General features: G+C 43.8%; 5 protein-coding genes and 2 non-coding genes across 8 annotated transcripts; 1 reads left to right on the top strand and 6 right to left on the bottom strand.

Annotated features, from left to right (window-relative positions):
* The first annotated feature begins 935 nt into the window (after nt 1-935).
* Nucleotides 936-3621, top strand: LOC109758165 (probable glucuronosyltransferase Os03g0107900). 2 transcript variants are annotated; one of them, XM_073497243.1, is made up of 4 exons: nt 942-1675; nt 2086-2330; nt 2665-3129; nt 3441-3621. In XM_073497243.1, the coding sequence occupies exons 1-4, from the start codon at nt 1079-1081 to the stop codon at nt 3493-3495; spliced, it is 1362 nt and encodes a 453-aa protein (XP_073353344.1). In that variant the 5' UTR covers nt 942-1078; the 3' UTR covers nt 3496-3621. The 2 variants fall into 2 exon arrangements, with proteins under 2 accessions (XP_020172634.1, XP_073353344.1); XM_020317045.4 differs by having other exon boundaries at nt 936-1675; nt 2665-3621.
* Nucleotides 3622-4347: 726 nt separating this feature from the next.
* LOC109742977 (arsenate reductase 2.2) lies at nt 4348-11048 on the bottom strand. Its single transcript, XM_020302076.3, has 3 exons — nt 10824-11048; nt 10579-10717; nt 4348-4803 (listed from the first exon to the last, which is right to left on the bottom strand). The coding sequence occupies exons 1-3, from the start codon at nt 11009-11011 to the stop codon at nt 4633-4635; spliced, it is 498 nt and encodes a 165-aa protein (XP_020157665.1). The 5' UTR covers nt 11012-11048; the 3' UTR covers nt 4348-4632.
* Nucleotides 11049-12929: 1881 nt separating this feature from the next.
* TRNAS-GCU (transfer RNA serine (anticodon GCU)) lies at nt 12930-13011 on the bottom strand. Its single transcript has one exon. It is a non-coding gene; the product is annotated as a tRNA-Ser (tRNA).
* Nucleotides 13012-29256: 16245 nt separating this feature from the next.
* Nucleotides 29257-29338, bottom strand: TRNAS-GCU (transfer RNA serine (anticodon GCU)). The gene has a single exon. It is a non-coding gene; the product is annotated as a tRNA-Ser (tRNA).
* Nucleotides 29339-30612: 1274 nt separating this feature from the next.
* LOC109742965 (protein RICE FLOWERING LOCUS T 1-like) lies at nt 30613-33531 on the bottom strand. The gene is made up of 4 exons (XM_020302065.4): nt 31509-33531; nt 31247-31308; nt 31078-31118; nt 30613-30857 (listed from the first exon to the last, which is right to left on the bottom strand). The coding sequence occupies exons 1-4, from the start codon at nt 31701-31703 to the stop codon at nt 30613-30615; spliced, it is 543 nt and encodes a 180-aa protein (XP_020157654.1). The 5' UTR covers nt 31704-33531.
* LOC109742954 (protein VERNALIZATION 3-like) lies at nt 33530-35322 on the bottom strand. The gene is made up of 4 exons (XM_020302055.3): nt 35128-35322; nt 34902-34963; nt 34783-34823; nt 33530-33861 (listed from the first exon to the last, which is right to left on the bottom strand). The coding sequence occupies exons 1-4, from the start codon at nt 35320-35322 to the stop codon at nt 33611-33613; spliced, it is 549 nt and encodes a 182-aa protein (XP_020157644.1). The 3' UTR covers nt 33530-33610.
* Nucleotides 35323-42845: 7523 nt separating this feature from the next.
* LOC109742970 (protein RICE FLOWERING LOCUS T 1-like) lies at nt 42846-44289 on the bottom strand. Its single transcript, XM_020302069.1, has 4 exons — nt 44092-44289; nt 43838-43899; nt 43661-43701; nt 42846-43087 (listed from the first exon to the last, which is right to left on the bottom strand). The coding sequence occupies exons 1-4, from the start codon at nt 44284-44286 to the stop codon at nt 42846-42848; spliced, it is 540 nt and encodes a 179-aa protein (XP_020157658.1). The 5' UTR covers nt 44287-44289.
* Between the last annotated feature and the right edge of the window lie 26842 nt (nt 44290-71131).

The following is a 71131-nucleotide window of genomic DNA, read 5'->3' on the forward strand; positions in this document are numbered from 1 at the left end:
GCATGCCACCTGCTTGCAAAAGTTGGGGGTCACTTGAAATATGTTCAGAAATAGACCATGTTCGACGAAGGGTGTTCGGGTAGGCCAGTAGGCTCCGTCTGAGAGAACATTGTTTCTCGACATCCTTTAAATTGGCCCAATTATTTTCATGGCTTTGTAGGACAGATTCAAGGCACTATGTCCAGTTGTTTGGGTATTCGACAAGTTCTGCATTTTCTAGTATTTCCCCGGTGAAAAAGGGCGATAAATGCACGAATGTGTCATAGCATGCAAAATGATATCGGAATTCGTTCCAATCTAACATGGATGCCTACCATGGGCATACCCACCTGCTTGCAAAATTTGGGGTCATTTCAAGAATTTTCATAGATAGACCTTATTAAACGGAGGGTGTTCGGCTCCGTCTAAGAGCATGTTCTCTCAGATGAGAGTAGATTGGGCACCCAGGTTTGATATCTCAAAACGTTAGTTTTTTTAGTTTGTTTGGTTTTTTGTAACTTAACGTTTATATTGGGGGGGGGGGGGGGGGGGGGGGGGGAGGGGGCACCCAGGAGCTCCAAATCCTCTTCCGCCATAACATGACATGACGAAGTTACACAATTAAGCCGAGTGATCCTAGCGAAAACATGACGAAGGTACATACGAAAGGTGCCTCTCGGCTCTTGAGAGGGGGGGTGGGGGCGGGGTTACGTAAAGAGCTCTTCGTAAGCATGACAAACTGTGATACGTTTCACCATAAAAGATAACATGATTAATGATCAGTTCGTATACTCCTACAAACAATTTTTTATCCCAAAGATATCATGACCAATTAATCACCAATAAAAGGCACTTGCTAGAAAACTCCTTTGAGTTAATGATGATCAATAAATAAAATGCATTAAGTGAAGAACACCTTCTAAACTTGTTAGACAGCCCATCTATCCATCCAGCAAAGCCACTTACCAAAAACAAGGTGGGGGGAGGGAGACGGACGGAAAGACGCGAGCTTTTTCCAGCTCGAGTCAACCCACCAAACCCACGCGCCGCGGTGTCTTTCCCCTCCCCTCCGCCACCGCCGGAGCAAAGCATCTCCGCCATGAGAGATCCGAAGCTCCCCGCGCCGGCGACGGCCCGGAGATCGCCGCCCGGCCTCGCCGGCACGCTCCGGAGGCACTCCGCGTGGCTGCTGCTCGTCTGGTTCGCGCTCTCCGTCTGCCTCTTCCTCTCCGCCGCCCCGCCGGCCGCCTCCCCGCTCCTCCGCCCCGCCGTCCTCCTCCGCAGCACCAAGCCCCGCGCCCTCTCCGCCGCCACCACCGCCGCTACAACCTCCAATTCCCCCGTCCGGATCTACGTCTACGACCTCCCCTCCCGCTTCAACCGCGACTGGGCCGCCGCCGACCCGCGGTGCGCGCGCCACCTCTTCGCGGCCGAGGTCGCGCTGCACGACGCGCTGCTGGGCTGCCCCGCCGCCCGCGCCGCCCGCCCCGAGGACGCCGACCTCTTCTTCGTGCCCGTCTACGTCTCCTGCAACTTCTCCACGGCCAACGGCTTCCCGTCCCTCTCGCACGCCCGCGGCCTGCTGGCCGACGCCGTCGCCCTCGTCCGCCGGGAGATGCCCTACTGGAACCGCTCCGCCGGCGCCGACCACGTCTTCGTCGCCTCCCACGACTTCGGCGCCTGCTTCCACCCCATGGTGAGTGCTGTTGCGTGCGGGTTAGGTGTGTTTCTTGCGTCCAAATGGGGGTTTCCAAGGCGGAGCCGTGGAAGCTAGCAGCTGCGTGTTCTTGGCTCCTAAATGGCATACCAGCTCTTCATGACAATGAGCGGTCAGCGTCGGTTCCAAATCGGAGCGACTCGAGTTCAATCAATAGTTCTTGCTGTGAAATTTACCAATTCCTAGCTTAATTAGTATCAGAATTCCTCTTGTGCTGCGCCGTATATCAGTATACTTATGGAAGCTACTTATACAACCATTAAAATGCATGGTTGTTGTCATGATGGAACTTAGTTCGGCTTGAATTTACTTCAATGCGGTTCCCCAACTCCTGTAAGAGATTTAGGGAACTACTCAGTTGCACTAACGTTTCGGTTTGTTTTGATCAGGAGGATGTGGCCGTTGCGGATGGCATACCGGAGTTCCTCAAGAAGTCGATCCTGCTACAGACATTTGGTGTGCACGGTCCTCACGTGTGCCAGGAGGCAGAGCATGTGGTTATCCCCCCACACGTTCCTCCGGAGGTGGCGCTTGAGCTACCGGAGCCGGAGAAGGCGCGAAGGGACATCTTTGCCTTCTTCCGGGGCAAGATGGAGGTCCACCCCAAGAATATCAGTGGCCGCTTCTACAGCAAGTAAGCATATGCCACACTTCTCTTAAGTTGCTTCATCTAGCAATTATCCCATAAGTAGTAGGAAGGGGACTGGTTTTGAGGTTCTCTAAGGTTCTATCTCTTATTTGTTCAATATCTGAGTGAATCATTTGTTCAATATCTGTACTCCATATACTCCCCGCAGAAGAAAAAAAAAACCTTTAGTTGCCTAGGTCAGGCAAGGTCTCACCCATAACTGTCAAAATTCCATCAATAGCTGTACATATACGGCCAGTAGGATAACAAAGAGTAAATTAAATTTAACTCATCAGACCATACTTACAATTTACTGGTTCTTATCATTTCCTTGCAACAGGAAGGTGAGGACTGAGCTACTACATCATTATGGTCGTAATAGCAAGTTCTACCTTAAGCGGAAGCGATACGATGACTACCGATCAGAGATGGCCCGTTCTCTGTTCTGTCTCTGCCCGCTGGGCTGGGCGCCGTGGAGCCCTCGGCTCGTGGAATCAGTCCTACTCGGTTGCGTTCCTGTCATAATTGCCGATGATATACGCCTGCCATTCCCTTCTGTCCTCCGGTGGCAAGACATATCATTACAGGTGGCCGAGAAGGATGTCGCCAGTCTTGAGACGGTGCTGGACCATGTTGTGGCAACGAACTTAAGTGCGATACAGAAGAACTTGTGGGATCCTGTGAAGCGGAAGGCGCTGGTGTTCAACCGGCCGTTGCAAGAGGGAGATGCCACATGGCAAGTGCTGAGGGAGCTTGAAGCTTTGCTAGACCGGTCTCAGAGGAGTCGTGTCGGGTCATCAAGGAGGTGAAGGCCTGAGTGAAGCAAATCGCCAAGGATCTTTTGGTGGTTGCTGACATCTACTCTGCTGCATTTGTGCAACAACAGCTGCAACTTACAGTCTCTGCCGAGCCAACAAATCACTTGTCGAGCATGAGCACTACCGGTGGACATGGATTTTTCTCGCCAGAAGTTCAGAAGATCAGTTCCTGACATTCCATCCCAATTTTTGATGGCGAACCGGATGGTTTGCGAGTCATGTACAGTGTAACAACAGAAGCGGTAATGGGCTGACAAACTGGCAATCTTTGTACAGGAAATTAATTTTATTCATTTAGGTGCTTTATTGGTGTTGTGAAGAGGCTGATATTTAGGTGGTTTACTGGTGATTAAAGATTGTATTACAGAGGGGTGTCTATGAAAACGTTTCCTAGATGTACCTATAGAGTTGTTCGGCTGTCATACTTCCATGTACCATATGTGCAATCTTGTTGTATAGAAAAGGGTGCTTCTGTTTCAGTTATGTTCAGGAAAAGGGAAAAGATGGCTCCAGTTTCTGTCACTATCTAAAAAAAAGAAAAAAGAAAGAAAAGAATGAGGAACAGAGGGAAAGAAGCCCCCTGTCTTATTCTTATAGGAGAATGAGGAGACTCGAACCCAGGCCGGCGACAGCCACTCCACCTAGGAGAGCTCCTCGCTATCTGATAAAACCAACATTGGAGTTGATGATCAAATTAGCATCATGATCAAAGATTAGCATTATTCTTTGCAAATTCCAGTAATGTAGTTGATTCAGCACAAAGACCAGTAATGTAGTTAATTCAGCACAAAGAACAGGAAGATCAAAAAGGATTATTCATTCTCCAGCTTTAGAATTCCTTGTATTTCAAGCCTTAAATATCTGCATCAGATTGGTTTCTATGCTAGCAGAGCCGATCATTTCATTTCTGCTGAAACACACAGAGCAGCAAAAGGAAAGAAAAAACTTGTCTAAATAAACTTACCTATTGAATATCTAGACTTCGCCAAATCAGAATGACATACAAAAGGAAGTTTCATTAGAAAATCATGATATGCATATGAATCAGCAAAGAGTTACCGCAACAAAGTGATACTGCAAATATTAGTTTTGTGATGAAAAAAACAAGAAACAAGCAGCCAAGCAGCCAAGCATGCATATTAGCCATTAGGGAGAACATAGAGATGATCGAACTTCAGCTCAAACAGGATGCGGATGCTCATCGGTGAAAGCAAAATATTCTCAATAATCGCCAATAAGGTTTATATCCAGTTTACATGCCATGAAGTGCCTGTTATTCCATGGATGGATGGATGGATGGATGGATTGATCCACATAGCGTTGTTGCTGGTGCATCCAATTGAGATATGCCATTTTAATGTGTGCTGCTATAGAAGTAATTGACTACGAACGGCTAGCCCTGTAGATAGTGATCATCTTGGTAACATGCAGAGCAGCATCCTCTGCACTTGAGAAATGCATCATGTTTGTTTACATGAATACTGAAGACTTCAAGAGCATACACCCTTGCAAGGAGCATCCTTGCAGCGGCAAACAGCTCTCCCTGAAAGCTCCCATCCGTTGAATCCACGCTCGAGGACCGTGATGCTCTTCACCGCTGACTCTTCCTTGGCCTCTGATAAATAGTCCAGAAACATTCTTGCACAAGATGGTCCGCGCACCTGCAGTTTGAACGGACAGGTTACAAGAAGAACCAGAGGTGATAACCTCAACTCAGATTGGGAGGTAAAACTGTGATGAAAGAACAAAAAATACATACAACGCTGAAGGTAGGAGGATAATAAACACAGTAGCATAGCTGTTACAAAAGCCAATCATAGTTACCAAGACGAACATCGCAAATAACAATTTATACTTCTTGCTAGAGGATAAATCCAAGGGTTTTATTTTATTTTATTTTATTTTTGGACGGTCCATGGTTTATATTTGAAGTGGCCATTCAGACAAAACCTTAGCATATAAAGATGTCCTGACTACAGGCCTAGAGAGCACACAAAGATTGCAAGGGTATAGAAGAACACTGACCCTGATATCATACAATCGTGAATACAAATAACATGTACGTAGAACCACAAAAAGAAAACAATGGAAGTCCTGTGGCTACGGCATCTGGAAAAAAACTGTCCCACTGGCGATGTTCAGGAAATCTCCAATGGTCTGATTCTGAAAACATAACGTAAGGCAGTTTCAGTGTAACACCCCGCATGTAACTTGCCATATTTATAACTCCGACTCTTGCCATTTCCGGCTATGTGATATGTTTTTCCCTCCATTGTCGGGTTTTGTCTTTCGTTTTGTATTTTGTCATGTCATGCATTTTCATATCATGTCATCATGTGCATTGCATTCGCATACGTGTTCGTCTCATGCATCCGAGCATTTTCCCCGTTGTCCGTTTTCCAATCCGGCGCTCCTATCTCCTCGGGTGCACCCCTCTAGTTTTCTTTCGTGTGCGTGTGTCAAATTTTCTCAGAATGGACCGAGGCTTGTCAAGTGGTCTTAATATACCACCCGGAGACTACCGGTCAAGTTTCGTTCCATTCGGAGGTCGTTTGGTACTCCATCGGTTAACCGGGCATCCGCAAAGTCCATTTGAGTGTCCAGCAAAACCCCCTCCAAAACCAGCCCAAAACCCACCAAACTCTCTTCCATGCTCTAGGTCGTTCGATCACGATCGTGTGGGCGAAAACCGCACCTCATTTGGAGTCTCCTAGCTCCCTCTACCTATTTATAAGTGGGCATCCCGAAAACGAAATCTCAGACGAAACCCTAACCCTCTCCCTCCGCGCCGCACCGGACGCGTCCGCCCGCGCCGGACACGTCCGCCGCGCCGCCCGGCCAACCCGCGAGCGCCACGTGGCCGCCTCCGCTGCCGCCCGGACCCCGCCGGCCCGCCGGGCCCGCGCGCCGGCCCTCCGGCCCGTCTCCTCCGCCGCCGCCTCGCCTCCCCGCCGGGCGCCGCCGCCGCCATCACCGCCGCCACCGCGCCTTGGGCTCCGGCCGCCGCCCGCAGCCCCGCCGGCGCCGCCCCGGCCGGCGACCGCCGTCCCCGCCGGCGGCCCCCCTCCTCCGGCGCCTCCTCTCCTTCCCACGGCCGCCGCCACCGCCTCCTTTCCTCCTCCCGCCGGCGACGAGCTCGGGCTCGAGCAAGTCCCCTCGATCCGATCTGGTACAGCTCACCCCCTTGACTTTCCTAGCCTTCGTTTTTTTCTAAGTCCTAATTTTTCTCAGCATATGCTCCTGTTCCCGATGTGATAACTTTGTGCATGTAGCTCTGATTCGCGCGTATAATATGTCAAATTGTTCGTCTCGTGATGCTCTTCATTTTGTTCAATTGCACCATTTTCATTAGAGGTCATCTTGATGCCCAAATCTTCGTTGGAAGATGGCTAGTTGCTGTTAATCTCTGGTTCTTATCAGAACTTGGAGATTTGTCATTTTTGTATCATTTATTCTGTGCATGTTTTGAGCATGAGCTCTACATTTGTTTTGAAGTATGCCATGCCATCTTTCCAGTGGTATAGTCCATGTATTTTTGTGATCTCTGTGGTGACTAGCACAAGCATGCAAAGTAGGCCCCATAATAATTCTGATTTCAGGAACTTAGTGATTTCTCTAAGTCCTCGTCTGCTGTAATTTTGTTGCCATGTAAACTTGATGCTACAGAGAGATCCATGCATATTTTGGAGATGTTCAGTAAGGATGTTTTGTAGCTATAGTTGTAATTGATCCATTCCTGCAATTGTTTGCAATTTTAGAGTACCATAGCATGACTCAATCTTGCTCTACTTTTGCTATAAAATATTTCTGGCAGATTCTTAACATGACATGCATTTTTGCCAAGCTTATTGTAGTTGATCCATACATGCTATGCAATTGTTCTTGCCATGGTTAGCTTCATTAACATGCCATCTTGCTGTAGGTATGCTTGGTTTATCATGAATTGCTCTTTAGTGAGTGCATCAAGCTCACAAAGAGGCCTACATATTAATATTTCTGCCATGCTCTGTTTTCTGCTAAGTCTGGAACCTGATAACGAAACTTGCTATGTTTACATGCTTGCCACCATATCTTCTGGTCATTTTTGGCTTATGGTCAGTAAGGGACTTTTGTCAAGTGCATTTAGTAGAACACTACCATGCCTTGTTTTGTTATGTTAAGTTCCTGTAGCATGTTGATTTCGTGCTCTGAACATGGCTACCTGATGCTGATTTCTGCCATGTCCAGTTTTTCACTAAGTCTGTGAACCTGTAATCTTTTGCACTTTTGCCATGCTTGTTTGAGCTTGATATGTTGTGAACTAGCCATAGCTCAGTGTTCATCTTTTGTCAAGCATCTCCTGTAGATTACTGCCATGTGCTTTGTTGCTATGTTGGGGTGCTGTAGCATTGTTGCTTGTTGCATTTTAAGTGCTATCTTGTTGTTTATCGCAGATTAGTGTCATTCTTGTGTTGCTTGCCATTTGCAAACCGTGCATCCGATTCCGGTGATCTTTATATCGATTTCGACCGAAATCATCTCATCTTTCCAGTGGCATGCTTGGTTTGCCAAGTTACTGCCATGCTCATCATTTTCCTTCCGGAGCACGCATATGCATCGCATATCATTTCTTGCATATCATACATATTTTGCATCATGTTGCTTGTGCATTTCTCGTTGTTGATTGTGGTTCCGTTTGTTTGTGTTCTTGTCTTGGGTAGAGCCGGGAGACGAGTTCGTGAACGAGGAACCTGTCGAGTACGCTTACGAGGATCAAGCTTTCGACAACTCTGAGAATCTTGCAGGCAAGATGACCACCCCTCGAAATCACTTCTATCTTTGCTATGCTAGTTGTTCGCTCTATTGCCATGCTCGCTACCTATCACTTGCTATATCATGTCTCCTATTTTAGCCATGTTAGCCTCTAACCATCCTCTCCTAGCAAACCGTTGTTTGGCTATGTTACCGCTTTTGCTCAGCCCCTCTTATAGCGTTGCTAGTTGCAGGTGAAGTTGAAGTTTGTTCCATATCGGAACATGGATATGTTGGGATATCACAATATCTATTATTTAATTAATGCATATATATATATATTTTGGTAAAGGGTGGAAGGCTCGGCCTTATGCCTGGTGATTTGTTCCACTTTTGCCGGCCCTAGTTACTGTTATACCGGGATTATGTTCCTTGAGTTTGCGTTCCTTACGCGGTCGGGTGATTTATGGGACCCCCTTGATAGTTCGCCTTGAATAAAACTCCTCCAGCAAGGCCCAACCTTGGTTTTACTATTCGCTACCTAAACCTTTTTCCCCCGGGTTTTCGCGAGCCCGAGGGTCATCTTATTTTAACCCCCCCGGCCAGTGCTCCTTCGAGTGTTGGTCCGAACTGAGCAGACTGCGGGGCCCCCTCCTGGAAACTCGAGGTCTGGTTTTACTCGTAGGATGTCTCATCCGGTGTGCCCTGAGAACGAGATATGTGCAGCTCCTATCGGGATTTGTCGGCACATTCGGGTGGCTTTGCTGGTCTTGTTTTACCATTGTCGAGATGTCTTGTAAACCGGGATTCCGAGACTGATCGGGTCTTTCCGGGAGAAGGTTTATCCTTCGTTGACCGTGAGAGCTTATGATGGGCTAAGTTGGGACACCCCTGCAGGGTATTATCTTTCGAAAGCCGTGCCCGCGGTTATGAGGCAGATGGGAATTTGTTAATGTCCGGTTGTAGATAACTTGTCACTTGACCCAATTAAAATACACCAAGTGCGTGTATAGCCGTGATGGTCTCTTCTCGGCGGAGTCCGGGAAGTGAACACGGTCTGTGTTATGTATGACGTAAGTAGGTGTTCAGGATCATTTCTTGATCATTGCTAGATGACGTCCGTTCCGTTGCTTCTCTTCTCGCTCTCGTTTGCGCAAGTTAGCCACCATATATGCTTTTGCCGCTGCAGCTCCACCTCTTTGCACCTCTTTGTCCTATAAGCTTAAATAGTCTTGATCTCGCGGGTGTGAGATTGCTGAGTCCCCGTGACTCACAGATACTTCCAAAACAGTTGCAGGTGCCGACGATGCCAGTGCAGACGATGGCGTCGATCTCAAGTGGGAGTTCGACGAGGAACGTGGTCGTTACTATGTGTCTTTTCCTGATGATCAGTAGTGAAGCCCAGTTGGGACGATCGGGGATCTAGCATTTGGGGTTGTCTTATTTTCATCTGGTTTTTGACCGTAGTCGGTCTATATGATTGTACTTTGGATGATGTATGAATGATATTTATGTATTGTGTGAAGTGGCAATTGTAAGCCAACTCTTTATCCCATTCTTGTTCATTACATGGGATTGTGTGAAGATGATCCTTCTTGCGACAAAACCACTATGCGGTTATGCCTCTAAGTCGTGTCTCGACACGTGGGAGATATAGCCGCATCGTGGGCGTTACATTCAGCCACCTCATTGATGTCTTCCTGTTTTGTACACATAGAGAAAACAGCTGCTACCAAAGCTAAGCATCTTTACCCAGGCAAACAGTACAGCTTACAATTTATCAGTTCTATAATCTATAAAGTAAACCATATAAACTCAGAGAATTAAGCAACAGTTGTTGCTACTCCCTCCGTTCGTAAATATAAGCCTTTGGAGAGATTTCACTATGGACCACATACGGAGCAAAATGAGTGAATCAACACTCTAAAATGCATCTATATACATCTGTATGTGACCCATAGTGAATCTTTACAAAGACTTATATTTAGGAACGGAGGGAGTAGAAGATAAAGCCATGGTTTATATTAGAAGTACTGATTCAGACAACACTTAAGCATATAAAGATGTCCTGAGCCTCACCACAGGCCTAGAGAAGACATACCGATTGCAAAGGTATAGAAGAAAGCTGGACCTGATACCGTACAATCACGAATAACAATAACATGTAAACCCACAGAACGAAAACAATGGAAGTCCTATGGCTACGTCATCTGCACAAAAACTGTCTCACTGGTCTAATTCTGTAAAAAAAAATGGAACCCAGTTCAACTACCTTGTTGATGCCTTCATGTAATATACACATAAACAGTTGTATTTGCATTTCCCAGTGATAGCCATCAAATTCACAGTACAGATATCGACAAATAACCACCATCCTTATACATGATCACGGGTCCTGAATCACACCGGCATCACAAACAAGGCAATTTATCTCTGTAATTTGTGCTTCCACCCTGAATCCCAGATCAACTCATAATCCATGATACCTAGGCCTGATTTTATGTTAGCGAGGAGCTTGTGAAACTCCAATTAGTGGCCACATCACATGAAACAGTTCGAGACCTACAGAGAGCACCGACTGTTCTACCGGTACTACTGCCAAGTGCCAAGGTCCAAGGTGCTAATCGTTTGCTCGACAGCAAGTGGTGCTGCAAATATGAACAACTAGAATAAAGAGTTCTGGAGGAGGGAGGAAGGGGCCTGACCTGGCTGAGGGCGCAGTGGAAGACGAGGGTCTCCTTGCCCCGGGTGGCCTCGGCGATCTCCGGCAGCCGGTCCGCGAAGCCGTCGCTGGCGTAGTGGTGCGACCCGGCGATGTGCGCGTCGCAGATCCGCTCCTCGTCCCTGCAGATCCCCCAACCAAACCAGCCACCCCCGGTTAGCCTCCTATCGCTCGCGCTCCCCGGCGCGGTCACGGAGATGGGGCGCGGATCGGCGCGCGCGTGCGTACCTGACGTCGATGATGGCGACGCGGGGGTCGCGCGCCATGGACACGAGCTGCGCCGCCGTCACGTACGACACGCCCTTCCTCGCCATCGTCTCCGGCCGCCGTGGGGTGCGGGGTCGGGGTCGGGGCCTCGCCGGAGAGGAGGAGGGAGGAGATTCTTGTCCCCTCTTCGTCTGGCGCGGTTTGCACATAGCCCCCCGAGAATGTGTGTATTTGACGGTTAAGCGATTTAGTTGAAGTTGTTCGGGTACTCCTTGGGTTTGGTATTTTCGGGAAAATTTGGGTTCTCAAAAACAAGAAAAATATGGGTGTATTCTTCGGTTAAACGATTTTGTTGGTTTGTTTGACCCGTAGAAACCGATGTACTACCAGATGACTGCCAACATCGCGGTGCGCAGGTCCGCGGGCACGTGGTACAGACGGAGGCCGGTGACAAAGGGGGCGAAGAAAATGGGCTCACAGCACCACCGAGGAGAGGAAATGCCCCGGCCGATGTAGAAAAGTAATTTTAGAGAGGCCGCCACGGGCGTCTGTCATGGCGAAGGCGGGCAAGGGCACCGCAAGCGACAACCAAGTCACGACCGCTCACCGGCGCTACGGGAGATGACCACGCGACACAGTTCCGTGATGACGATGCTAGTGGACGCCATGGCACACAAGGGTTTGGGATGGAGGCGGCTATGAAGTGGGAAGCAACGACGCACGCGTGAGCAAGATACACGATGGCTGAAGGCGGTTGGGAAGTAGAAATAGTGTCTAGGCGGCTAGGGGGTGGAATGTAGTGGGCTAGGCCAATTTTGCGAGGTGGGACGGATGCCTTCTAATAATTTCCGTTATCGCGATCTATTCGAGCAACAACGGATGAAACCTGAACAACACCCGAAACCCGAATAAAAAGAAAAATACGAATCAAAGTTGAAACCGAATTACCTGACAATTCAGTTCGGTTCAGTTTTGGTTTTTCGGACCCAAATGCCAGCATGAGAAATACCTCATCATTCATTTGGTTACTTATACATTGAGAATCAAAACTATAAACATAATTGAATGCTGATGGAATCAATATTTGACTAATTTTGCAATGCAAAAGGCCTTGCAAAACCCAGAATGCTTGCCTATTTTAATGTTATAAGCAGTGTGCAAGTCACAACCTTGTATTTATCATGGAAAAAAAATGTCTGGCTTTCAAAAATCAAATGGTATAACAGAAAACGTAAAAAAGATAAGCACTATACAAAATGTCCGGGAGAAAAAAAATCCATTTTGTAGCGCTAAACAAAACTTGTAGACAAGGGCCCTGCATTTAAGATTTATGTCACGAGTGTATGCAATTTTTTGTTTGTGGGTAAGTGTGTCCAATTAACAAAAAAAAAAGAACTTGCACAATGTACCTCACCTACAAATACCCCCACCGCCCAACATCCATCGTGGTCTGTGCAAAACAAAAACAAAAATGAGTGCTCCAAATGTAGTTTGATATCTGAATTTTGTATTTCCACGGACCACCACAGATGTCTTTTTCTTGGTGAGATTTTGCATGCTCTTAGAACATGCGTCGATGTATGACAAAAAAGAACATCACATTTTTAAACTATTTTACAGTTTGCGAGTGTATTTCGAGCCAGAGAGCAGAAAATCCAAGTCTGAATAAGTTTTTTGTTAGTGGTACTAGGTACTCCCTCCGTAAAGAAATGTAAGAACGTTTAGATTACTAAATTAGTGATCTAAATGCTCTTATATTTATTTATAGTGGGAGTATGTTTTATTTTTCTTTGTGGTGTAGTGTTTAGATACGGATCTAAGACAACTAATTTGAGTCAAAGGAAGTAGGTCTTTTTTAGACAAAAACTTCGTTTGTAGGTTCTTTTTTAGCAACAATTCCTTTTGTAGGTTTTTATTTTTGAGACATCTTTCCTTTGTAGGATTTTTTTCTAGAAAATCTTACTTTGTAGATTTTTTTTTTGAGGAATCTTCCTTTGTAGGCGGACGGCCATTCTATCTATCTGTGGGCTCAAGGGAAGAAATGGAGAATAGGCCGGCCCGGCACATGTAGCACGAGGGCCGGCCCATCTACCAGAGCAAAAAAGAGGTAAAAATGAAAAGGAAAATCGACACCTGAGAGATTCGAACTCTCGCGGGCAGAGCCCATGTACTTAGCAGGCACACGCCTTAACCACTCGGCCAAAGTGTCTCTTGGCGAACGGAAAATGTGTCGTTCGTTTTTACTAGAGAGAAACAACGCAAAATTCCTTTTTGTTTTTTTTTTGCGGGTGACAAAATTCCTTTTTGAGAGGGCTGTTCGGATAGAAACGCGCTTCACGCAGTATGCTCGAAATAATATACCACGCAAAGATAGATCTTTTTCAGGGAAAAAAAATGGGAGTTCGATTTTATTTTATTGATGGCGCTTTTACATTAACTTAAAATAGCAGCAAATGGATGTGAATCGTGATGAGCAACACCAGGCATCTGCATAACTAAGATGCACACAGCCGAACACTAACGGTCTGACAAAAATCAGCAAGAGTAGAACCATATGAGACCAACTTCTATGCCTACATCGAAAGAGGTGGTGGGACGATCTAAAGATTATGCTGTCACCCATGTTGGATAAAACCTGTTGAGGAACGTAGTAATTTCAAAAAAAATTCCTACGCACACGCAAGATCATGAAGATGCATAGCAACGAGAGGGGAGAGTGTTGTCCACGTACCCTCGTAGACCGAAAGCGGAAGCGTTAGCACAACGCGGTTGATGTAGTCGTACGTCTTCACGATCCGACCGATCAAGTACCGAACGCATGGCACCTCCGAGTTCAGCACACGTTCAGCCCGATGACGTCCCTCGAACTCCGATCCAGCCGAGTGTTGAGGGAGAGTTTTGTCAGCACGACGGCGTGGTGACGATGATGATGTTCTACCGACGCAGGGCTTCACCTAAGCACCACTACAGTATTATCGAGGTGGACTATGGTGGAGGGGGGCACTTCACACGGCTAAAAGATCAACAGATCAATTGTTGTGTCTTTGGGGTGCCCCCTGCCCCCGTATATAAAGGAGCAAGGGGGGAGAGGCAGCCGGCCAGGAGAGGGGCGCGTCAGGAGGAGTCCTACTCCCACCGGGATTAGGACTCCCTCCCTTCCTTGTTGGATTAGGAGAAGGGGGAAAGAGGAGGAGGAGAAGAAGGAAAGGCCCCCCCTCCTTGTCCAATTCGGACTAGAGGGGGAGGGGGCGCGGCCTGCCCTGGCCGCCCCTCCTCTTCTCCACTAAGGCCCATATAGGCCCATTAATCCCACCCGGGGGGGGGGGGGGGTTCCGGTAACCCCCCGGTACTCCGGTATATATCCGATAACCCACGGAACCATTCCGGTGTCCGAATATAGTAGTCCAATATATCAATCTTCATGTCTCGACCATTTCGAGACTCCTCGTTATGTCCGTGATCACATCCGGGATTCTGAACAACCTTCGGTACATCAAACATATAAACTCATAATATAACTGTCATCGAAACTTTAAGCGTGCGGACCCTACGGGTTCGAGAACTATGTAGACATGACCGAGACACGTCTCCGGTCAATAACCAATAGCGGAACCTGGATGCTCATATTGGCTCCCACATATTCTACGAAGGTCTTTATCAGTCAGACCGCATAACAACATACGTTGTTCCCTTTGTCATCGGTATGTTACTTGCCCGAGATTCGATCGTCGGTATCTCAATACCTAGTTCAATCTCGTTACCGGCAAGTCTCTTTACTCATTCTGTAATACATCATCCCGCAACTAACTCATTAGTTGCAATGCTTGCAAGGCTTAAGTGATGTGCATTACCGAGTGGGCCCAGAGATACCTCTCCGACAATCGGAGTGACAAATCCTAATCTCGAAATACGCCAACCCAACAAGTACCTTCGGAGACACCTGTAGAGCACCTTTATAATCACCCAGTTACGTTGTGATGTTTGGTAGCACACAAAGTGTGCCTCCGGTAAACGGGAGTTGCATAATCTCATAGTCATAGGAACATGTATAAGTCATGAAGAAAGCAATAGCCAAATACTAAACGATCGTGTGCTAAGCTAACTGAAGGGGTAACGCAGCAGAAAACAAAAAATTTCTGACCTACGCACCAGCCCAGGACCACTATGGAGACTGCATACAAGGTTTGATCTTCTTCGTTACCGACTCGTAGCGCAGCGGGAAGTAGAGTCGATGACGATCGTCGGTGCAAATCCCCGCAGCTAGGATTTACAACCTCCCAACCGCGAGGATGTATACCCTCATCTGCTCCTCAGACAGCCCTCCAGGAGGCGGTCGAACAGTCCCCCGGACGGTGTCGCGGACAGCCCTTCGGGAGGACCTTCGAAACTCGAACGGTCACTCGGACAGCCCTTCGGGAGGACCTTCGAAACTCGGACGGTCACACGGACAGCCCTTCGGGAGGCACTCACGAACTAAGACCGAAACTACGATCTCTCTACAGAGTTGCACACATACGGTGTCATCTATCCGGCAGGGCTCCGCCGTCCAGAACTAGTTCCCACCGGAACCCAGACAGCCTTTCGGCTCTACGAAACTATTTCGCTGGGAGGGAGAGAGAAGCCAGATCATGCATGGCACTTGTATGTGAGAAGGGATCATCCTTTAGGCAGCCCCCTCCACCCCTATTTATAGGCCAAGCCCAAGGGTGGCTTCTCCAAGAAGCCAAGGGGGGAAATACCAAAAAGGCCCTCAAGGTGGCTTCTCCAAGAAGCCAAGCAAAAAGCACTTTCACTATTCATGACGACATTTTTCAGCGTCCGTTCAAACTGAAAATATTTATGTGGGCTCAGAACATTTCCAGTACCCACTAAAATAATTTTCAACGCGTTCCGAAACAATTTCGGTTTAGTGATTTTCATCTGCGAAAAGCAAACAAGAATGCATTTTCACTATTCATGAAGACAATTTTTCACGTCCACTAAATCCGAAAATATTTCTGTGGGTCTTAGAATAATTCCAGTACCCACTAAAATGATTTTGGATTCGTTCTGAAACAATTTAAGATTAGTGAATTTCATCTGCGAAAAACAGCCAAAGCGGTACCGCCAGCTCCGAAACATTTTTGGTTTTTATTTTTGAAAATTCCAAAAAGTTTCCAGAATGATTCTGGCACCCTCCAAGAATTATCAGGCATGTGCCGAAACCATTTTGACTTAATGGCATACCCCGAAACAACTTTTTCGGTTTCACCGAAACTCATCCGGTGACCTCTCTCTGCGGAACTTTTCCGCTGTCCGAAACTTTTTCGGTGATTTTCTCTCAGACTCCTTGTCTAGTATTCAGCAGATAGATGACCCTTAAGCGTGTGACCCTATAGGTTCGGTGAAGTATAGACATGACCCGGAACCCCTTTCGATCAATGATCAACATCGGAGCCGTGGACACCCATATTGACCCCTATACCCACACGAATGAATATTCGAGTGAACCTCCAGTTGCAGTGAGCTATTCCTGTTGCTTCGCGATATGTTACAAATACCCGAGGTGAGACATGTTGGCATTCCCGTGGATCAACAACTTGTCCACTATGCTAGTTACCTCGTTACCGGTATTGTTCTCTTTTCTCGTTATCGTGTTCCGGCATCCCCGTGATCAAATCACAAAGTGTCTGGCCAGACGATGATGGATACCGTAACACCGAGAGGGCCCGAGTATATCTCTCCATCGTCGGAGGAGCAAATCCCAATCTCGAGCTATCAAGTTACTCAACACTTTCCCATGAACCCGTAAGCCGCCGTAATAGCCATCCAGTTACGGATGACGTTTAACAAACCCCAAAGTTCATGAAGCAAGCATGAAGAAACTCGATACTCTCATGGTCTAAGGAATTATGCAAACATTAACTATCTCTGTGTTATAAACCATTAACTTGTGACGAATGTATCTCATAGCATAACATCAATTCGGGTCGATTCAACACAAATGTCCTTCCTGACATTGTGCCCTCAAAGTTGCTTGGCATAGACATGTCCATGATTGGGAAAACATAATCATCATGCAACACTTGAGCTAGTCTTAGAGGCACGACTAGGAATACAATTTATCGTTTATTATTTCACACGTGCATATGGGTTCTCCCCAGAGCCTTTATGGATATACGGGCTCGGGAACCACAACAGTTATAGCATGGAACATAAACATAATATGAATTCGGAGATAAATAATATCATTTATTATTGCCTCTAGGGCATATCTCCTACAACGGAATGGGTCAAGTCAATCACATCATTCTCCTAATGATGTGATCCCGTTAATCAAATGACAACTCATGTCTATGGCTAGGAAACATAACCATCTTTGATCAACGAGCTAGTCAAGTAGAGGCATACTAGTGGCACTCTGTTTGTCTATGTATTCACACAAGTATTATGTTTCCGGTTAATACAATTCGAGCATGAATAATAAACATTTATCATGAAATAAGGAAATAAATAATAACTTTATTATTGCCTCTAGGGCATATTTCCTTCAGTCTCCCACTTGCACTAGAGTCAGTAATCTAGATCACATCGCCATGTGATTTAACATCAATAGTTCACATCACCCTGTGATTAACACCCATAGTTCACATCGTCATGTGACTAACACCCAAAGGGTTTACTAGAGTCAATAATCTAGTTCACATCGCTATGTGATTAACACCCAAAGAGTACTAAGGTGTGATCATGTTTTGCTTGTGAGATAAGTTTAGTCAACGGGTCTGCCATATTCAGATCCGTATGTATTTTGCAAATTTCTATGTCTACAATGCTCTGCACAGAGCTACTTTAGCTAATTGCTCCCACTTTCAATATGTATCCAGATGAAGACTTAGAGTCATCTGGATCAGTGTCAAAACTTGCATCGACGTAACCCTTTACGATGAACCATTTTTTTCACCTCCATAATCGAGAAACATATCCTTATTCCACTAAGGATAATTTTGACCGATGTCCAGTGATCTATTCCTAGATCACTATTGTACTCCCTTGCCAAAATCAGTGTAGGGTATACAATAGATCTGGTACACAGCATGGCATACTTTATAGAACCTATGGCTGAGGCATAGGGAATGACTTTCATTCTCTTTCTATCTTCTGCCGTGGTCGGGCTTTGAGTCTTACTCAATTTCACACCTTGTAATACAGGTAAGAACTCTTTCTTTGACTCTTCCATTTTGAACTACTTCAAAATCTTGTCAAAGTATGTACTTATTGAAAAAACTTATCAAGCGTTTTGATCTATCTCTATAGATCTTGATGCTCAATATGTAAGCAGCTTCACCGAGGTCTTTCTTTGAAAAACTCCTTTCAAACACTCCTTTCTGCTTTGCAGAATAATTCTACATTATTTCCGATCAACAATATGTCATTCACATATACTTATCAGAAATGTTGTAGTGCTCCCACTCACTTTCTTGTAAATACAGGCTTCACCGCAAGTCTGTATAAAACTATATGCTTTGATCAACTCATCAAAGCGTATATTCCAACCCTGAGATGCTTGCACCAGTCCATAGATGGATCGCTGGAGCTTGCATATTTTGTTAGCACCTTTAGGATTGACAAAACCTTCTGGTTGCATCATATACAACTCTTCTTTAATAAATCCATTAAGGAATGCAGTTTTGTTTATCCATTTGCCAGATTTCATAAAATGCGGCAATTGCTAACATGATTCGGACAGACTTATGCATCTCTACGAGTGAGAAAATCTCATCGTAGTCAACACCTTGAACTTGTCGAAAACCTTTTTGCGACAATTCTAGCTTTGTAGATAGTAACACTACTATCAGCGTCCGTCTTCCTCTTGAAGATCCATTTATTTTCTATGGCTTGTCGATCATCGAGCAAGTCAACCAAAGTCCACACTTTGTTCTCATACATGGATCCCATCTCAGATTTCATGGCCTCAAGCCATTTCGCGGAATCTGGGCTCATCATCGCTTCCTCATAGTTCGTAGGTTCGTCATGATCAAGTAACATGACCTCCAAAATAGGATTACCGTACCACTCTGGTGTGGATCTCACTCTAGTTGACCTACGAGGTTTGGTAGTAACTTGATCTGAAGTTACATGATCATCATCATTAGCTTCCTCACTAATTGGTGTAGGAGTCACAGGAACAGATTTCTGTGATGAACTACTTTCCAATAAGGGAGCAGGTACAATTACCTCATCAAATTCTACTTTCCTCCCACTCACTTCTTTTGAGAGAAACTCCTTCTCTAGAAAATATCCATTCTTAGCAACGAATATCTTGCCTTCGGATCTGTGATAGAAGGTGTACCCAACAGTAACTTTTGGGTATCCTTTGAAGACGCACCTTTCCGATTTGGGTTTGAGCTTATCAGGATGAAACTTTTTCACATAAGCATCGCAACCCCAAACTTTAAGAAACGACAACTTAGGTTTCTTGCCAAACCATAGTTTAGACGGTGCCCTATTTAATGTGAATGCAGCTGTCTCTAATGCATAACCCCAGAACGATAGTGGTAAATCGGTAAGAGACATCATAGATTGCACTATATCCAATAAAGTACGGTTATGACGTTGGGACACACCATTATGATGTGGTGTTCCAGGTGGCACGAGTTTGTGAAACTATTCCACATTGTTTTAATTGAAGGCCAAACTCGTCACTGAAATATTTTACCTTTGCGATCATATCGTAGAAACTTTTATTTTTGTTACGATGATTCTCCACTTCACTCTGAAATTCTTTGAACTTTTCAAATGTTTCAGACTTGTGTTTCATCAAGTAGATATACCCATATCTGCTCAAATCATCTGTGAAGGTCAGAAAATAATGATATCCGCCGCGAGCCTCAACACTCATCGGATTGCATACATCAGTATGTATTATTTCCAATAAGTCAGTTGCTTGCTCCATTGTTTCGGAGAACGGAGTTTTAGTCATCTTGCCCATAAGGCATGGTTCGCAAGCATCAAGTGATTCCAAAATTCCATCAGCATGGAGTTTCTTCATGCGCTTTACACCAATATGACCTAAACGGCAGTGCCACAAATAAGTTGTACTATCATTATTAACTTTGCATCTTTTGGCTTCAATATTATGAATATGTGTATCACTACGATCAAGATCCAACAAACCATTTTCGTTGGGTGTATGACCATAGAAGGTTTTATTCATGTAAACAGAACAACAATTATTCTCTAACTTAAATGAATAACCGTATTGCAATAAACATGATCAAACCATATTCATGCTCAACGCAAACACCAAATAACACTTATTTAGTTTCAACACTAATCCCGAAAGTATAGGGAGTGTGCGATGATGATCATATCAATCTTGGAACTACTTCCAACACACATCGTCACCTCGCCCTTAACTAGTTTATGTTCATTCTGCAACTCCCGTTTCGAGTTACTACTCTTAGCAACTGAACCAGTATCAAATACCGAGGGGTTGCTATAAACACTAGTAAAGTACACATCAATAACATGTATATCAAATATAGCTTTGTTCACTTTGCCATCCTTCTTATCCACCAAATTCTTGGGGCAGTTCCGCTTCCAGTGACCAGTCCCTTTACAGTAGAAGCACTCAGTCTCAGGCTTAGGTCCAGACTTGGGCTTCTTCACTTGAGCAGCAACTTGCTTGCCATTCTTCTTGAAGTTCCCCTTCTTCCCTTTGCCCTTTTCTTGAAACTAGTGGTCTTGTTAACCATCAACACTTGATGTTTTTCTTGATTTCTACCTTCGTCGATTTCAGCATCACGAAGAGCTTGGGAATTACTTTCGTCATCCCTTGCATATTATAGTTCATCACGAAGTTCTACTAACTTGGTGATGGTGACTAGAGAATTCTGTCAATCACTATTTTATCTGGAATATTAACTCCCACTTGATTCAAGCGATTGTAGTACCCAGACAATCTGAGCATATGCTCACTGCTTGAGCTATTCTCCTCCATCTTTTAGCTATAGAACTTGTTGGAGACTTCATATCTCTCAACTCGGGTATTTGCTTGAAATATTAACTTCAACTCCTGGAACATCTCATATGGTCCATGACGTTCAAAACGTCTTTGAAGTCCCCGTTCTAAGCCGTTAAGCATGGTGCACTAAACTATCAAGTAGTCATCATATTGAGCTAGCCAAACGTTCATAACGTCTGCATCTGCTCCTGCAATAGGTCTGTCACCTAGCGGTGCATCAAGGATATAATTCTTCTGTGCAGCAATGAGGATAAACCTCATATCACGGATCCAATCCGCATCATTGCTACTAACATCTTTCAACTTAGTTTTCTCTAGGAACATATATAAAACATAGGGCAGCAACAACGCGAGCTATTGATCTACAACATAGATATGCTAATACTACCAAGACTAAGTTCATGATAAATTAAAGTTCAGTTAATCATATTACTTAAGAACTCCCACTTAGATAGACATCCCTCTAATCCTCTAAGTGATCATGTGATCCAAATCAACTAAACCATGTCCGATCATCACGTGAGATGGAGTAGTTTCAATGGTGAACATCACTATGTTGATCATATCTACTATATGATTCACGCTCGACCTTTCGGTCTCAGTGTTCCGAGGTCATATGTGTTATATGCTAGGCTCGTCAAGTTTAACATGAGTATTCCGCGTGTGCAACTGTTTTGCACCCGTTGTATTTGAAAGTAGAGCCAATCACACCCGATCATCACGTGGTGTCTCAGCACGAAGAACTTTCGCAACGGTGCATACTCAGGGAGAACACTTATACCTTGATAATTTAGTGAGAGATCATCTTATAATGCTACCGTCAATCAAAGTAAGATAAGATGCATAAAAGATAAACATCACATGCAATCAATATAAGTGATATGATATGGCCATCATCATCTTGTGCTTGTGATCTCCATCTTCGAAGCACCGTCATGATCACCATCGTCACCGGCGCGATACCTTGATCCCCATCGTAGCATCGTTGTCGTCTCGCCAACTTATGCTTCTACGACTATCGCTACCGCTTAGTGATAAAGTAAAGCATTACAGGGCGTTTGCATTGCATACAATAAAGCGACAACCATATGGCTCCTGCCAGTTGCCGATAACTCGGTTACAAAACATGATCATCTCATACAATAAAATATAGCATCATGCCTTGACCATATCACATCACAACATGCCCTGCAAAAACAAGTTAGACGTCCTCTACTTTGTTGTTGCAAGTTTTACGTGGCTGCTACGGGCTGAGCAAGAACCGTTCTTACCTACGCATCAAAACCACAACGATACTTTGTCAAGTTGGTGCTGTTTTAACCTTCGCAAGGACCGGGCGTAGCAACACTCGGTTCAACTAAAGTTGGAGAAACTGACACCCGCTAGTCACCTGTGTGCATAGCACGGCGGTAAAACCAGTCTCGCGTAAGCGTACGCGTAATGTCGGTCCGGGCCGCTTCATCCAACAATACCGCCGAACCAAAGTGTGACATGCTGGTAAGCAGCATGACTTATATCGCCCAAAACTCACTTGTGTTCTACTCGTGCATATGACATCTACGCATAAAACCAGGCTCGAATGCCACTGTTGGGGAACGTAGTAATTTCAAAAAATTTCCTACGCACATGCAAGATCATGGTGATGCATAGCAACGAGAGGGGAGAGTGTTGTCCACGTACCCTCGTAGACCGAAAGCGGAAGCGTTAGCACAACGCGGTTGATGTAGTCGTACGTCTTCACGATCCGACCGATCAAGTACCGAACGCATGGCACCTCCGAGTTCAGCACACGTTCAGCCCGATGACGTCCCTTGAACTCCGATCCAGCCGAGTGTTAAGGGAGAGTTTCGTCAGCACGACGGCGTGGTGACGATGATGATGTTCTACCGACGCAGGGCTTCGCCTAAGCACCGCTACAGTATTATCGAGGTGGACTATGGTGGAGGGGGGCACCGCACACGGCTAAAAGATCAACAGATCAATTGTTGTGTCTTTGGGGTGCCCCCTGCCCCCGTATATAAAGGAGCAAGGGGGGAAGGCGGCTGGCCAGGAGAGGGGCACGCCAGGAGGAGTCCTACTCCCACCGGGAGTAGGACTCCCTCCCTTCCTTGTTGGATTAGGAGAAGGGGGGAAAGAGGAGGAGGAGAAGAAGGAAAGGGGGGCGCCGCTCCCCCTCCTTGTCCAATTCGGACCAGAGAGGGAGGGGGCGCGCGGCCTGCCTTGGCTGCCCCTCCTCTTCTCCACTAAGGCCCATATAGGCCCATTAATCCGGGGGGGGGGGTTCCGGTAACCCCCCGGTACTCCGGTATATATCCGATAACCCCCGGAACCATTCCAGTGTCCGAATATAGTCATCCAATATATCAATCTTCATGTCTCGACCATTTCAAGACTCCTCGTTATGTCCGTGATCACATCCGGGACTCCGAACAACCTTCGGTACATAAAAACATATAAACTCATAATATAACTGTCATCAAAACTTTAAGCGTGCGGACCCTACGGGTTCGAGAACTATGTAGACATGACCGAGACACGTCTCCGGTCAATAACCAATAGCGGAACCTGGATGCTCATATTGGCTCCCACATATTCTATGAAGATCTTTATCGGTCAGACCGCATAACAACATACGTTGTTCCCTTTGTCATCGGTATGTTACTTGCCCGAGATTCGATCGTCGGTATCTCAATACCTAGTTCAATCTCGTTACCGGCAAGTCTCTTTACTCGTTCTGTAATACATCATCCCGCAACTAACTCATTAGTTGCAATGCTTGCAAGGCTTAAGTGATGTGCATTACCGAGTGGGCCCAGAGATACCTCTCCGACAATCGGAATGACAAATCCTAATCTCGAAATACGCCAACCCAACAAGTACCTTCGGAGACACCTGTAGAGCACCTTTATAATCACCCAGTTACGTTGTGACGTTTGGTAGCACACAAAGTGTTCCTCCGGTAAACGGGAGTTGCATAATCTCATAGTCATAGGAACATGTATAAGTCATGAAGAAAGCAATAGCAGAATACTAAACGATCGTGTGCTAAGCTAACGGAATGGGTCAAGTCAATCACATCATTCTCCTAATGATGTGATCCCATTAAACAAATGACAACTCATGTCTATGGCTAGGAAACATAACCATCTTTGGACAACGAGCTAGTCAAGTAGAGGCATACTAGTGACACTCTGTTTGTCTATGTATTCACACAAGTATTATGTTTCCGGTTAATACAATTCTAGCATGAATAATAAATATTTATCATGAAATAAGGAAATAAATAATAACTTTATTATTGCCTCTAGGGCATATTTCCTTCAAAAACCTCCGCAACCACCTGCTCCAATCGCATACACACCGCCTTGGACAACGAATTGGCACTCCATTCGGTGTAGCGTAGACCACAAATGAAGTGAGTGCGTACAACAAAAAAATAAATTGGTGCATAGTCTAAATCACGCACAACTTGAAGCCGCGTCGCCTTGATCAACGAGTCATTGTCAGTCGAAGAAGAGTCGTTGACGAAGACGGGGTGGCAGCCGCTACATTGCAGAGGAGTGGACCACACTTCAGACGTAGGAGCTATAGGAGGTGGCAGGACGCGGAAGGCAGGATTGACGACACTGCCAAAATCAGGGAAGTCACAGATGTCAAGAGCGACCATGTCGACATCCCAACCAAGGTAGGTCCACCAAGTGTGGCCCTAAGGTTGTCTGCATAAGCAATGGATGTCAAAGGGAGGGAGGGAGACTGCTGCAACTGCAACCCAACCAGTTGCACCGAAGCTGCAGCAATAGGGCCGGCAGTGTGCATATACGAATCATGATGAGCAACACCAGACATCTGCATAACTAACATGCACACAACCATACACTAACGATCTGACAAAAAAAACCCGACATACCGACGAGAGTAGTCACATGAGACCAACTCCTATGCCTATGTCACCCGCAAAAAAACTTCTATGCCTATGTCGAAGAAGGTGGTGGATCGATCCGGAGATTATGCTGTCACCCATATTGGATAAAATCTTCATAGTCACTTTCTTCAACCGCATACACACGCCTTGGACAACGATTGACACTCCATTCGGTGTAGCATAGACCACAAATGAAGCGAGTTCGTCCAACAAAAAAATTAACTTGGTGCGTAGTCCAAATCACGCGCAGCTTGACGTCGCATCGCCTTGATCAATGAGTCATGAGCTACAGGAGGTGGCGGGCTACGTCAGGCAGGATTGACGACGCTGCCAAAGTCGGGGGAGCCGCAGATGTCGAGAAGACCATGATGACGACCATGTCGACATCCCAACCAAGGTAAGCCCACCAAGCGGGCCTGAGGTGGGCCGCATCAACAATAGATGGCAGAGGGAGGGACGCAACTTGCTGCAACTTCAACCCAGCCAGTTGCATCGGAGGTGCAGCAAGAGGGTCGGCAGTGTGCGGCCTGGGACAATCCTATATGCCGCACGTGGGCAGCATATAATATAGGCTTTGCTGAAGCTAGCCTCCAGACAGACCAGCCTTTTTCGTTGTTTTGTTTTTTAATTGTTTCCATTTTATGTTTATTTTGTATGTGTGTGTGTGTGTGTGTGTGTACTTTTTTTATTTCAGTTTTATTTTTAATTTACCTCCGTTTGGAATATTGATTTTTACTTTTATTTTTCCACATTTCTTGTTTACATAGGTTTCATAATATACAATGAACTTGTTTTTTTTAGTATATGGTGAATTGTTTTTAGTATATGATGACCATTTCTTAAATACACACCAAACATTTTCTTGTAATATACAATGAATATTTATGTTATATACATTCAACATTTTATATGTTGACTTTTTTAATTATATGAGGAACATTTTTTAATACACACTTAACATTTTTTTCAATATAAGGCGAACTGTTTTTAATATGCACTGAAATTTTTTATATAACGCACACAAAACTATTTTCTAAAATATGTATTTCCATATTTTAATAGTTTTAAAAATATTCAGCTCCAAAAACTAATAGTAGTTTTTTTGGATAAAACCAACAAAACAACAAATAAACAAAAGCACATGCCACATACCGCACTGAACTTTGGCCAAGTGGTACACCCAGCCACTACCATGTGTCGTGCTCTGGCGCATCCTTGGGATTTTTTTTCTGCGTGCTTTTGGTTTTATTTGTTTTTTTTGCTTTCCACTTTTCACTAGGTTTTGTGGAAAAAAATGTTTTTTGGGGGAAGAAGCTCTTTTTTGTGAGACAACTCTACAAGAAGCACAACTCTGCTTCCCGAAATGAAAACAAAACACAATTCTACATCTGTGCTTGCACGAGAAGCACAAATGTTCTTCCCAAAAGGTAAAAACACAACTGTGCTTCCTGAAAAAAAGGAAAAAAAAGCACAACCTTGCTTCTGCTTTCGAAAGGGAAAAACACAGCCGTGCTTCCCAAAAAAGGGGAAAGCACACCTTTGGTATAGATCAGTCTTCGTTAGTCCATATGGCACATTTGTACGACCAGACATAAGAGGAGTCACCAACATGATACTTGGTTTAGTTCCTTCATGCATTGCATTTGGTTAGTTCTACATTGCATTTGGTGTCTGTCTTGAAATACCTCTCAAGTACTCTTTCATGCATTGCATTTGGTTAGTTCTACATTGAGAATAAAAACTAAACATGATTTAATAGTGATGGAATCGACATTGTCATTTTGCAAAGAAAAAGGCCTTTCTTACAAACCTAAAGTGGTTTCCTATTTTAAAGTTAAGGAGCGTGTAAGTCTCAATCTTGTATTTTCCATGCAGAGACCCCAAACAACCGCCCACGTTAGCCTCTCGCTCGTGCTCCCGGCGCGCGGAGATGGGGCGCGGATCGGTGCTTACCTGACGTCGATGATGGCGACGTGGGGGTCGCGGACCATGGACACGAGTCGCGCTGCCGTCACGTACGACACGCCCTTCCTCGCCATCGTCTTTATCTGACGCGGCATGCGGAGTCGGAGCCTTGCCGGAGAGGAGGAGATTGTTCTCCCCTCATCGTCTGGCGCGGTTTGCACATAAGCCTCTAGGAATATGTGTATTACGGAGCCAAGCGGTGTGGAAGTATCAAGCCTTGTATTTGTCATGCAATTATTTTCAGTAATGTTAAAAAATCTAACGTCGGATTTTCAACCATGGCAAATCTGACACTTTTGATGGCAAATTAAGTTAGCACGGAAACTTTCTTCAGCAAACATAGCAAATTTGGTCATGCTCAGGTTTTTGCGAGGATTTGCCATGTCTGCTGAAAAGTTGCTATGCTCCTCAACATGATTTTTCATAAAAACGTAAGATTTTCCATGATTAAAAACCCAACGTTAAATTTGTATAAAATCCATTATTTTTTGTCAGAATTTGTCATGCAATTTTTTTGCGCGAAACACTTCCGACCTATTCATCATCTGTCAAGGCAGTATACCGAACACTAGAAGTAAAAAATTACATCCAGGTTCGTAGACCACCTAGCGACGATTACAAGCACTAGAGCGAGCTGAAGGTGCGCCGTCGTCATCATCCCTCCATCACCAAAGTCGGGCAAACATTGTTGTATAGTAGACAACCAGGATGTTGTCGTGCTAAGGCCAAATAGGACCAGCCCGCCAGAACAGCAGCCGCTGCCGATGAAGAGAAGCGTAGATCAGAAGAAATTTTGTCATGCAATTTGATTGGTCTTGAAAAACTGAGCAGCATTTAGCATCTTTTTTTCCGAGAAAAATACCTGTATTACTCACGTAACAAAGCTACCATAGTTCTTACAAAGTCTAACAACCTCGTCAGGGCCAATCTGATCCAAACAACGGTGCGCCCAGTGGTTCTACCATGATTTGCCATAAAATGGCTTACATCATTCTGAGTGCGACGAATATGAGTAATACAAGAATTTCGTTGTTCCACGAGCAAACAAATCCTGGGAACAATATAACCATAGCGAGATCTATTCAAATTCCTTTTTTTAGCGTGCTCACAACTTGTAGGCATTCTGTTTCAGGGACAATTGGGATCCGACTCCATTGAAGAGCAAGCATCAAACCTTCCTTAATCGCTAGAAGTTCGGCCTCGACGGGGTCACGCTGCCATTCAGTAAGTACTTGCAAGCAGAGAAAACTATGGCGCCCAGCTGATCTCGGAGGACGATGCCGTTCCTGCGTCATATAACATCTTTGATAAGAAAATGAATTTAAGCAAAATGTAAAGAAGGATAGCAGATTCATTTTGCACCCTACGTACCGATAAAACTTGTAGGAAAGATTACCTTACATACGAATATCCCCTTGAGAAACAGGGGTGACCACTGTGTTACAATGACACACATAGGCTTATTTTTGGAGGGGTTTACCTATGCGGCCAAGGGTGTGGGATTTTAAGTCTAGTCGGACCTAACTTCACCTAGGTTAGACACCACCACCAAATTCACGCGCGACTCAAAGGGATATAGGATAAAGGGAGAAAGTGATTTTCATATGTGCGGAGATCAAAAACCAAGTCGTTGGAGTAGCATCTGCCACCCCGTCGCTTTTGTATTATTTTTTCCCTTGTCGCCACTGCCTTTATCGTTGTTGTCCTCCAGTGGTCACCGCGGTCCTAACAGAGTTCTCGCAAAAACATGATATGGAGAGTGCACTGACATAGGCCCGCATGATGGAATTTTAAAGTTGGGTTTTATAGTGCAGTTGACAAGGCCCAAGTGTCATGGCCAGCTCCTTGCCTTGGTCTTCCACCAAAACACTTCAAGTGGATCTTTATTCATTCATATGAAATCGATAGTGTAATGTAGGCAGTCAATGCAATACTATAGATTCTTTCTACGGTTCAAACAGAGCTTCTTTATTCTCAAGATTTTCTATGAATTTTGAAGGATTAGAATCCTTATGACCTTTTGGTTTGTTTTGTATCATTGAACACCCCTAGGTTTTTTAATAATTCATTTGTGGTGCATTTCCTCATGACGGTTCTTTTACGGGCACGACGTGGCATGTGTGGAAGCAACCTAAATTTTACAAAAATGATTCTTTTAGGCCGGGGGACATTATAGCGAGTTTCTTTTGTAAAGGAATTATAGCGAGTGATTATGAAATTCATTAACTTTTCTGGTGGAAAGTTAATCATGGGTTGAAAAAAATAGTAACTTATTTTTGAGAAATGAAAAAAATAGTAACTTTTTTTGAGAAATGAAAAAATAGCAACTTTTCGTCAGGTTTTAGTTGCTTACCACATGTGGCACATGGTATTTTTTTTTAAATAGGACCGAAAGTGTTGCTCTAATCCCGAGCACAAATGCGCCTGCATTATAAAATTCAAAAATGAATGGCGAGGTTTTTTCTCGCTGAAAATCTAAAACATTTGTTGATGCTCATCGAAAAAATATAAATAATTCAAAAAAGAACAGCGAAGCAAAAAGAGGTAAAAAAGAAAAAGAAAATCGACACCTGAGAGATTCGAACTCTCGCGGGGAAACCCCATGTACTTAGCAGGCACACGCCTTAACCACTCGGCCAAAGTGTCTCTTGGTGAACAGAATATGTGCAGAACTTACTTAGTCTGTTAATGCGCCTGCATTCAGTTATATTTCAGAATGAATTCAGAGGTGAGGTCCGTTGACACCCGGCGGACCGGTTGCCGGAGGAGGTGCGCTCCGTGTTGATCCTCTCGCCGGAGCCCATCCGTGCCCGCCTCTCAGCGGCCGCGCCGTGCCGCACACGGCCGCCCGGTGTTCGACCCTCTCAGCGGCCACGCCGCGCCGCCCCCTGCACCGCCCAAGCCACCGGCGTCAACCGTTGTACAGGTACATCATCTGCCTCCGTCTGGATCCCACCCCCTGTGCTCCTCCACGCGATTTCCTACTTTGGTACTAAGTGCGAGACGACGAGTGGCCGGTGGGTGCTGAGGTGTGTTTGATCAGGACAGGAGTTGCATTTGTGATTGGCGCCCCCGGAGAGAATTCATGATTGCCAGAGAATTTCTTCGGTTATTCCCCTGTTATTTGCTCTGGTTGTTCCAGGTTATCCGAATTTTGCAGGCAATCGGTCACTTGTGTGCTCACTCTGGGTGTCATGGATCAACCAACCATTGAGTGTTTGAGATCTCTGAACTTGCATTTTACTGTATATAACGGATGCCATGTACAAAAGCTTGGAGTCCTGGGAGCTCGTTGTGAAGTAAAGTAGTAATCAGTTTCATCCGTATGATGCTTCATTTTGCTGCTCTGTAATATATACTGCTAAGTTTTTGGTTTGCACCTCCAGTAGCCCCTTTTGCTTTGAATAGGCTAGGCATGATGTAAATATTCGACCTACCTTGGGTTTAATTACCTTGCCACTTCTGGGATTTACAATGCAAAGTTGGTCGATCCGTCAATAATTCCTTCCTTTCGACTAAACAAATCTTGGGTTTAATTTGCTGTCGAAATTATTTTTGACGATTTAGACCGTGTTGATTTTATTCAGCACAACCTGTTAGAAATGCAGAGCAGGTGCTTAGAACCAGCAATGCATTCAGATTGCTAATACTTTGCATGACTAAATAATAACAGAGGTATATTCCATCATGTTCGTCCTAGCTGAAGATACATACTCCCTCCGTCCCATAATATAAGAACGTTTTTGAGTGTCAAAAACGTTCTTATATTATGGGACGGAGGGAGTAGTTTTTTTGTAGAATATAATGTACTCAAGATACATACCCTGCATATATGGGTGATACCGAGCATCGTATATTGTGATGCAACACTACAGTTCAGTTCAGGCATACAATGGCCTATACTCTGTATTATCTAGCATCTACTCCCCTTGAGAACTTTCTGGCCTAAACCTTCTCCCGCCCCATCCACCTTCGATTTGACAGTTGAAATATGTCGCGGCCACAATGCTGAGGTGGTACTGGCGTGCGAGGCTCCTGCAGCTGAAGTTGTGCCGCATGTCCGGCGCAAAAACCGTCCCCCTACCTAGTTGCTGGAACAGCACAAATACCATCCGGTGGATGCCGGATCTTGGCTCCGGTCTTTCATAAACCACAAGCTCTTGGCCTGCAAGAGCACCATGGCATTAGTTAGTCATCAACCACTTAATAAGAATTTAAAGAGTAATTCAACTGGGTAGACAACAGGTTTGAGGCAAAGTTTTTCTTCTTCCTTTTTTTTTTGGGAATATGAGGCAAAGAACTTAACAAGTGATAATTTCCACATCCACAAATTGAGCTAAACCCGCAAAATCAAATGGCACAAATTGTTATGCAGAACATCATACCAAAGCTGACACCAGTTGTTCCAGGGATGTCTGCCACCATCCTACACAGGACGAGTGGAGGTATATCATAATGAGATCAAACTAAACAAGAAACGTATTTCAACATTGTCGGAGCCGAAACAAAATGGCTGGAGAATATGAACATGTTGCATTTAATTAATTGATTTACCAGTGCAAGTACTCCCTCAGTGTTGGGTGACTTGGGCTTGGGGCGTCTGGATCCACCAGCATCTTTTGAAGTGAAATAAAAACTCAAACAAGTTAACATATAATTAAGATGTTTGAGTATGCTAGGAGTAAATTAATCACCTGCGAGACCTTTCGTTTCTAAGAAATTCTTCACACTTATAGTAGTAGGTAAACCTTGTGGAAGAGTTAGATAACTGAAGAAGTCGCGTATACTGCCCACTGCAGTCCAGTTAGAAGTTTACCAGGGTGTAGAGAACTCTCATGTCATTGCCACCGACATCGACTCGCGGCTTGCTTACGACTGCAGATGGTCTCAGCTCAGCACCTCGCAGAAGTAGCCTGTTGTTGTAGCCTATGCTGAGTAGGACAGTTGATGTAAACGGATCCAACACATCATGTATAACACGAGCCACAACCAAGGGATCCACCGCCGACATTTCTGTTTTTCTCTTGACCTAGCTCTCCACGGACCAGCTGAAGAATTGTTGTTTCTATGCATGGACTACTTGTATGGCTTGCGATGAGGCACCCAGGCTGTTGATATTTCGACGTACGTCGATGCTCAAGCCATTATTCCTGGGATGGGGTGTAGGTAACATGTTTGGGTTCTCACTCGAACTATCAAGTCATTCAAGTTATGACCCATCCCAAGTGATGAGAATGAATATCTCCAGGACGAAAGCGACTCCATGATACCAGTGCCATGTCATGCGTCACCTTTGTACACATGACGGCCGGCCTTGATATTTGCCGATTAGATACTGAGCTTTATGATTACTGGAAGACTAGACCATGTTAGAATTAATCCTGCCATTATGGTTAAACAATGAAATTGAGAGATGCATGCAAGGAAGAAGAAGTCAGATTGAATTGGTTTTGACTAATGCATGCATGCTGGCTGTACAGAGCTACACGCTGCATGAAACCCAATGAAAAAAGTTGACAAAATAGGGTGTTCGTTAGAATACGCCATTAGCATGCTATTAATGAAATACTATACATTAATTTATCTAGCGAGACATTGCTCGTAATGCTTTTTTCACTGTTGAAACCTCTAGGCCGGTATTACTAGTTAATGCAATGAAGTAAGAGCCAAGGAACGAGAGAAGAAGTTCAAGTTGAGTTTGAACAGAGGTTAGCTAGGCAGCTGGATGCTGCATGCTTGTCGGCAGGACAAGAAAGTGCTGTAGCAGCTGATAGTTTGTCGGAAAATATCAAGGATGTATGCATAACCTTAGCTAGCAAGGCAGAAGGGAGCCAAAGTCAAATTCACTGGTTAAGCTATGTGAGGAAAGGCATAGCTTTGCACATGACTTTGTTTTATTAATGAAAATCACAGAAGAACAATGTTCTACTGTCAGGGCTTCAATAAAAGAGAAAGGCCTACCTTTGTAGATAAGTTTGTTTTATTAACGAAAATCACCGCAGGAAATAAGAGGAATGGCTTACCTGTTAAGCAATGCTGTCGCTGCGGTAAGCCGTCATAGTAACTAAGGAAAAAAATAATGCGCTATACAAAATAGCGCCGCCCTTGAAAATATGTTATTAGCGTGCTAGCGTACTATTAGTTAAACATTGTACACCGATAAATTTAACGAGACAATTCTCTACAAACTATAACATGTTATTAGCGACGGTATAGCATGCTATTTTTTCTAGTGCATAGTATTATCCTTGTACGGCCGCCTGTTGGATTGATATCAGTGATGATTTTTTCTTGGAAAAGGAGGATAATCCCCGGCCTCTGCATCAGAACCATGCATGCAACCACATATTATTGATAATGCATAATCCAGCAGGCGAACAATCTCGACCCGGAAATAAGGCGAAAAACAAATCCTGAGGTCGTATACCTCACGACAGTAACTCCCCAAATAGTCACTAACCCTATGTTATAAGACACATCAGAAACAAAAAATACACAACTCCTAGGCCACACCTTCAAGAAGAAAACGCTGCATGTGCGCCGATGATGGAAGTCCACCACAATGTTGAACTCTGAATTCTCATCCCCAAAGTCAAGCTTCAGTCCACCACCTACAACAAAGACACTATGCAGGCGCGGGTCGACATAGGCCAACCAGAGATCTTGTGTTTCCACCGGAGTGCATAAACTTGCCACTGAAGCCGTCTGTACCATCCGCCCTTATCCGTCTACCGGCGCCTCAATAGCCGGATACCTCTGGAGAAGACAACGAAAGACAAAGACGTCCCTTACCGCCTACCTCCCGCTACTGTCGCACCACCTTCGATCCAACAGAGATACAGAGCATCCTATATAGCGCCCATTGATTGTGATGCAACACTACAGTACAAACATATAATGGGTTGTGCTCTATACTATCTAGTATCTACCCCTTTGAGTACTTTCTGGTTTAAACCTTCTTCCGCCCGATCCACCTTCCCTTTGACAGTTGAAATATGTGGCAGCCACAATGTTGAGGTGGTACTGGCATGCGAAGTTCCTGGAGCTGAAGTTGTGCCGCATGTGCGGTGCAAAAACCGTCCCCCTACCTAGTTGCTGGAACAGCACAAATACCATTCGGTGGATGCCAGATCTTGGCTCCGGTCTTTCATAAACTACAAGCTCTTGGCCTGCAAGAGCACCATGGCATTAGTTATTAACTAGTTAGGAATTTAAAGAGTAATTAAACTGGGTGGAGACATCCTGTCACTATTTTACAATTGGTAATTCAACAGTGCATCCGGTTGATACGGACCGTCCGTCGGACCGGATTGGATGTTCCAGATCCAAAGCAATACACTGACGTCACGTGTATTATGTGAACGCCAAGGGGCATTTTCAGAAAAAAAATTCAAACAGATCAGGCGTTCCTCTCAAACTTTTCAAATGACCACACACGATGACGTTTAGTTATAATTAAATGCAATGTTAATGCAATTAAGTTAATTCAAAATTTTAGGTTGATAATACCCCTAGACTTAATTGGGCCAATTAAACTTAGATAATTTTTAGTTCGAAAATACCCTTGGGCTTTAATAAGGCCCAGTTAGTCTCATCTGTTGGATCACCCATATAATACTCATGCTCTGATGTATTGCAATGCACCGTAAAATTTCCCTAATTCATTGCGTGAGTTTGGTTTTGTCCATGTGAAAAATAAACTAAGTAGAAATGATACACATGGAAAGGTGTTTCTGAATAGCACTTTTCTAAGAGTCCTTTAGTTTATTAAGTTGTTCAATCGACTTTCTTAAAGAACTTTAAAAGATATGAATGTCATTTTATGCCATTGATAGTTATTCTTTGTCTAGTATTAAAATATACAATTGTTAACGATCAGCTAACTTCAACTGCAAAAAAAAAAAAAAAACCGATGAGATGAGCTAACTTTGAGTTAAGTTTTACCTTAGTTAAGTCATAGCCCTATCTGTCAATTCTATGGTAGGCACCATGTTTGCGGCAAATAAATTAACATGGGTCAATTTCCACACCCGCAAATTCAGCTAAAACTGCAAATCACATGGAATAAATTGTTATGCAGGACATCATACCAAAGCTGGCACCAGTTGTTCCAGGGATGTCTACCACCATCCTACACAGGGTGGAAAAAAATGGGTGGAGGGATTGTAGTCATAGTGACGAGAATATGAACATGTTGCATCTAATTTACCAGTGCAAGTACTCCCTTAGTGTTGGGTGACTTGGGCTTGGGGCATCTGGATCCACCAGCATCTTTTTAAGTCAAAGAGAAACTCAAATAAATTAACATATAATTATGTTCGAGTTTGTTAAGAGTAAATTAATCACCTGCGAGACCTTTTGTTTCTATAGAATTCTTCATGGTAATACTATCAAACCATGCGGAAGAGTTAGATAACTGAAGAACTTGTGTATACCAGGGTGTAGAGAACTCTCATGTAATTGCCACCAACATGAACTCGCGGCTTGCTTGCAACTGCAGATGGTCTTAGATCAGCACCTGGCAGAAACAGCCTATTGTTGTAGCCTATTCGGAGTGGAACAGTTGATGTAAATGGATCCAACACATCATGTATAACACGAGCCATAACCAAAGAATCCATTGCCAACATATACTAGACGAGAGCAATCAGTTATCTCCCTTTTCTGTTATTCTGTTAACCTACCTCGTCTTGAATAAATTGTGTCTATGCACGAACTAGCTAGTTATATGGTGCGCGATGAGGATTGTCTCATTCACCTTTTAAAAGTTTTGATACTAGTGTCATGTCATGTGTCACCTGTATACACATGACATTCATTCTTTATATTCGTCAATTATTTTCTGAGCTTTCTGGAGTAGGCAGCTCTCAGGCTGTTGATATTTTGACGTTCATGCTTAAGCGATCTGATTATTAGCATTGCTGGGGTGTACTGGAACAAGCTTCTGAACTGTGGGTAATTGTTAGCTCAACAGATGTTCCATTGGTCACAATATGTTTGCAAACAATAAGTAACATATTTTTGAACCTAACGCGCCACGTAGTGGTTACTGGACATGTACGTGTACTTAGCGTGTTTGGGTTCTCATTCCAACTGTGTACACTTGAACACATTAAAAGTTTCTAAAAAAAATCATGGTAGTACCAAATTCTAATTTGGTACATACACAAAGAAACTTGAGCAAAAATATGGTAATATGTCTATTATATAGTATAAAGAGAAAATACAAAAACATCTCTTTGTTGCAGAACTCAAAATTTCTTTTTTTTGGGGTACAATACGCATGATTGTTTTCTTCATACACTTTTGAATATGTCCTTAAATGAACACTTAGTAGTTCAATGGCTTATGTAAGAATTTTTCAAAACCCACGAGGGGACGAAGTCGCAAGGGGTTCATATGAACGAGTTATTTACCCAAAACCACCACACTTGAGGCTAGGGTAATAACTTGATACCACATTCAAGCCAGGGCACAAAAAACCACCAAAATTGCGCCTAATCTGTAACGCGGAGCACTGATGCTTGAATTTGGTCGCAAAGACAGCGAATCTAACTGGTTGGGCCCACCTGTCCGGCCGATGTGGCATGCCTACCTGGATAATCTGCTGAGGTGACCAAAGGCCCCACCTGTCAGCCTCTGTCTTATTCACCCCCCCTCTCTCTCCCCAAGCCACCTTCTTCCCCACCCACCCGACATAGTCGGGCATATCCAGCGCCGCCGCCAGAGCCTTACCCCAGCGAGCCACCCCACCCCGGCGATCCTCCCCGTCGTACCAACCACCTACCATCCGCTGCAGCAAGCCACTGGCCCCGCGCGGATTCAACCCTTGTCCAGCCCGGATCCGGCGAGGATCCGCCTCGCCGCCCAGACCGCTGCCTGACGCCAGTGCCGAGTCGACTAGGAGCACGACTACAACAGGCCTCGCCCCGTGTGTGCTTTGCTTCCGCCGCCACTTGCTGCTTACTTGAGCATGGGCGCGACCAGACCCTCCCGGCGGGCGAGCAGAGCACGAGGGTGGCCAGGGCCTCCCGTCGGGCGCGGCGAGCATGGGGCATGGCCACGGCGCTTCACGAAGGCGCGCTCGGCCAAGGCCTCCCTACGTGAGCCTCTAGCACGGGCGTGGCCAGAGCGCTCCACGGCGGCACCCGCGGCCAGGGGCTCTCGGCGGGCACCGTGCGCATGGGCGCGACTAGGGCACTCCACCACGACACCCCTCCCCCCTCTGTACGGTCACGACCAGGGCCTCTGGCGGTTGCCGCGAGCACGAGTTCCCGGCCGAAACTCGTTGGATCCAGGCGCAGCAGAGGGCTGGGGTAGCTCGGCGATGTTGGGGCGGCGCGGCGAGGTTGAGTTCATCCATGGCGGCGGGAATGACAGTTGGTCCTTTTTGAGAGAGAGGGAAATCAGGGAGGAAGGAGGAGAAGAAAAAGAGAGGGGCGGCGAGGGAACTCCAGCAGCTTGACAGCGGCGGCCAGGTCTCGGATGCCCATCGACCAGCAAGGGCGGTGAGCCATGCCGGCGACGTCTAGTGCGCTGATAAGCGCCCATTACCGATTTGTTGAAATGCCCACAAGAAAAAGAATTTTAAAAGAGACAAACATATAAGTCACTTACACGTGGGTCCCTTGTACAACTCAGCATATTGTCCACACAAGCATGCCATGTCAGCCTGACAGGTGGGCCCAACTTGTCAGTTTTGCTGTTTTTGCGTGCTTATCAGACAATCAGTGCTCCCCGTTAGTCATTAGGCACAGAATTGGTGGTTTTTTGTACCCTGTCCGAAAAGTGGTACTAAGTTGTTACCCTAGCCCCAAGTATGGTGGTTTTGGGTAAAAAACTCCATATGAACATATGTTCACATAATCTATCTTCGGTTGGTCACTTACATTTCTACCCATACGTGGCATCACTACAATGTCCAACCAACCAATATGGCATATGCATGGAGGTTAATGTTTTGCAGCTGTAGATTCGAAAGTTGGCTGCAACTTTGTTCACTCAATGATAAGTATTCTATTTACCACTCTGTGATAGCAAAGTAGAACCAATTTGTTCCTTCTTCACATGGGGGGTGAAATATGAATATATACCTTAGAAGGCTTTATCCCCGATGTCACCTAGATTTGTGAATAGAGAAAGGATATTTTTTTAAGTGTCATCTCAAGTACTTAATGGTTTTATGCTGCGTACCTATTTCACAGCAAATATCCTATCATTTAATGCATGTTAGCAAAAAGTATACAGAACCAGCAGCCCAATCGACAAAATACCATTTGACTTGTACATGCCCTGTGAGTTGTAGTGCTTGTGTAGCTGCACAATATCTGGGTTTTTTTTTGCAGGAAAACAGCAGGGTTTCTCCTACTGGGTATATTTATTTTTAAATAAGCGAAGTACAAAGAAGAAAAGGGAGCTATATACTTAAATTGAAAGAAGAGAAAAAAGAAATCCCCAGCAGTTCATTGAGTTAGTGGAATGCTGCAACATAGGCTGAATCCTTTGAAATATGAACTCCAAATGACCCAAGTGACCAGAAAGAATATCCCCTGGAAGAAAGGAACTGGCTGCAAATCATTAAAGTGCTCAATGATGCTTTGCAAAGTATATGTGATTTGATTATCAGATGTCCCATCAGCGAAAGAAGAGCCATGCTCCTTACATATCCTCGGCAACACGGACATGAAAGGAGAAGCATCTCTCGTGTTCAGAAGAAAGAAGCATCTCTTTTGTACAGAAGGCATAAGATTTAGATAGTATAGAACAATCGGAATATCCGATCCATCTATCTTGCATTGATCTTTATTGAGAGGGCAATATTTATCTTTTGCATCCTAACCTTGGCCTTACACTTTTGGGGAAGGGAAAAAAATAGAATATCATGACCATCTCATAATTACAAATATATATTCATTTTTCTATACAAAATACTTATGTCAAATGTTTGTGACCAGCCGGAGATCTAAATTTATGTTAGGTAGTCTGTAAGGTTTGAAAATATTAATGTAATTTTTGTGCAGAGTTTTGGGTATTTGATGTTTTGCAGGGAGTTAGGGGCATTCAATCTTTGAAGAGAGAAGATCTAGCAAGTCCCCTTCCCCTCATCCATCCTTATTCTCCCTCTGGATACGACGACGCAGAGCCGTAGCAGTCGTTCATTCAGTTGGTGGAATGCTGCAACCCAGGCAGGAAGCTAGGAGCAATTCTTCCTCTTTGCTCTATGGAGATTGAATTTCTTCCTGCACATGTAGACACTCGGCTGAATTCTTTGAAACATGAAGTCATTCCTGGTCGTCCAGATGACCCAAGTGATCGGAACGAATATTTCAGGAAGAAATGAACTGCTGCAAATCTTTAAAGGGCTTGATAATGCTTTGCAAAGTATCTGATTTGATTATCAGACATCTCATCAGCCAAAGAAGAGCTGTGCTCCTTGCATTTCCTCGGCCGACTCGAACATGAAAATAGAAGCATCTCTTTCGTCCAGAAGATAGGAGAGCATCTCCCTTTTGTGCAGAAGGCATAAGATTAGATAGGAGAACAATATGAATATCTCATGTCTCATCTATCTTTTTGCATCAATCTTTATTGAGAGGACAATAATCATCTTTTGCATCTTAAACTTGACCCTTTACCTCTTTATTAGGAACGGAAACAATAAAGAATACTATGGCCATCTCAAAGTTACTCCAGTTTTTTTTAAATAATAATAATTGAAATTACTCAATTGTTTGTGACAAGCAGGGTCTAAATCTACGTTAGGCCTGAAAATATCTGTGTAATTTTTGTGTGGCATTTCGGGTATTCGATGTTTTGTAGGGAGTTTCGGGCATTCAATCTTTGAAGAGAGAAGATCTATGTGTATGCATAAGTGTTGATTGTTGCTCCCCAATCCACGTGCCTCAAGCTGGGGCTATGCGAATAAATACCCCGATGATTCATGAATAGAAAACTTTCATTTCTATTCATCTTCAATCATGGCAGTGCAACAAACACTAAAAATAATAATAAAAAGTCCAGATCCATAGACCACCTAGCGACGATTACAAGCACTGAAGCGAGCCGAAGATGCGCCGCCATCATCGCCCCTCACTCGCCGGAGTCGGGCAATAATTTTTGTAACAGACAGTCGAGAAGTAGTCGTGCTAAGGCCCCATAGAACCAGCGCAGCAGAACAGCAACCGCCACCGATGAAGAGTAGCGTAGATCAAAAGGATCCAACCTGAAGACACACCAATGTAGACGGACTACGACTAGATCCAAGCAAATCCACCAAGGACAAATCCGTTGAAAACACACCTCCACCAGGACGGGGGCTAGGTGGTGATCACCTTAATTATTCCATCTTCAGGGAACCGACGTCGTCTTGCCTTCATTCCATCTTCAGGGAACCGACGTCGTCTCGTCTTCGTGAGCAGGACACAAACCCTAACAAAACTCGACGTACCTATGTAGAGAACTCTCATGTCATTGCCACCGACGTCGACTCGCGGCTTGCTTACGACTGCAGATGGTCTCAGCTCAGCGCCTCGCAGAAGTAGCCTGTTGTTGTAGCCTATGCTGAGTGGGACAGTTGATGTAAACGGATCCAACACATCGTGTATGACTCGAGCCACAACCAAGGGATCCACCGCCCACATGCTAGATTTCTGTTATTGTGTTGTTGACCTAGCTCTTCATGGACCGGCTGAAGGATTGTTGTTTCTATGCATCAACTACTTGTATGGCTCGCGATGAGGCTCCCAGGCTGTTGAACGTACGTCGATGCTCAAGCCATTATTCCTGGGATGGGGGTTTAGGTAACATGTTTGGGTTCTCATTGCTCGGGTGGTAACATGTTTGGGTTCTCACTCGAACTATCAAGTCATTCAAGTCATGACCCATCCCAAGTGATGAGAATGAATATCTCCAGGACGAAAGCGACTCCATGATACCAGTGCCATGTCATGCGTCACCTTTGCACACATGTTAGAATTATGATTACTGGAAGACTAGAACATGTTAGAATTAATCCTGTCATTATGGTTAAACGCATGCAATTGAGAGAACAAGTCAAATTGAATTGATTTTGACTAATGCATGCATGCTGGCTGGCTGGCTGGCTGGCTGTACAAGAGCTACACGCTGCATGCATGAAACCTCTGGCTATAGGCCTGTATTACTCGTTAATGAAATGAAGTAAGAGCCAAGGAACGAGAGAAGAAGTTCAAGTTGAGTTTGAAGAGAGGCAAGCTAGGCAGCTGGATGCTGCATGCTTGTCAGCAGGACAAGAAAGTGCTGTAGTAGCTGATAGTTTGTCGGAAAATATCGAGGATGTATGCATAACCTTAGCTAGCAAGGCAGAAGGGAGCCAAACTCAAATTTACTAGCTAAGCTCTGTGAGGAAAGGCTTAGCTTTGCTTTCTACATAACATTGTTTTGCAATTGTTCTACGGTCAGGGCTTCGAAAAGAAAAAGAAAAGGAAAGGCTTAGCTTCGCACATAACTTTGTTTTATTAACAAAAACCACCGTAGAACAATTGTTCTGCGATCAGGGCTTCAAAAAAATAAAATATGAAGGGAAGCCTTAGCTGTTAAGCAATGCTGTCGCTGCGGTAAATCGTCATAGTATCATCCTTGTACGGTCTGGATTGGTACCAGTGATGAAATGGTAGAGAACTTGTGCAAATTCTTGGACACGGTTTTGTGGTGGCTTGGCAGTGTACTTGACTATCGGACACGATTCATGGAAATAGGCAGATTTTCAATACATTTCGAACATTTAGGACAAAAAAATAAATCCAACCCTAACCTATCCCACGATGGCGGCCCGTCGTTCACTTCCTTTGTGTTTTGCATAGGCGACCACATCCTCCATCTGTCTTCTTCATGTACGGCAGCGGGGTTAAGACCTGTGAAGTGGAGGTACGATCTCCGGCGAGGAATAATAGAACATAGGAGACAGACCGGCCCACTTGGGACACAATGCCCTGCCGCATCCCATGCCCTACTCAGCCACGGAGGAGTATGCGACCTGTCCGTCGCCGGTGCCGGTGGATGTGAGGTCGACGATGGACGTGGACGGTCCATCACCGCCCACCTGCCACGTGCGCCCCCAAAAGTTGGACGGCGGCGCATATGACGCGCAATTGGTTGCGTTGGAGTCCTGGACCATCTGTGCCACCAGCGCGTGTGCGGCCACGTCCGTGTCTGGCTGCGCCGGCTCTGCTTTGCGAGCGACGCCTTGTGTGCGCGCGACCTTGTAGAGCGCCTGCTGCTACGCAACAAAGTTCGGATTTGCCGTGGCCATGGCAGGCACGGCTGCCTCGCTTGCGCGCTCGCCGTAGATTTGACCCTCTGCCAGCCAGTGCTTCACGAGGAGGAACATGTTGTACCTCTGCTCCTCCTACGCTTGCCAAAATGCCGACATAGGAGCCGGGGTAGGCTGCTCCTCCTCCGCCTTGACGACGTCATAGTGCGCCTGCTCCTGCTCCATGAGATCTGCGTCATAGGCCGGCATGCACCAGCGCGGGGTCCGGCGTCGTGTCGTAGTCGGAGCCAGTAAAGTCGTCGTCGGGGACCATGGGCGAGCTGACCGGCATAAATATTTGAGCTACCTTGCGTTTAATTACCTTGCCACTTCTGGGACTTACGATGCAAAGTTTGTCGATCCGTCGATAATACCTTCCATCTAAACAAATCTTGGTTTGCTATCGAAAATATTTTTGATGATTTGGATCGTGTTGATTTTATTCAGCACAACCTGTTTAAATGCAGAGCAGGTGCTTAGAACTAGCAGTGATTTGAGATTAGCAAACACTGTGAATACTTTGCATGATTAAATAATAATCGACGTATATTCCATCAAGCTCGTCATAGCTGAAGATACATAGTTTTTTTAGATAATGTGTTGATAGAGACTATGTTTAAATGCAGAGCAGGTGCTTAGAACTAGCAGTGATTTGAGGTTAACAAACATTGCTAATACTTTGCATGATTAAATAATAACCGAGGTATATTCCATCATGCTCGTCATAGCTGAAGATACATAGTTTTTGTAGATAATGTGCTGAAGATACATACCCTGCATATATGGGTGATACAGTATCCTATGTGGTGATGCAACACCACGGCAGTCATATAACGGTCTGTACTCCGTAGTGCATAGTCTCTACTACCCTTGAGAACTTTCTGGCCTAAACCTTCTTCCGCCCGATCCACCTTCCCTTTGACAGTTGAAATATGTGGCAGCGGCAATGTTGAGGTGGTACTGGCGTGCAAAGTTCCTGGAGCTGAAGTTCTGCCGCATGTCCGGTGCAAAAACCGTCCCCCTACCTAGTTGCTGGAACAGCACAAATACCATCCGGTGGATGCCAGATCTTGGCTCCGGCCTTTCATAAATTACAAGCTCTTGGCCTGCAAGAGCATTAGTTATTAACTAGTTAAGAATTTAAAGAGTAATTCAACTTTTTTTTTGGAAATGGAGGCATGCCCCCGGCCTCTGCATCATGAAGATGCATGCAGCCATATTATTGAAAAAGAGTAATTCAACTGGGTGGAGATATCTAGTTAAGAATTTAAAGAGTAATTCACGTTGAGTTATAATAATTCATTGCGTGAGTTTGGTTTTGTACATGTGAAAACTGAGAGATAGGAAAATATGTTCCTGAAGTGTACCACTATTTTAGAGTCCCTGTTTCTTTAGGCCGTATAATGTATTTTTCTTAAAGATTTCCAAAATGTTTAGAACATATGTATGCCATTTATCGCTAGCTTCTTTGTCTAGTATTAAGATATCCAATTGTTCATGATGATTGATGAGCTAATTTGAATTTACTTGTACCTGCTTTAAGTGATAGCCCTATCTGTTATTTCTATGACAGGCAACAGTTTTGAGGTAAAGAACTTAACATGGGCAAATTTCCACATCCATAAATTCAGCTAAGACTGCAAACCACATGCAACAAATTGTTATGCATGACATCATACCAAAGTTGACACCAGTTGTTCCAGGGATGTTTGTCACCATCCTACACAGGAGTGGAGATATATCATAATGACATCAAATTAAATAGGAAACATATATCTAAATTGCCGGGGCAGAAAACAAATGGGTGGAGGGTTTAGAAATTGAATAGAATTAAGAATATGTTGCATTTCATTTACCAGTGCAAGTACTCCCTTAGTGACGGGTGACTTGGGCTTGGGGCGTCTGGATCCACCAGCATCTTTTCAAGTCAAAGACAAACTCAAAACAAGTTAACATATAATTATGTTTGAGTTTGCTAAGAGAAAATTAAACGTACGTGAGAACTTTTGTTTCTACGAAATTCTTTACAATAATACTAATAAACAATGTCAAAGAGTTAGATAACTCAAGAATCGGCGTATACCGTCCACTTATCCGGTTAGAAGCTTACCAGGGTGTAGAGAACTCTCATGTCATTGCCACCAATATCAACTCGTGGCTGGCTTACAACTGCAGATGGTTTTAACTCAGCACCTGGCCGGACTAGCCTATTGTTGTAGCCTATTGTGAGTGGAACAGTTGATGTAAATGGATCCAACACATCATATATAACATGAGCCGCAACCAAGGGATCCACTGCCGACATATACTGGACCCTTTTCTATTATTCTGTTAACCTACCTCTCTACAGACCTGAAGAAATTGTGTCTATGCACGAACTAGTTTTATGGTGCGCGATGAGGATTGTCTTATTCACCTTTATAAAGTTTTGATACCGTTGTCATGCCATGCGTCACCCGCATATACACGACGTCCTTGATATTTGTCGATTAAATCTGGAGCTTTATGGAGTAATCAGGCTCTCAGGCTGTTGATATTTCGACGTTTATGCTTAAGCCATCTGATTATTAGCATTGCTGGGGTGTAATGGAACAAGCCTGCAAACTGTGGGTAATTGTTAGCTCAATCAGTTGTTCCTTTAGACACAATCTGTTTGGAAACAATAAGTACCATATCTCTGAACCTAATGACGTTGTGGTACTGGACATATATACGTGTACCTAACGTGTTTGGGTTCTCATTAACTGTGTATTTCTAGTGATGTACAGTAATTTTTTCTTGTAATTTCTAAGACATCTGCTGATATTTCTGGCATTTAATGCATTTGCATAGTGTTAACAGATTTTACCCTGTCCCAAAACTCATCTTCCTTATATGATAGGGTCATTATTTTATTCAAATTCAGGGATTGCAGGAATGGATTAGTAGGAATAGGAAGCATATGATTGCATTCACTTAATTGCCCTCGGCAGGAGCCTGGCCACATTAACATCGTTTTATACAGTGAATCCCTTCAAAGGGGGCCTGCCAAGTTGCAGCGATGCTCTATGTTGGAATGGAACAGGGCCACCACTTTTCTGTTACCACCAAAAAAGTGACTTAGGTTGTGTGCAAATTTAAGCAAAGACTAACTTGATCTGTCTCTTCACTGTATTACTTCTATTGTTTAACATGCTGTATAAGTGTATAACATATTCCAACGATGTTTGCTCCTGTGTTGTTGGCTTGATTTTAAACAAAGCACCAGGCTATCATGTGTTTTAGTAAATTTTTGGGCAGTGCTCTATAAGAGCCTATCCATGCACAAAGATGCAAGTTTGGGCTGATTGGGCCAACCCAACAACCCATCCAGTTATTTCTTATATGTTCAGAAAGTAGAGCGTCAAATAAGTAAGAGTAAATCACTAATTATTAGACAAGAAAATATTAATCCATGTCCAAGTGCACCACTTCGTGAGTTTCCACACTCAACATATTCTGATTTGGATACATACACACAAATTTGAGTAAAATTATGTTACATTACAGTACAAAGACAAATGATGAGAACACATATATTTTTTTGTTATAGAACTCAATAGTTCGTTTTTGGGTATAATACACATTGATTACTCCTCTTGATGCACTTTTTAATATGCCCTTAAATGAACACTCAGTAGTTCTACACTTCGTAGTTCTATGGGTTCTGTAAGAACATTTCGAAACCCACGAGTGGACGAAGTCACAAAATGGGTTCATATGAACATATGTCCACACAATCTGCTTTGGTGGGTCAGCCCACTTGCATCTCTAGTACCAATATGTGGCTTAATTACATTGTCCAAACTACCTACGGATATTATTGATACGGCATATATGTAGGTTAAAGTTTTACAGCTGTAGATTCGAAAGTTGGCTGCGACTTTGCCCACTCAATGATAAGTATTCTATCTACCGCTCTGCGATAGCAAAGTAGAATCCATTTGTTCCTTCTTCACATGGGGGGTAAAATATGAATATATACCGTAGAAGGCTTTACTCGAGGCTGTCCTCAATGTTGCCTAGTTTTGAGATATCAAAAACGGTTATCTTTTTAAGTGTCATCTCTAGTACTTATGTTCATATGCTAGTATGCTACCTCTTTTACAGCAAACATGGCCACTAAATGAATGTTAGCAAAAAGTCTACAGAACTAGAAGCCCAATCGACAAAATGCCATTTGACTTGTGTACATGCCCTTCTGGGTTGTAGTGGTTCTGTACAGGCAAAATATCTGGGGTTTTTTTTTTGACGGAAAATAATGATGTCTGCTAATACGTATACTTATAAGTTTACCAAAATAAGTTAAGTACAAGGAAGAAAAGGGGGCTGTAATTTCTCCTCGTGGGCTTTATAATTTTCAAAATAAGTGTAGTTGGTTGTGTGTAATTTCTTCAGATGGGGGTGTAAATTTATCCTACTAAAGGAAAAGAATGAGATAGTGGAATGCTGCACCCCCGGCAGGAAGCTGGAAATATTTCTTCCTCTTCGCTGTATAAACAAGTACATTGAGTTCTTCCTTGAATTTCTTCATACAGATGTAGACGCTCGGCTGAATCCCTTGAAATATGAAGTCATTCATGGCCGTCCATATGACCCAAGTGATCAGAAGGAATATCTCCACGAAGAAAGGAACTGGTGCAAATCTTTATCAATGATGTTCTGCAAAGTATCTGATTTGATTATCAGATTTCCCATCAGCCAAAGAAGAGTTATCCTCCTTACATATCCTCGGCAACTCGAACATGGAAGGAGAAGCATCTCTTTTGTCCAGAAAGCAGAAGCATCTCTTTTTCCAGAAGGCATAATACTAGATAGGAGAACAATCTAAATCTCATCCATTTATCATCGATCTATCTTTATTGGAAGGGGAATATTCACCTTTTGCATCCTAACCTTGACCTTGCTTGTTTAGGAAATAGGAAAGGAAAAGGAAAGAATACTACGACCATCTCAAATTACACAAGTTTTTTCATTTTAAAATAAATAAAGTTACTTATCTCAATTGTTTGTGACCAGCCGGATCTAAATTTATGTTAGATTTTTTGTAATGTTTGAAAATATTTATGTAATTTTTGCAGGGAGTTTCGGGCATTCAATCTTTGAAGAGATAAGATCATATGCGTACGTACGTGTTGATTGCTGTTCCCAATCCACGTGCCTCGCGCTGGGGCCCTGCGAATAAAGGCGCCACCGATGATTCATCGTCTAGCAAGTCCCTGTCCCCTCATCGATCCCGATTCTCTCTCTGGATACCACGACGTAGAGCCACCGCTGCCACTCGCTGGATGGCCGGTCTACTGATGGCGACGGGCCAACATTCCTTTGCCCGCACTGCAAACAGTATGTATCAAGTTTCTGATCCAAATTCAATCTACGCACGGAGAAACAAAATGTGCAATTATTCCATACACGAATAGTATCCAAATTTTGTCCTTTTGTTGCACTATTTGTAGCTGGATTTGTCTTTTCCTTTGTTTCGCTGCGCGTAGATTGAATTTTGCTTTGAATTTTTTGAGATTGTAAACACATATGTTGTGTAACGATATACAAGCTATGCCAAGCAGAGGGAGAAAAAAGTCCATTTTTACGTTGTGTGCAAGTTTAGGCAAAGATCTAAGAGGTAGTTTGTCTAGACTAGTTTGACCTTTGTCTCTTTACCGTGTTACTGCTGATACTTAACATGTAGTATAACATATTACAACACTGTTTGGTCCTGCTCTGTCTGGATTTTAAAGAATCAAAGAGGCCCTTATAGTTTGACGGATTTTGTATGAGTTTTTTGAAAACCACGAGTGGGCGAAGTCGGAGTCTCGCAGAGGGGTTCATATGAACATATTTTCACAAAATCTGCTTTGGGTGGGTCAGTCCACTCCATCTCTGCCCATATGTGGCTTCAGTGTAATGTCCAAACGGAAGAGACTGGCCGTTCAGGACCCGGGTGTCCCTGCACCCTTCTATCTTTACCGTCCCTGAAAGAGCCAGTGCATTGAGATCTGCACCAGGTCCTGAACCGCTGTTTGATTAACAGGTCTATGAAATTGCTAAGCGCAGGAGGCTGGAATTGTTTGAATCGCATCTGAGCCTAGTGTCACACTGTTCACTTTAGGCGGTATCGGCCGTGTCTGTGAGCGGCAAGTCTACATCAGAATTGTCACATCGTCCTTGTCGCATCTGAGCCAACGAGTAAAACGCATGCTAGAGTGTGTGTGTCTGAAGCAACAAGACTAGAAGAGCAAAGTAAAAAAGGCCATTTACTTTTTACTACTTATAGTGGGATCTTCTCTGAGCAATGCATATACACTGTTCACAAAATATTGATCAGGAAATAGATATAGCAGAGGACACTGTTTATGACTTGTCTCGTTCTCACCTCTTTGCTGCTCTCCAAGATGATTTAATAAAGAAATGAGAACTGGCGGTGGTGTGAAACAGCTAGGGACCCATGTTGTCTGTGAGTTGTCCCTTCAACCTGGGAGACGTGTCACCTCCGGCCGGCCAGGCCTACTCTGGATGCTACATCCTACGAGCTGCACCGTTTGTATGGGTAAATAGGCTACTTGATTAAACCGAGACTGCAAATAGTCTGTTGTTGGACAGTGAACAACAAGGGGGTGCCGGGGCTCCCGGGTGCCATCGCACTCAATGTCCAAATTACCTACGAATATTATCTATATGGCATATGGAGGTTAAAGTTTTACAGCCGTAGATACAAAAGTTGGCTGACTTTGTTCACTCAATGATAAGTATTCTATTTACCACTCCGCGATAGCAAAGTAGAATCCATTTGTTCCTTCTTCACATGGTGGTGAAATATGAATATATACCTTAGAAGGCTTTACTTGAGGTTTACCCCAATGTCACCTAGTTTTGAGTATAAAAAAGGACAGGTGATATTTTTGAAGTGCCATCTCTAGTATTTAATGGTTATATGTCACCTCTTTACACACGAAATGCGTGTGTTAGGAAAAATTCTATAGAACCCAATCGCCAAAATACCATTTGACCTGGAGAGTGTTTTTTCTAAGCCCGTTATCCTTATCCTCCAACATTGCTTTGAGATTTGTGCTAGCCAAGATTGCAGTAAAGAATCTTCGCACACGCCAAAAGATTCCCTAGGCCTATTTCTAACCTTAATTGGGGCAAAGGTAAACAGATTGGAGGAGCATGCTCCAAGTTAACATGTAGAGCTCCTTTAGGATGATTGGGGCGGTACTGGGAGTACTTTCGAGTACTTACCCCTCCGATTTTTATTAGCAGTCCGATCTGGTGGGGGATTAAAAATGAATTAACTTAATTAGTTTAATCAGAGAAGGGCATAATGGTCCAGGGTAAAAAAAATCAACCGATCACGTCCACGACCAGAACCACGTCTAGATCTAGTAGCTCGGTTAAGTCTTCCTTCTCGTCCTCTTCCTTCTGTCCGACGAGCCCGGTGAGAGGAACCAATTCACCGTTGTCGACGTCGTTCTCGTCCTCCTCCTGGTCCCCTTCACTATAAAAGACGTGGTCGGCAGCAGGAAGAAGAATAAGGCGTGACATCTGCGGCGGCAGTGTCGGCGGCAACGACGGCGGCGGTATAGGAGAAAGCCCCCCGCTGATCCCATCGCTTCCGGACTTGCATCTTAAGGTATGAATCACCCGAATCTCAACTTACTTTGATTCGTAGCCTGCACTTCCTACTTAGATTTGTTTAGTCATCATCGATTTAGGTTTCCCTAGTGCATGCAATTCAATTTAGAATTTTTCATCATCCATGGTCACTTCACTAGTTTACGGGGGACCCAGTTTATGGACGTTTATGATCGCTTGCCATAACATGTACAAGGAGCAAAGTTTAAAATTCCACGCAAGATTTCGTACTGGGTTTTGCATGCATTTATGTTTGTCCTTTCTGATTTTTATTCGTCCGAATTGTGATGCAGGAAGACATGGCGGATGTAAGTCACGAGTCAATGATGGAGTACTATCATATTGCCAACAACATGTTTAATAGTGAGGATGAAGGTTATACATTCTATAACAAATATGGTCTTGAGAAAGGTTTTAGTGTCCGGAGAAGCTATGTTGAGTGGGATGGATCCAATTGCCATATAATTTTAAGGAAATTTGTGTGTAGTCGTGAAGGGGTTCGTGAAGAGAAGCACATGAAGAGGAAGATGGAAGATAGAAAGAGGAGGCCACGGAGTATAACTCGTGTAGGGTGTAAAGCTAAATTGGTGATTGCAATACAGGAGGAAACAGGTCAGTGGTTTGTCAAGGATTTCATCGATGAACATAACCATCCTCTAGCCCCACGGGATCTGTCGTGTCTTTTGCGTTCACACAGAAGAATTAGAGATGAGCAGAAAGCGGACATTGCAGACATGGAAAAATCTAGGATCAGAAAACACCATATTATGGATATTATGTGCATGCAATACGGTGGATATGATGAGATTGGATGCATTATGAGGGACATTTACAATTTCTGCCATGCTAACAAGCAGGAAACAATTTCTTCCGGGGATGCTCAAACGGTGATCAATCACATGGTGGCGAGGCAAGAGCAAGATTCAGATTTTTTTCTTCAGGTACTTGGTTGATGAAGCTGGCCATCTGAAGGGACTGTTATGGTGTGATAGTCAATCCCGACTTGACTACGAGGCTTTCAGAGACGTTATTGTTTTTGATAGCGCATACATAACCAATAAGTACAATCTGCCATTTGTGCCGTTTGTCGGGTTGATTCACCACCGCAGCACCATTATTTTTGCATGTGGTATCATTTCACATGAAACAAGCCAGGCATACGAGTGGATGTTACGGACCTTTTCTGATGCTATGGGACAGAAGCATCCTATATCTGTGATCACGGATGGGGACCTTGCAATGCAGAGAGCAATCAGGGTGGTGTGGCCTGACTCAAACCATAGGCTCTGTATATGGCACATTCAGCAGAACATTGTACGCCATCTGCATGATGACGCGGTAAAGGAGGAATTCCGATCTTTCATATATGATACATATTCCATTGAAGAGCATGAGAGAAAATGGTTACACTTGTTACAACGGAATAAAGTAACAAGTGAGGACTCCTGGCTGCATCAGATGTATAAGATGAGAAAACTGTGGTGTGCTCCATATCTTGAGGGCCGTTGTTTCCTAGGATTGAGCAGCAATCAGCGGAGTGAGAGTTTAAACTCGGTGCTACATACGCATCTTGAGGCTAAGATGACGTTGTTTCAAATGCTAGAGCACTATGAGCGTTGCCTTGCGTCGCGACGCTTGAACGAGGCTCTCCAAGACGTCGAGGCCTTACAGTCCGTTCCGTTCACAGAGGAAAATGCTTCAGTTCTTGAGAAACACGCCGCGAAAGTTTTTACTCCTGCTGTGTTTAAGTTGGTCATATGGAGCATAGATGCTGTCAAAAAATATGAGATCAGAGAGGTACTTGATGCAGCAGAGGTTACCACATACGTTGTGTCTAAGAAGGAAAGAATGGATAAAAAGATCGAAGTGCGCACGGAGTCGAAGGAAGGTATGCTTCGCAGTATCAGTTGTTCTTGCTGCAAATTGGAATGCGCAGGCACACCATGTTCCCACATATTTTACATATTGGGAATTTTACAAGAAGAAACACTGCCCAGGTGTTGTGTTCCCACTAGGTGGACAATGAGTGCAAAATGTGGATTCGCACCGACCAGAAAGAGTGAGATGTATGCATACTCTGCAGCCCTACAAAGATACCGTAAGCTAAGGAATTTTAGGCACGCAACATGTTTCAAGGCATGCCACTCTGATGAGGCGTTTCAGCATCTAAAAAGGGTTTTGGAAGGACAATATGTTTGCAAGGGATCAACTAATGCTCAGGGTAACAGCGTTAGGTTTGGCCCTTTCATGCCACAATCGGCTAACCTTGATGGTGAAGGTTTCGAAAAGGTTCTGGATCCCGTGCATGTGCCAGGCCAAGGTGCTCCGAAGAAAAGGCTACAGGCAAAGATGAAGAAAACCAGAACAAAGGATAGATGTAGCTATTGTCATGAGGCAGATGGTCACAATCGACGTACGTGCGCCAAATTGATAGAGGTACCTAATATGCCGTAATTTAATGTTTTAATGTGTCCAAATATATTCAATGGCATTAATAATATCCTTATGTGCAGGATCTCAAAGCAGAACTATGATAGCTACAACATTGTGCACATGGTCGGACATCAAGTACGTCGAGGATCAACCTGATGTTGGCGTGTGCATTGTCGTCTATGTCTAGTATCGTGTGACCTTTTCTCTAAAATACTTCATTCTGTCAGTTAGTGAATTCCTCATAATGTATGACTCAGCTATTTGGTTGTCCACTCCCTTGTAACAGTATGAGTTTGGGATTTTTTTTTGCATTTTATATGTGAGTTTTTCAAGTGCAACCTCAAGAATCATGGTTTCTTCATGGCCAGCGTGTAGCTTGTTTATGTTGCACGATAAAATTTGGAAATACATGTAATGGAGGAATTATATTTCGCTCCTGAAAACAAAATAAAAGCTTGATAAATCCGAAAAATACATTAGTCATCCATGCTCTCCAATTGAAGAATATACATGATGAATACAGATGATGAATCATACTCATCCTACATATCCTCCACGTAGAGTGCAAGGAAAACTGCTTGCGAATTCTTATCACTGTGTGTTTGTATCTGCATGTACAACTCACCATGCTACAGGGGAGCCAGGCGAACAAAACAGTGAAAACAGCGAAGAAACTGGGGAAGAAATCGTTCCAGGCGAGTTATATCGCGTGTGCCGCGGCGTGGGGAACATATCCTCCTCGGGATTTCCGTCGCAGAGGCCCAGGCAATCGTCTCCGGGATCAGTGCCAGGTGAGAGCTGCGGATCCGCGGCAGATCGACCAGCCGCGCCAGCTGCGGTCGGCTGCACGTGCGCCTCCGACCCGCCGCTCGACACGCGGCCACCTCGGACCGGGCGAGGCGCGCCCTCTGGCCCGCACCAATCACCGGCGGCCACGCGGCAACCAGATAATGGTCAGGGATGCACGCGCTTTGCGGCCCAGCCCGTGTGCTACAAGCGGCGCCCCGCCGTTCGCCAGGCGGCCGTGGAGACAGCCCCTGACTCCAGTGGGCCTGCAGCATCATGGGCTCATGATGAGTCTGCGAGCCACCCTGGATCTTCTGCGGCTCCACTCTCACCAGCGCCTCGGCCCGCTACCACAGAAGATCAGGACCGCCCGGAACCGGCTGCTGCAGGCTAATCTGCCTCGGATTCCGTCGCTGTCCTGTCTCCAGAAAGGGCTACGGGATCTTCTGCGGCCACGAACTGTCCTGCACCTCAATGGTCCCTCCGGAATGCGGTGATTTTTCCGACCACCTCCAAATCACCTCAATTTTGGCACACATGATCTCTTACACAAATAAAGCTAGGTTTCCAAGGTTTTATTTTTTTTTGATTTTTCTTGAATTTATACTGCCCTCTAGACTGACAGATCATAACATCGGTCTATACCTCAAGGGGGCATTGTAAAATATATATTTCCAAATTTCCATTCATAGAAATGTTTGGCACATGTGGGGCACCGTGTCATAAAAAATTTGGGTGATTTGGAGGTGGTCGAAAAAAATCACCTTCGTTCAAAAAATGGCTTAAGTTAAAAGACCGAATGGTCCCTCCGGAATGCGGTGATTTTGTCGACCACCTCCAAATCACCTCAATTTTGGCACACATGATCTCTTGCACAAACAAAGCTAGGTTTCCAAGGTTTTATATTTTTTTGAATTTTTTTGAATTTATACTGCCCTCTAGACTGACTGATCATAACATTGGTCTATACCTCAAGGGGGCATTGTAAAATATTTTTTTTCCAAATTTTCTTTTATGGACATGTTTGGAACATGTGGGTCACCGTGTCATAGAAAATTTTGGTGATTTGGAGGTGGTGGAAAAAATCACCTTTGTTCAAAAAATGGCTTAAATTAGACAAAATGGTCCCTCCGGAATGCGGTGATTTTTTCGACCACCTCCAAATCACCCAAATTTTGGCACACATGATCTCTTGCACAAACAAAGCTAGGTTTTCAAGGTTTTATTTATTTTTTGATTTTTTATGAATTTATACTGCCCTCTAGACTGACTGATCATAACATCGGCCTATACCTCAAGGGGCATTGTAAAATATTTTTTTCCAAATTTTCTTTCATACACATGTTTGGCACATGTGGATCACCGTGTCATAGAAAATTTGGGTGATTTGGAGCTGGTGGAAAAAAATCACCTTTGTTCAAAAAATGGCTTAAGTTAGACCAAATTGCGCCTCCGGAATGCGGTGATTTTTTCGACCACCTCCAAATCATCCAAATTTTTGCACACATGATCTTTTGCACAAACAAAGCTAGGTTTCCAAGGTTTTATATTTTTTTGAATTTTTTCGAATTTATACTGCCCTCTAGACTGACTGATCAAAACATCGGTCTATACCTCAAGGGGGCATTGTAAAACATTTTTTTCCCAAATTTTCTTTCATGGACATGTTTGGCACATGTCGGTCACCGTGTCATAGAAAAATTGGGTGATTCGGAGGTGGTGGAAAAAAATCACTTTTGTTCAAAAAATGGCTTAAGTTAGACCAAATGGTTCCTCTGGAATGCGGTGATTTTTCGACCACCTCCAAATCACCTCAATTTTGGCACACATGATCTCTTGCACAAACAAAGCTAGGTTTCCAAGGTTTTATATTTTTTCGAATTGTTTTTGAATTTATACTGCCCTGTAGACTGACTGATCAAAACATCGGTCTATACCTCTAGGGGGCATTGTAAAATATTTTTTTCCAAATTTTCTTTCATAGACATATTTGGCACATCTGGGTCACCGTGTCATAGAAAAATTGGGTGATTTGGAGGTGGTGGAAAAAATCACCTTTGTTCAAAAAATGGCTTAAGTTAACCAAATGGTCCGTCCGGAATGCGGTGATTTTTTCGACCACCTCCAAATCACCTCAATTTTGGCACGCATGATCTCTTGCATAAACAAAGCTAGGTTTCCAAGGTTTTATATTTTTTTGATTTTTTTTGAATTTATACTGCCCTCTAGATTGACTGATCAAAAAATTGGTCTATACCTCTACGGGGCATTGTAAAATATATTTTTCCTAAATTTTCTTTCATAGACATGTTTCGCACATGTGGGTCACCGTGTCATAGAAAAATTGGGTGATTTGGAGGTGGTGGAAAAAATCACCTTTGTTCAAAAAATGGATTAAGTTAGACCAAATGGTCCCTCCGGAATGCGGTGATTTTTTCGACCACCTCCAAATCACCCAAATTTTGGCACACATGATCTCTTGCATAAACAAAGCTAGGTTTCCAAGGTTTTATATTTTTTTGAATTTTTTTGAATCTATACTGCCCTCTAGACTGACTGATCATAACATCGGTCTATACCTCAAGGGGGCATTGTAACATATTTTTTTCCAAATTTTCTTTCATAGAGTGGGTCACCGTGTAAAATAAAATTTGGGTGATTTGGAGGTGGTGGAAAAAAATCACCTTTGTTCAAAAAATGGGTTAAGTTAGACCAAATGGTCCCTCCGGAATGCGGTGATTTTTTCGACCACCTCCAAATCACCTCAATTTTGGCACACATGATTTCTTGCACAAACAAAGCTAGTTTTCCAAGGTTTTATATGTCTTTGAATTTTTTTGAATTTATACTACCCTCTAGACTGACTGATCAAAACATCGGTCTATACCTCAAGGGGGCATTGTAAAATATATATTTTCCAAATTTTCATTCATAGACATGTTTGGCACATGTGGGGCACCGTGTCATAGAAAATTTGGGTGATTTGGAGGTGGTCGAAAAAACCACCTTTGTTCAAAAAATGGCTTAAGTTAGACCAAATGGTCCCTCCGGAATGCGGTGATTTTGTCGACCACCTCCAAATCACCTCAAGTTTGGCACACATGATCTCTTGCACAACCAAAGCTAGGTTTCCAAGGTTTTATTTTTTTTGAATTTTTTTGAATTTATACTGCCCTCTAGACTGACTGATCATAACATCGGTCTATACCTCAAGGGGGCATTGTAAAATATATTTTTTCCAAATTTTATTTCATAGACATGTTTGGCACATGTGGGTTACCGTGTCATAGAGAATTTGGGTGATTTGGAGATGGTGGAAAAAAATCACCTTTGTTTAAAAAATGGCTTAAGTATGGTCCCTCCAAAATACGGTGATTTTTTCGACCACCTCAAAATCACCCAAATTTTGGCACATATGTTCTCTTGCACAAACAAAGCTAGTTTTCCAAGGTTTTATATTTTTTGAATTTTTTTTGAATTTATATTACCCTCTAGAATGACTGATCATAACATCGGTCTATGCCTCAAGGTTGCATTGTAAAATATTTTTTTCCAAATTTTTTTCATAGACATGTTTGGCACATGTGGGTCACCGTGTCATAGAAAATTTGGGTAATTTGGAGGTGGTGGAAAAAAACACCTTTGTTCAAAAAATAGCTTAAGTTAGACCAAATGGTCCCTCCGGAATGCGGTGATTTTTTCGACCACCTCCAAATCACCCAAATTTTGGCACACATGATCTCTTGCACAAACAAAGCTAGGTTTCCAAGGTTTTATATTTTTTTAATTTATACTGCCCTCTAGACTGACTGATCATAACATCGGTCTATACCTCAAGGGGGCATTGTAATTTTTTTTTTCCAAATTTTCTTTCATAGAGTGGGTCACCGTGTGAAATAAAATTTGGGTGATTTGGAGGTGGTTGAAAAAATCACCTTTGTTCAAAAAATGGCTTAAGTTAGACCAAATGGTCCCTCTGGAATGCGGTGATTTTCTCGAACTCCTCAAATCACCCAAAATTTGGCACACATGATCTCTTGCACAAACAAAGCTAGGTTTCCAAGGTTTTATATATTTTTTTATTTTTTTTTGAATTTATACTGCCCTCTAGACTGACTGATCAAAACATCGGTCTATACCTCTAGGGGGCATTGTAAAATATATTTTTTCCAAATTTTCTTTCATAGACATGTTTGGCACAAGTGCGTCACCGTGTCATAGAAAAATTGGGTGATTTGGAGGTTGTCAAAAAAATCACCTTTGTTCAAAAAATGGCTTAAGTTAGACCAAATGGTCCCTCCGGAATGCGGTGATTTTTTCGACCACCTCCAAATCACCTCAATATTGGCACACATGATTTCTTGCACAAACAAAGCTAGGTTTCCGAGGTTTTATATGTTTTTGATTTTTTTTGAATTTATACTGCCCTCTAGACTGACTGATCATAACATCGGTCTATACCTCAAGGGGGCATTGTAAAATATATATTTTCCAAATTTTCATTCATAGACATGTTTGGCACATGTGGGGCACCGTTTCATAGAAAATTTGGGTGATTTGGAGGTGGTCGAAAAAACCACCTTTGTTCAAAAAATGGCTTAAGTTGGACCAAATGGTCCCTCCGGAATGCGGTGATTTTGTCGACCACCTCCAAATCACCTCAATTTTGGCACACATGATCTCTTGCACAAACATAGCTAGGTTTCCAAGGTTTTATTTTTTTTGAATTTTTTTGAATTTATACTGCCCTCTAGACTGACTGATCATAACATCGGTCTATACCTCAAGGGGGCATTGCAAAATATATTTTTTCCAAATTTTCTTTCATAGACATGTTTGGCACATGTGGGTCACCGTGTCATAGAAAATTTGGGTGATTTGGAGGTGGTGGAAAAAAATCACCTTTGTTTAAAAAATGGCTTACCAAATGGTCCCTCCAAAATACGGTGATTTTTTCGACCACCTCCAAATCACCCAAATTTTGGCACATATGATCTCTTGCACAAACAAAGCTAGTTTTCCAAGGTTTTATATTTTTTTGAATTTTTTTTGAATTTATACTGCCCTCTGGACTGACTGATCATAACATCGGTCTATACCTTAAGGGGGCATTGTAAAATATATTTTTTCCAAATTTTATTTCATAGACATGTTTGGCACATGTGGGTCACCGTGTCATAGAAAATTTGGGTGATTTGGAGGTGGTGGAAAAAAACACCTTTGTTCAAAAAATGGGTTAAGTTAGTCCACACCCTTGTAATAGTATGAGTTTGCGATATTTGGTTTGCATTTTCTATAAATCCGAAAAAATACATCAGTCATCCTTGCTCTCCAATTGAAGAATATATAGGATGAATACAGATGATTAATCATACTCATCCTACATATCCTCCACGTAGAGTGCAAGGAAGAGCAACACTTGTAATAATCAAATAGATGAAGGTATTTAAGCCGGTGCAGCACTTGCTCGGGGGGCGAGGTTAGACTAAAAATATTAAGACGTGATCCTAGCTCGAGATCGGCGCGATGTGGGCCGGCCCGCCTTGAATTGCTTGAATGTGTCAGGCTTTGGGGGAGGAGGCGTGGCGGACGTGGGAAACCTACGTGCATGCATGGAACTGCACAGGAGGAGGATCGTGCGGGATTATCGAACTGGGCCCGATAGGCGTACATGTGCGGGGCCCACATATATTAATTCGGTCGGCCTGTCTCCGGGTGACGATGCGCGGGCGTGCGACGACCCTTTCTCGTGCGCTTTGGTGGGGATCCGCCTGCGCTTCGATGCGCCCTTGCACCGCACGGATCCCGGAGTAGATCTCGTCAGGTCTGACTCCGCGGATCCCGAGGATGATTTGCCAGCAATTTTTTCACTTTGTGCCACATAAAATGTCCGTTTGGTTTATTTCTGGCACCGTTTTGCAGCAATTTTTTTCCAGTCGCAGATGTACATGATCCTGCAGCACCTGCTCATTAACAACTACTCCCCCCGTTCGTAAATATAAGTCTTTTTTGAGATTTCAGTATGAAATACATACGGAGCAAAATGAGTGAATCTACACTCTAAAATACGTCTATATACATCCGTATGTAGTTCATACTGAAATATCTTAAAAAACATATAGTATTTAGGAACGGACGGAGTGTACAGTTGGGTATAAACACATGCATGTCGCGTCGGAAATGGAAATCACATTCTAGCAAAAATGTTGTTACAAGACCTCCATCGTGAATGAATTGTTCCATAACAGCAAACATTCGTAAAAAAACAAAAAAATGTTGTCTCCAGCTTAAAACATTTCAAATAACATTAGCCCTCCTACGGGAGCTCGTCTCCGGTGCCAAAATCCAGTGACTTCTTCGTATTGGTCGTTGGAGTTTGCGTCAGGATTTGCGACGGCCCACCTTCTCCAATATTTTTACACGGTACATCAATGTAACCTAAGGAGTTCAGTTGTTCCTTTGCCTCAAGCTCTCTAGCAAGAGCCTCCTCATGCTGCAAGTCTTGGATGCGCAGTTCCTGTAAAATCATACGAACGTATTAGGACAAACTTAAGGATGATGAAGCCGTAAAATTGATGTAACATGAAGAATAGGAACCTCTGAATCCATGTCCGACCACCACTCATAGTCATCTTTCGGTGGACGATTATACACCAAATACAAATGACATGTCTTGCTGCCGTTCAGGCGGGAAATCATCTTTGCAAAATCACCTGGTCCTGAAATCAGGAACAGTCCTTCCGGTAGGTTGCACACATGCTCAGGTAAGAAGTGGTACAAATCTGAATCCTTTTTATAACCATATCCAGCCACTTCTTTCATGAGAAAATCATAGTCCAATACGCCGGGTTCAAACAATCTCATCTCAATGGGTCTTTCATCAAAGTATCCTGTCGGGACATGCGAAATCTCACAATCCCTATGAATGTAAAATTCCATTACCAGCACCTACATACGAGTATCTCACGTCAAATTTAATACATTGCAATCACCAAAGTTCCATTAATAATTTTTGATGTGCGTAGCAACATCGCGACAAAGTTACCTTATTATTATATGGGATGTAAACTTCATCTGCGAGGATTCGGGATTGTTCCGTAACTGGATGCTTAGCCTACGTATGAATCGCCGACATAGCGTTACACACGAATTAAATATGGTCATACAAAATGTTGGATGTGAATGTTTACCATGGGTGCGAGGTACTTACAGGGGGAGACTTGAAGACATGTTCTTTGAGTGGAGAACTGTGGCACTCAACGGGTGACACCGACATCACTAGGACTTTAGTGTTTGGAGATTGTGCCGCGTAACGCTTCTTGGACTGCATATGAATAGCTTACACAAAGTTACTCACAAAAGAAACTATTAATACACAATATAGGTCGTGATCGTGACTGAATAGCATCGTTGCAAGGTACTCACAGGGGGAGTATTGAAGACATGCTCTTGCGGTTGACTGCTGTGGCATTGAACGTGGGATTGAAACATCGCACGGTCTTCCAACATCTTCCCTTCCATCATGACCTGCTCCACCATAGCCTTGTAGTCCATGTCCTTGCGCTCCTATTGCAGCCTAATGTCCATATTGGCACGTGCTTGCAACACATTTGCGTCCATGTTGACACGCTCTGTCTGTATAAGGCCGTCGACAACCTTCCGGTCCTTTTGCAATTTAAGCTGCATCTCCTTGTACGCTAGCTGGAATTTCTTTTCCATGGCCTCGCGGTCCTCATTTAACTTTTTTTCCATCTCTTCACGCATCTGCTTAATCTTCCAAGACATATCAGCACGCTCATCCTTAAGCATCCTATCGACATACACATGTTCTTGTTTGAGTGCCCTGTCCATCTCATCACATTCGTGTTGGACCTTCGCGTCGATCTCCCGGCGGGCTTCACGCAACAACCTGTCGTACTCCGCACGCTTATTCCCATGCACATGTGAATCCATGGTGCCTACAACACCAGATAGTAGAATGCAATTAATGAGATCCAGATTGTCAAAATATACCGATTCTCACTAAAACATAGGACTATTTAAATAACTTGTAATATAGAATAGCATGGTATGTTGAGACAAACCGACTCATGAATTTCTAGCAAACGCTCTAATCTCCTAAAATTCGTATTCCTAATTTGGTATGAACAACCTCATCCAAATCAGTCCTAAATAATCCAGCAACTCCTTCAATAGCACCTCCTTTACTGTAGTATTGAGAACAAGTCTTTGTACGCCACATCTAAGTGGCTAAATCAAACATCATCCAAATCATTCCTACTAATGGAACATAGCCTAAAGGTCTTGTAAAGAAAATCCAACAACAAAAAAAATATCCATAACTAGATCGTATGATCAGGATCCCCTAACAACCAATCGCAAAGCTGTTGCATAAAATTCTTCACTCCAACCTTATGCAAATCATTCATAGTAATCCAGTATAGCAGAAAGGGCTAGAAAATTAGCTCCACCAACATAATATTTCCGTAACCAGATCGTATTATGAACTACTGTGAACTTGCAATGACATCTAATCTCATAACGGCCTTTACTCCAAGTAAAGACAAGCACACACAATCTTGCACCAAAATAGTACCTTAGACTGACTAATCCGCCAGGAACAAATACCAAAGATCTTGCACACAAATATGGCATCTCTAATCTCATCACAACCTCCTTTTTGGTCCAATCGACGGAAAAAAGTATGAACGTTTCAAGAGATGGGAGGAGACGTGGAGGATGATACCTTTTTCTTTTTACTCGGCTGTCGGCGTGGGCTTCCGCAGAGTGATGGCGATTATCCCGGCGACGGCTACCTCTGGACATCAAAACTTTCTGGGCGGTTAAGGAAGGAGCGATATGCGAAAAGAAAAGATGGGAGGGATATGCGGTACGATGGAAGGGTACATATCTCCCGTGATATCTGACGATATATTTACAAGTAATGCGCATGGATGGTCCATCCGTAATTTTAGGGTGGGTTAGTCGGTTGGAAGATTTGTTAGTTAGCCTATTTAGAGGGAGCACGATGCTCTGGTCCTGGTGTTAGGGTTTGTTAGCCCAGCGGAGGAGTCCCTAGTTCTATCTTCTCTTACCCAAAGGATTATGACCACCGTCTGTCATTGCCGCAGTCGCCTGACACCAAATCAACCATGTCGTCGTCGAGCTCGATTAGGTGCGCGCTGAGGGGCCGATCAGTTGATGTGCCCCTGATCCCTTGCCCTGACTGTGGCGAAACGGTTAGATTCTATCTCTCCAGTACCGAAGAGCACGATGGTTGGGTGTTCTACAAGTGCAAGCACCACGATGTACAATCCCTTTACACTTTGGGTTGACATTTACTGCATGAGTAATTTTTTCTACTGTTTCGTTAGTGCTGGTTTGATTTGAGTTCACTTGATTCATAGGATCCATGTGATTTTTGGCGCTGGGAACTAGAGTACGTGGATCATCTTGTTGGTACAAGTGTCCTTGTTGGTGCTTATGCCCTTGATGCAATGGCTGCGGCACAGGATAGAAGGGAACAGCTACAACGCGCAAAAAAACAGTGTGAAAAGAATGCATGTGCCAAGAGTGGCAACATTGGAGGCAGGAGAAATTACAGTCAGAGCAATGTGGCAACCATTACGAAGCACCAAGCTTATACGATGTTAGGACTAGGGAGACAAATTGTTTTAATGCTGAAGCTGTTGACGGCTAGTGTAATGGTGTTGTGTGTGTTGTGTGTGATGTTGATTGTGAAGAAATAATATATTTGTGATCGTATCAAGGCGATTATCATGGTCACATGTAATAACAGCTTAATAAGAAGAGGTGTTCTAACATGATACCTCTTACACCCCCCCGGTCCCCACCCCTCTTTTAACATGACAGGTAAGAGTAAGAAATAAATCTTACACGATGATTGCATGAAATAGTTGTTTTGATTATTTCTTACCTTCTTGACTATTATGAGAAAATAAGGGGTAAGACGGAGCATGTGAAAATTGCTAAAAAATAATGAATAAACCGAGTTGCAATGAAGGCAATCGAATGGAAAAACGTAAACGACCATTTCAATTCTTGCCCACTATGTTGTGCACGAACACAAGAGTACCATGATATAAAAATAAAGTATGCCATTACAACAATGACTTAAAAATCCCTTAATTTATTTTCTCACACTATGTTTTGCCAAAACTACTCTAGAGGCACATCAGGAACATGGGAAACAAACAGATAAATCCCATGATCTCCCAGGTACAACAACATCAGCACCTTCTGTCCTAACAGCAAGATTTTTTTCCTTCTTCATGAACTCGTTCCATTTGTTGACGCAAACACGACCGTCATATTCAGAAATGGTGTATGTACTTGACACAGTACTGTGTGGATGACAAACAATGGTTATGGCACCATATTCCTCCATTTCTTCGGGGACAACACGATTAGGCAGTTTCTGTTTGAAAACAATATTTGTTACATCAACACGTGGCAACTTATTGTTATGTAGTAAAGGAAGAACAATTAATTTGGAACAAAGCTAAAAACATACTGAAATGACACAAAGTAAATGAAGAACAGAAAGATGGTTACCGAGAAGTTCTTGTTGCAATCTGACCATGTCAACGTATGGACGAATGCATATGCTCTTCCTTGATCATAGTTTCCAGCATCATGACGCTCTACTAACTTATCAAGGTCCATCACTTGGCGTATGACATACTCCATCATTCTCCAGTTTAAGCTTGTCCCCTCAGTTACAGCGACATTGTCAATAATATCTCTTTTATCATTGGACAATTGGTAGTATGCTACAATATTATAGCACATACAATTTAATTTATTATATATGGTATATGATAAAGTTAGAGTAATAAAACTTGCAGGAGCAAAAAAGTATCTTACTCGGATGTATGATAGGCAAATTCCCAGTTGTCACAACGCTACTTGGTACTTCTGAATTGTCAGTACTGAACGTAATCTCCTGACCCACATGTAGCATGTAAACTCTAACAAATTCCTTCCAAGACTCCCCTGAAATGTATGTCAACTCATTGTCATTGGTAATCTCACATGGGAATTCAAACCCCTCATTGGTACTGAAACTTGCTTCAAAGTTCCCATATTTTCCCAAGGGCACTCCAAATTTTTGCGTGAAACTGTATCTGTCGTAGCATGGGATTACCTGAGTAGCATATGTACGATTGTTAATATATATGAACTGCCTGTTAATCTAAAGAATTTGTGAAATCATAGATGACTAGCATAGTATAGTTCACTACTTCTTAGCAGTATTATCATATAACCCCATAGAAGATTTAAATTTACATGCACGTACACAAAACCATTTTATCATCTAAGAAATCAACATGCAATATAACTCTTTTTGCAGTAAACATTACGAACAACTGACTGAGTACAAAGGGTCCGAGTACAATATTCATTCAATATTACTGCCTCCGTCCAAAAATTTGTGGACAAATTTTTGTACATACGGATGTATCTATGCAGAAAACATGACTAGATACATGCGTATCTACATGAATCTAACACATTAATTTTGGATTGGACGGAGTACTAAATTTCTCATGATATTTGCTACGGGTCATGTCAGACTGGATCTTACTATCTTGTTTGCAAATCCCACGCGCAGGGTGACGGTAAAAAACTCCCTCATACGATGCTCACCGGGGCACAAACCCTTGGTGTCCAAACAAATGCGACACCGCGAATCAAGATCAATCTCATTACTAGTACGTACAGTCTTAAAGATTAGTGCTAACAGTTGAATTCAGATCTGACAGATTCTATAGTGCAAATACGTACCGCGCTGATCTCCTTAACCATTTTTGCTCGAGAGAGGGACGTGAGGAGGAGGGGGCGAAAAGAGCAGTCACTTCCGACCCCTAAGCTGACGATGGCGGCGGCGGCCGGAGATTTCGAAAAGCGTGTACGCCCGGCGTCTCCGATCTTATATTGGAGCGGTCGTGGCGGTGCTAGGAGGCCCCGATGCCACGGGTGGTTAGGAGGAAGGCGGTGTAATCACGGGATTTCGGGAGAGGTGGCGTGCGTAAGTTATGGGATCTTTTAACATATATCATCAAGATAAAAAAAGAACATTATGTTGTGCTAAAAAAATACATTTCATAAGGGTGAACTAGGTATTAGGTTCGAAACAAGTTTGAACGATATATAATTCCAAAATTGGCCTCATTCATTTTCCAAATAAGTTTCACAACTATACATGCCATGACCAATGCAAGCAAGCATGCAAAATGGTTTTTATTTTAGCGAAGTTTTTCATTTTCGGACGAAAATGCCCGAATGTGGCCGCACGTGACAACACTTGCAATCATTGCCGAAAATGGTTCAAACTAGGCATGGAGGCGTACAATGGCCATGAATTGTCACCGCAAAAAAGTTCGGTTGACTTAAGATATGTGAACAAACCATCGGACATTTTCGGAGGGTGCCAGGCTAGCCCGGAAGGGCGAGTCCGGGAGCACCTCCATGTTAACACCACATACAAATGATTCCAACTTTTTTTCATGCCCTCCCATGAGCAAATCAAGCAAACATGCAAATATGGTTCTCAGTTTCGACAACTTCTCCATGTATTGTGATTTATTTATATCGAAAATGCCCGAAAACTGGCCCCACGTGACATTAGTTGCAAACTTTACTAAGAATACTTCAAACTTGGCATGGAGGACTAACATGCCCATGAGTTGTTACCGCAAAATTTTTGTGTTGATTCAAGAAAGGTCAACAAACCAGCATGTGTCTTCTCAGAGGATGCCATGTTAGCCCAAAGGAAGGGCACGTATTGGAGCAACTCCGTGTTTACAATATCCACAAATGATGCCAACTTTATTTCATGATCTCCCATGAGAAAATCAATAATGCATTCACAATGGTTTTTAATTTGTCCAACATTTATAATCCTTCTGCAATTTCGAAGCGAAAAAGAAACATCGCCTGCATGGTCTACCCCCCTAGCCAGACATCGAAAGGAGGGGGCACATGATGCATTACACTTTGTTTGTCTTATGGTGGACCTAGTTGACACACCAAGCCTAGTTGGATCATTGGCCTACACCGGATTCCATGTCGTATGAAAGCTCGGGCACATCAACTTCTCCCGTCTAGAACCTTCGAACTGCACTGTCCACTTTGTGAAGCAAGTACAACATGAAATTTGTGAAATTCTCCCAAGCTTTTAAAGTGCATCTCATGACAAAATCAAGCAAGCATGCAAAAATGCTATTCAGTTTACACAAAATTTTGCATGTACTGTAATTTTTTCGGCCGAAAATACTCGAAAACTGGCCACACGTGAATCATATTGCAAACTTTACAAAAATATGGTTCAAACATGGCATGGAGGCCTAACATGGCCTTCAATAGTCACCCCAAAAAGTTGGGTCGATTTCATACAGGTCAGGATAGTACTATAGCATCTGCTCTCAAAGGGCGCCAGGCTCGGCCGGAAGGGCTTGTGTCGGGGAACCTCCATGTTCACACCATCTTCATATTTTGTCAAATATATTTCATGGCCTCCCATGACCAAATGAAGCATGCATGCACAATGGTTGTAAGTTTCTACTAGATTTTCCATTTTCTTCCATTTTTCGGTCATAAATGCTCGAAAAGTGGCCGCAATTGCCAAAACTTGCAAATTTTGCTGAAACTCATTTTAATGTTGTCCTGGAAGCCTGTAATGTAACATTTTCCATTGCATGTCATAACTTGCGTTCATTCCACATGAAGCATGATCTACTTGGTTTGTACATTCGACAGTGTAGCACGAAGGTTCTCGACGGAGGCAGTGCGTGTACTGCATCGACTCCATGGATGGAATCCAGTTTGAACCAATGTTCGCACTTGGTATGGTGTCAATTAGGTCTACCCTTAGGAAATAAAGCTTGAAGGCATCATGTGCTACCACTTTCGATGGTTGTCTACGGGTAGACCATCTGGGAGGTGAAAAAATCATGAAAATCATGTGTAACCTTGAACGCACTGTGCATGCATGCTTGATTTGGTTCATGGGATGGCATCAAAATAACTTGGAATCCTATGTACATGGTGTATTGAAGGAGGTGGCCCGAGACGGGCCCTTCCGGGCTATCCTTGTACCCTCCGAAAGCACATGTTGGTTTATTGACCTATATTAAATGACCGCCAAGTTTGTAGGGTTACAATCCATGGCCATGTTAGGGATACATATGCCAAGTTTGAACCATTTTCATCTAAGTTTGCAAGTTTTTTCATGTGTAAATCTTACTCTAAACTGAGAAGCATTTCGCATGGCAGCTTGTTTTGGTCATGGGATTCCATGGGAATTAGTACACATCATTTTGTATTGTAGATGATCTACTAAACATGGGGGTGCCCCCAAACACGCCCTTGCGGCCTTGACTGGCACCTCCGAAATCACATGCTGGTTTGTTGACCTACCTGAAATCAACCCAACTTTGCAGGGGAGCAAGCCATGGTAATTATTGGGGTACTTTCAAATTTCAACCATTTTCAGCGAAGTTGGAAGTTTAGTCACGTACGGCCAATTTTCGGGCATTTTCAGAACAAACAACATATTTTACCACTTAAAAAATGCATTCCCTTCTCGACGGCACATTTGTTTTTTCTTCGGAACATTACATTTGTTTTGGCCAATTACATGCTAATGTTTCAACCACCCATAACTCACGCCGCCTAGATCTCCCGAAATCCCACGATTACAGCTCCTCCCTCGTAACCACCGGCAGCATCCAGGTCCCCTACCACCTCCCACGACCGTTGCAAGATCAGATTGTAGCCGCCGCCCGCCGCCCGCCGCCAACGTCGCCTGAGGGGTCGGACGACAGTGGTGTTGTCGCCGCCTCCTACGCACGTCAACGCGCCGCTACTCCTGTTGCTGCCGTCGAGCGCCACACATCCACATCTAGTGTGGCACGCACTATCCGCGTGGAGCATTGGGCCGCCACCGCCGACGGCAGAAGGTTACATGATCATAGCTCTTTTTAATCTTTCTCAGACACGCACGTCTACTAGTAAAGCCCCAATAGGTTTCCCACAAGTTATTCCAGTCGTCAATATCACCTGATCATAGCTCTCATTAATAACTATCTTGTAATCAATCTTGGCACACTACACGAACGTCCGAAGAGGTAATACCACAACAAGGGTATCTCTTTCATGGAATTTTTTTTGTAGTAAATAAGATATCGAATGGCCAAAAATGCTGGGATTTCCCATCTGTCCACCGTTGGATTGGCTTCATCCAACAACAAATATTCAAAGTTATTTCCAGAGTACATGTTTTAAAAGTTACCATTTATAGAAGCTCAAGCACCGTTGATAAATATTTACTGTTGCATGTCAACTTTTCATGTTAGATATTAATCATTGATCCTCTTGTTGACTGTCATGAAATAAACAAATTTGTAGGAAATTTTCCATCCACTCAAACCTGTCTGAAAGAATCCTACGTTTTTAGTATGCACAATAAAACACTGATACAATCCTGTAGGATTCAAGATGACATGCCACTCTAATCCCACGTTTTCCCTATTCCTGCGTTTTGGAAATCATACGAATCAAAGAGGTGATACCTAACAAATACACCGTCTTCTACAGCAGAACTGATTATGACTACTGTTGCACGCACAGGGGGATTTTAGGCCTACATGACTACTGTTCCATACCAGGTTTTAGATTGAAGGGGTTTCCTTCCAAATGTACGAAACAACTAGTACTAATCCTAACCCTAAGGGAGAGATCAAGAAACATAACCTATCTGGACGAAATCTAATCCGTGCTGCATGCAATTTAGGAGAAAACCCCAAGGGAGAAAACCCCAAAAACAGAGTAGGAGAATAGAACAGAACAGAGTAGTACCTCCGAGAGCTCGTCGTCGACCTCCTCGTCGAACTCGACGGCCCCGTCCTGCATTTCCTGAGCGTCGAGGTGGGCCTCCTCGTAGCTCTTGTCGATGAGCTCGTACTGCTCGCGCTTCCGCTTGAGCCTCAGCTCCTCCAGATCCACCGCCACCTCCTCCTCAACTTGCTCCCCGACCGCAGGCTCGACTGCTGCGACGGTGGCCGGAGCAGTCACAGCAGATGGTGCACCGCCTCCCGTCGCCGCAACGGCGCCCTCGGCCGCGCCAACCACAGCGGCAATGACCACAGCAGGCTTCTCCACTGCTTCTACCGCTGCGTCCTTCTCCACCGCCGTGTCTTCACGACCGGCCTTCATCTTCCGACGACGAAGGGCAAGGGAGGTGGTTGCTGGCTCGTAGGAGGTAGGGTTCGAGGTGAGAGGAGAGGGTTTTTGCTGATTTGGGGAAGAAAAGCAGCAGGGGTGGGGGAGGCGGCCTTTATTTGGCGTGTGGGGGTGGACGTTTGGAGTTACCGAGGCTAGACGCGTGGCGTCGTGCGCTCGTGCACGCCCCAACCGCTTTCATTTAATTTTTGACATGAATTTGTATATTTTTTGACCTGTGGTTTAGCGAGGAAATTGCACAAATCACCTACTTTTGGTGTTACTTTTGTTTAGAACACCTACTTTACAGGTTTGTTGCACAAAAAAACACATATTGGGTAATTTGTTGCAGCTAGGTCTAATCCGCCATTTTGGGTGGGTTGACATGATTTCTGACAAGTGAGTCCAGTTTGTAAGTGCACCGCGGAAAAAAACACATTCCACATCAGCACCCAACTAGAACTGTGCAAAATTTACAAATAGGTACTCCAGAAATAATTATCATTGTTTTTGGGCCCACAAAAATGAACTATTGAAATTTTTTTTGTTCCCACATAACATCTTGGCACACAAGAGCATGCACCAAACTTGTTCTCCTTCGACACACAGACGCTATAACGACGGACATGTACCAGTAATATTCACACTGCACGTGTCGATACCATCTTGACCAACACGCAACAACATTGGTCTCATTAGATTGATACATGCCATAAGGGGTCCAAATCATTCGCTAATTCTTCTAGTCACATTCCACTCCAAGATGCGACAATGGACCGACATGTATCAATCTTGATCTCTTTGCACAAATAATTGGTATAAGGGCCAGATGCACCAATAGATGTCACAATGCACTGACACATGTCACTTGGGCCAACACGCATCGTGCCCACAAACAAGGAACAAATAAGCCTATAGGATCCACATGCACCGATAAACTATGTCTCAACATGCAACAACTTTTTGTAGTCACATTGCACACACAGTGCATACCAAGACACGCCAACGGCCCGTCATGTAGCAATCTTCATGTGTTTTCACTAATCATGGTCTCTTTGGACTCACGGATGCCATAAGGGCCAAATGCACCAATATTGACACGTTGCACTCAAACGTGCCACTTGGGCCAACATGGATAATGGTTTTTTACTAGCAAGGATCACATAAGCCATTATATAGTGTTGGTACCCTAGCTAATAACAACATATATCAACATTGGTCCTAGTTGCAGCTTCACAGGACCACTTATGCCACACAAGGAGCACAGCCTCGGTGCATGGTTTTTTTTCGTGTGTCTGTGTCTGGATAAATGTCTTAAGGAGAGGCACATTGGTTCGGCCGAACACACTGCATCAGCCGAACTGGCTAGACCCTTTACCTCACACCCGCATGGCCCTGGTTCGAATCCCCGTGAGGCAGTTGGAAATGCCAAAAAAAATTCTATGGGTACCGACACGTGGGGTCCCTTGTTATCCACACAAACACGCCACCACATGTACCACATTTGACTAAGTGCACCTTAGTACTCCACATCATTTTCAACTTCTTCATCCCCTTCTCGACAAGCGCCGCCGCCGCCAGCTCCCGACGACGCCTCTCTTCGCCGCCGGATCTGCGCGGCCGCCGCCAACTCCGGCAAGTAGGTTAGATCTCCCCTCATCCCCCTCGCGAATCTTCTTCCCTTCCCAAACCGCATGCGTCTCCCTCCGGGCGCGGATCTGATCCAGAAATTTTATTTGATACATGCGGTAGATGATTTGTTGATGGATATGATGGTTCTTTGATAGATTGATGGATGTCGTAGTGTAGGATCTGAGCCGTACCAGGGAAAAGAGAGGCCTTGTGCAAATCAAAATGAGGCCCTATGTGTGAAAAAATAAATCAAAATAATTCATCTGTTCTTCACTATAGTATGTAGTACTGACATTGGATTGGATCTGATTGGGTTTATTAGGTAGATGATACTGGCATTGCCATTGTCATTGGCATTGCTTTTTTAGGTAGATGATAGTAAATAGATTTAATAGGCATTGCAT

This window comes from Aegilops tauschii, chromosome 4 (genome assembly GCF_002575655.3).
Source record: "Aegilops tauschii subsp. strangulata cultivar AL8/78 chromosome 4, Aet v6.0, whole genome shotgun sequence".
Lineage (NCBI taxonomy): Eukaryota > Viridiplantae > Streptophyta > Magnoliopsida > Poales > Poaceae > Aegilops > Aegilops tauschii.

Coding starts and splice junctions, on each gene's coding strand:
- LOC109742970 (XM_020302069.1), bottom strand. CDS start 44,286: ATGTCGGCAGTGGATCCCTTGGTTGCGGCTCATGTTATATATGATGTG. Junction 43,702..43,837: donor CTAAGGGAGTACTTGCACTG/GTAAATGAAATG, acceptor ACTCCTGTGTAG/GATGGTGACAAACATCCCTG. Junction 43,088..43,660: donor AACAACTGGTGTCAACTTTG/GTATGATGTCAT, acceptor ATGCTCTTGCAG/GCCAAGAGCTTGTAATTTAT.
- LOC109742954 (XM_020302055.3), bottom strand. CDS start 35,322: ATGTTGGCAATGGATTCTTTGGTTATGGCTCGTGTTATACATGATGTG. Junction 34,964..35,127: donor TGAGAGTTCTCTACACCCTG/GTATACACAAGT, acceptor TGACTTAAAAAG/ATGCTGGTGGATCCAGATGC. Junction 33,862..34,782: donor AACAACTGGTGCCAGCTTTG/GTATGATGTCCT, acceptor GTGCTCTTGCAG/GCCAAGAGCTTGTAGTTTAT.
- LOC109742977 (XM_020302076.3), bottom strand. CDS start 11,011: ATGTGCAAACCGCGCCAGACGAAGAGGGGACAAGAATCTCCTCCCTCC. Junction 10,718..10,823: donor GTCGCCATCATCGACGTCAG/GTACGCACGCGC, acceptor GGGGATCTGCAG/GGACGAGGAGCGGATCTGCG. Junction 4,804..10,578: donor TCCACTGCGCCCTCAGCCAG/GTCAGGCCCCTT, acceptor TTCAAACTGCAG/GTGCGCGGACCATCTTGTGC.
- LOC109758165 (XM_073497243.1), top strand. CDS start 1,079: ATGAGAGATCCGAAGCTCCCCGCGCCGGCGACGGCCCGGAGATCGCCG. Junction 2,331..2,664: donor AGTGGCCGCTTCTACAGCAA/GTAAGCATATGC, acceptor TCCTTGCAACAG/GAAGGTGAGGACTGAGCTAC. Junction 3,130..3,440: donor CGTGTCGGGTCATCAAGGAG/GTGAAGGCCTGA, acceptor TTATTCATTTAG/GTGCTTTATTGGTGTTGTGA.
- LOC109742965 (XM_020302065.4), bottom strand. CDS start 31,703: ATGTCGGCGGTGGATCCCTTGGTTGTGGCTCGTGTTATACATGATGTG. Junction 31,309..31,508: donor TGAGAGTTCTCTACACCCTG/GTAAACTTCTAA, acceptor TCACTTCAAAAG/ATGCTGGTGGATCCAGACGC. Junction 31,119..31,246: donor CTGAGGGAGTACTTGCACTG/GTAAATCAATTA, acceptor CGTCCTGTGTAG/GATGGTGGCAGACATCCCTG.